The 72,089-nt window shown below is 44.0% G+C and overlaps 1 protein-coding gene across 12 annotated transcripts; it reads right to left on the bottom strand.

Annotated features, from left to right (window-relative positions):
* Window positions 1-11,946: 11,946 nt before the first annotated feature.
* On the bottom strand, window positions 11,947-70,607 carry LOC139330719 (ephrin type-B receptor 3-like). 12 transcript variants are annotated; one of them, XM_070961789.1, is made up of 16 exons: window positions 69,873-70,607; window positions 39,370-39,434; window positions 34,130-34,802; window positions 30,341-30,496; window positions 28,941-29,276; window positions 26,493-26,629; window positions 25,692-25,854; window positions 25,030-25,138; window positions 23,421-23,473; window positions 22,955-23,173; window positions 20,686-20,933; window positions 19,933-20,148; window positions 18,567-18,752; window positions 17,949-18,148; window positions 14,771-14,926; window positions 11,947-12,548 (listed from the first exon to the last, which is right to left on the bottom strand). In XM_070961789.1, the coding sequence occupies exons 1-16, from the start codon at window positions 69,934-69,936 to the stop codon at window positions 12,440-12,442; spliced, it is 3,090 nt and encodes a 1,029-aa protein (XP_070817890.1). In that variant the 5' UTR covers window positions 69,937-70,607; the 3' UTR covers window positions 11,947-12,439. The 12 variants fall into 12 exon arrangements, with proteins under 12 accessions (XP_070817890.1, XP_070817894.1, XP_070817895.1 ...); XM_070961793.1 differs by having other exon boundaries at window positions 18,567-18,716; XM_070961794.1 differs by having other exon boundaries at window positions 23,039-23,173.
* Between the last annotated feature and the right edge of the window lie 1,482 nt (window positions 70,608-72,089).

Below are 72,089 nucleotides of genomic sequence, written 5' to 3'. Positions count from 1 at the left end.
GAAACTGTTCTGTAAAGTGCTGCTTCTTTTCAGTTAAATGGTACATGGTGTGCCAGGAGAAGTGATAGCTATTGGATTGTGCTGTGCCTGTGCATGTCTTCCAACTGTCTGCCATGCCTCTCAGGCTATGATGCTTTATATCACATCACACGGGACCACTGGAGCATGTGTGGAAGGAGGTGTTCTTGTATTGTTGTTGTCAAGCATGTCTAGTTTTTTCTTTTTTCTTTTTTTTTTTTAAACCTGCCGCTAATCCTTTTTTCTGCTCCCGTCAGGGTGGGATGGTGTTCATATGTCAACACAGCAAAACCGGCTCCTCTGAAGACACGCACACTTCTGCAGCTGAGTGTGAAGGCACGAAAAGTAAACACGGACAGCCTCAGGTATGACCACACACAGTCGCATGAAGACACACACAGTAGTCTGAGAGGTGGTCACCCAGGCCCAGTACAGGTGCAACCAACTGACCTGAATTTTAACAACCATTTAAAGCTCATTACCAAATCAGCCTACTACCACCTGAAAAATAGAACCAGAATTAAGGGTTGTCTGTCCAAAGAAGACATGGAAAAACTTGTTGATGCATTCATTTTCAGTAGGTTGGACTATTGCAATGGAGTCTTTACTGACCTAAACAAAAAAACAATTAGGTAACTACAGCTGATTCAAAATGCTGCTGCACGAGTCCTTACAAACACCAGAAAAATGGACCATATCACACCAGTCCTCAGATCACTGCATTGGCTTCCTGTGAGTCAAAGAATAGACTTTAAAATCTTACTGTTGGTCTACAAAGCATTAAACAGTCTAGGGCCAAAATATATCCTAGATTTATTAACCCCATATGAAGCATCCAGACCCCTCAGGTCATCAGGGACAGGTCTATTGTGTGTTCCCAGAATGAGAACCAAACAAAGTGAAGCAGCTTTCAGTTGTTATGCTCCTCACCTGTGGAACATTCTCCCTGCACACCTGAGGTCTGCACCAACTGTCAGCTCATTTAAATCAGGGTTGAAAACATTATTATTTGCTACAGCTTTTACTTAAAGTAAATATATCTGTATATATATATTAATCTGTCTTTTATTGGCTTCAGTTTTTAATTTTCCTTTAAATGTATTTTTTTTTTTTTCTATTCCCTTCTAATTTCTTTCCGTCTTTCTCTCTTTCTTTGAAATGTATGATTTTAATATATTTTTATGCTTCTGTAAAGCACTTTGCCTGGTGTATGAATTGTGCAATAAATTTGCCTTTGCCTTTGACGGATGCAAAAATATCCCCACCCATGTAGTTCGACAAATATGCTCGAGTTGAGAGCAGCCGATGTCAAAATCAAATGTCAAAATCTCTTCTTGACGCTTATTGTTGTAAAAGCTACAATAGCTGAAAATCACTGGCTTTGTAATTAAAGCATCCTCTCTAATTTTACACCAATATACTTTAACAATTGAGCGCAGGATTAAGAGGAGAAGGATTAAGACTGAACAAACAGGACATCACTGCTGTTAAAACGCTCTTACAGCCATTTCCCCTTCAAGTCTGACATTTTCTTCCTCTTCTATCAACACTTGCAACATAGTACTAGATAATACTGCTTCACAAATTAGCACATTCTAATCTTATTACAGAAGCTGAGTTCACGGGCAGCCTTTGATGTGTGCAGCATAGCTTTTATTTCACATTTTCCATGTGTTTAATATGACGGCTCTAACGATCTAGAATGTAATGAGAGGTAATTGCCGGCGCTAACTATGCCTTTATCGAAAGCCTTTATTGTTCTTTATTGGACACCATTTGCACCCTGATAGCGCGCCCTGCTAAATTAGGCTTGATGCAAATCTTTGTTAATGAGCGATAACTGAACACTGTGTGTTTAGGCTTGTCTCAATACAGCTATTAAACACAACGTTCAGTGGTGTAGCATGAGGGCAACAACTATCCGTAAAGCGTGTATGTCTGATTAGTTTATTTAAATCCGTGTCTAGTTTAACAGAATGATGGCTTCTCTGTTCACCAGCTGTCCTACATTTTTGCTTTCACAACTGCCCTCCTCCTTCTTGAAAAAAGAGGACACGTTTTACCCGAAATGCATCACGATCTGGCCTTTGTATGACCTCGTCGCCATGATGCGAGTGTCTGGCCGCGGGCGGCGTCACATATCGGTCATTTTCGGCCAATCAGAATCCTCTGTTGTGGCTGGCTGGCTGTGATTGGTGCTGAGACAGAGCTCGGTAAGGCGATTGGAGTAGCGTCACATTGCGATGCTACAAACATAACGGCAAAAAAAATAAAAAATAAAAAATCTGACTTAACATGTTCAGTCTCTTTATCTGTGAAGTTGGACAATGTCCCACTTTTCATGATTAATCTTATTTCATTGGACAGAAAGTGCGTTGGCTTTCCTGCTGCGTTTGCCCTACGCTCAAGCGCCACTTTTTTCACCCTCCGCCTTTTGTTTCGTGACAACTCTGGGCGACTCGGACTGTTTACAGGTCATTGGCAGTGCAGAGAGGTGAAGCCGAGCCCGTAATGAGTTGACACTTGGTTCCACATAAAAACACCTCGCTGGCCTTCAAACCTACACAGCTGTGCAGCCGACAAGAATGTTAGCGCATTATCTAACACCCCCCACTGCCTCACCTTTGTCTGCCTGCCACCTGACATTAGACTGCTTCACTTTGGCCTTGTTAGAGGTCCTTAGTGAGGTCAAGGGGGTAAGACTGGACACCTGATGCTAGATGTAAATGACTACAATTTTTGTGTGAACAAAAAATTACTTTGCCCCTTTGATCTGATTTTTATGGGGTAATTTTGATCCTACATGGGGGAGAGTTTGTCAGGCCACTGTATAGGTCGATTTGAACCAGTTTGTTTAAATGAGATCTTATGAAACAGGTTTCTCCAGCCGCTGGATACTGATTTACCAGAGATAATGGTTCCATTTTCTTCTTTGTGTCTATCTTCCACCTCTTGATGGCTGAGTTTCTAGTTTTTCTTCATCTTAACAATGTTTTGCATTGTCTCTTTTGCTGGTGCTATGGTTTGTGTGGGGTGATTATTTTCCCCTCCCGCTGATTGATTGCATGATGATGATATTTTCTCTTGGTTTAGGCTGCGTGTTTGACTGTTTTGTGATTGAAAATGTTTTGCTCGTGAAATGCACAGGAAAGAATTGGCCTGTCATCGGCTTCAACATTTGTCTTTGGGAGGTCCACAGGATTACGCGCCTGAATACTTAACAAAACAGTTCGGGAAATATAGTAACCGGGAGGGTCAGAGTTTTCCTATTTTTCTCCTTTATTTTTTGGTGTTTTTGGTCTATAACTAAAATTATTCTGGCATTTTTACAGTTATTTGCTAACCCCAGTGTGAAATAGTACCAAGGTGATGCAGTGTGTCATGAATATTCAATTATTGGTCATCTTGTCTTTGTCTTGTATTTCCTGGAAAAAAAAATAAAGATGTGTTTTGATAGTGGGAAACAGTCTTGGAAATAATCCCATCTTCATTCCAGTCTGAACGTAACAGAGAAATTCATGTGTCATTTGCGTTTCTGAGATGCAAAATCTTGACAGTTTTCTGAACCCCCTCATTCAATGTGGGCTCACAATAGCACAACCCTTTGCTGAATTTTCAAGAGAGAAAACAAATAGTTTGTCATTATTGCCAGGCTTGAATGCTGATGTATTTTTATCTTGTGCAGTATGTTTGCAATAAGGAGAGATAAGGCAGAAGCCGGGAATGTGCTCCTTTCAATTCCATCTTCCTTTTACGCGCCCCTCTCAAACTTCCTCAAACATGCCAGACTATTTTTCCCTCCTTAAATCAAGGACAGTGGGGAGGACGAGGTGTGATTGCTTTCACAGCCAGGAAGTAATCACACCAGACCTGCCACAGCTCTGATTAAGACTGATAAATATCGACAAGCAGTTAATGAGATGTCAGGCAGGAACAAGGCCCTTTCCTTCATGCCTACCGATGACACCAATGGAGAGGAAAAATGACCTCGACTTCGCAATGTCATGACCGTCTTTCATGAGTGCAAAGCACAAGCTATTAATTATCTTTAGTTGGGGAGCAAGATTATCGATGATGCAGCTGGATTATTCACATCAGAAAAGAAACCATGGCCAGCAGATGTTTGTTGGGGTATCATTCTTCACAATTACATCAGCTAAACTCAGAGTTATTATCCTTCATTTCATTCAACACAAAGGTTTTTTGTTTTTTTCCATCAGCAGGTTCAGACAGACGTGTAGTCAACATAATGCTTGTGCAGGCATGCCAATTAGCTGATTAAAAGATTATCTGAAATGTTTGTTGCCCATTGACTGTGCTGCTCATGCAAGTTGACGCCTATTATTGAGCTTAGAGTTTAAAACCAATATCAATATCAAAATCAATGTAATTCAAATAGGTTCAGATTTACATTGCCATAGAGATCATTTATGCTTTTGGTTTGTATAATAAGACAGCCTTGGTTTTCTGTCAACATCCCTGAAGCCTTTTGCAAACACTGCAGTGCGTGAAACTCCCATAAAGGCACACAAACATGAGCCTGCTAGACGTCTGCTGAACAGTGATGAGGATATAAGCTCAGCAGGGGGCTGGAAGAAAGTAAATTAATTATCTCACCAAGCATCGTGTATACATTGCTTAATGTGTGAGCCCTATACCCCCGAGTAGCAGGCCCACGTCAGTGCTGTTTCATGCTCGGCCATGTGATTTAAGCATTGCGGTCCTGGGATTACCCTCTCTTTACAGTAAATTAAGGCTCTATCTTGATAACTGCAGCCATGAGGATATCTTATCTCCCCACAGCAGCGTTTTGATGTGCTTGTTCAATGGCCTCGCTGTACCTGAAGGCCGCCATACCTCTCATGTGTGATAGATTCCCACCAACTGTCCGGCTTTGACCGTGAACTCCGGGTCACCCCATGGTGCCCGGGTGTAGTCCTGTCGAACATTGTTTCCCTGGCAGACATACTCAAGCCATCAGACAGAAAGAGCATGCAGCTGCACCCAAACACCCAACAATAGGATGCTTGTTCTGGAACAGAAAAGGTCGGGTCCCCTTTTTGGGGAAGGGGGTGATGGAGCGGGTGGTCAAATATTTCTGGGGTTTTGCAATAGGATAATCCTGCGTGGTGTTCCTTTGAATGGAGGCAATCGTCTGCAGATTTCGGGAGCCTTCGATAAAATGAAAAACTCACCCTTCCACTACAGGAATATTTATTTACTGTATATAGCTATTAAAAAACGGAGCATTCTAATGTTCTGTACACAACACTTTCACATATGGCTATCTAAAAATGCCTCATATTAAAATACCATGAAAGAAAAGTGGTAACCAAGAACTTTTTAAAAACATTTAGTTCTTTACTTTTTAATTCATTCATTGATAGACATGACTAACTGAAAGGCCAAGACAAATAAAGGGAGAAACATGCTGGAACATAGTTAATGTGATGTTAAAGTAAGGAATTAATCAAATGGCAAAAAACCCTTGGATGTGAAAATCAGTTCAATCAGGTCTGTAATTGAGTGCATGTGTTGGAAAGATGGTGTGGGGGTGTTAGGCTGGTATGATAAATAGAGGAGGAGAAAAACAAAACAAAATAACCATTGGAAATGCAATTTAGGGAAATTAATGACAAATTTTAAGTCTTGTTGGCAAATCTCTGTGACTCGTATCATGCATTTCAGTTTTCTTTCTTTCTTTTTTTTTTTTGCTGCTTGCCTGTTTCACAGACGCCTTGATAACAGACAGGAAACAAAGGTGCAGACAAACATACACGCACGCACGCACGCACGCATGCACGCACACACACACACACACACACACACACACACACATGCATGCATGCACACACATGCTTCTTTGTTGGAAGTATTTGCCAATTAGCAAGTTGTGGGGTTGGAGTGGTAATTAGGCTTTCCAGTCGGCTGGTGTCTGTGTACAGCTTAGCTGAGACAGGTCCGAAGCTAAACACCTCGCTATTTGTCCAGCAATTATGTCAGGTCCCCATGTCACAGTACAGACGTGACCAATTAGCTGTGCCAGGCTAAAGTGAAAGAGAGGGATTATGGCAGAGGAGATGGGAGAGGATGAAACAGTAGACAGAGAGCGGGTGTGGGGGTGTTAGCGGGGAGCTCATAAGAGGGGGAGAGTGAGGGATAGCCTGTAGGGAATGAGAGAGAATAAAGGGAGACAGAATTTGGTTTAGGAAATGAGGGGAAGGAGTGGGTAAGGCAGCGGATTTCTTTTTTTTTTTTTTCCCATCGCTGTGTGATCATGTTTTGCATTGATCCTTGTCCTGACCGACATGTGGCTAAGACATGCTAATGCGGGGTGATATTTATGCTAATGCCACCTCCCTGACCAAGTAGGGATAAGAAATTGATCTTTATTGACGTCTCAATAATTCTCCCTTGCATTATATGACATATTTTGATGAAACAAGCCTGCATGCAATCAATATTCTCCAGCTTGGAGTAATGTGACACTATGTCAACAGCTGTAGGAAAGCATCTAGTGTTTGAGTTCGTCTTGGCATGGGTCCATATTTACTTCATACTGACACATCGAGCACTGAAGGAGCACCTGCTATCTGGACTAGTCAAAACAAGTGAAAACCTATGATATGGTCACAGTCTGTCCCACAATATGTGCAGCAGTGGTGGTTAACTTTCTCTCTTTACATCGGGTTTCCTCTGCTGAAGTGGTGCCACAACTGTTTCAATACTGAGTGGTGATACAAGAAAGTAGAAAAAACAGATTATATGTCCGTGAAATGCTGCTGGACCTTCAGTATATGTCCAGTGAGTCCATCATCTCTCAACATCAAAGGAGAACAAGAAGCTGTAAAAAGTTGTGGAGATCTGAGCTGAAATGTATTCTGCCCGCTGCAACACAAAAAGAACCCACATAATCCTCAGCTGAAACTTCTCCGAGCGCATCTAGGGGGGAGCGTTTCAAAAAAATTGCTCTACGCAGACACCGAGACCACCCGCTCCAAGACTCTGTATTTAATTGGACAGGGAAAGGGAGACGAGGGGAGCCAGGGGACAAGGCGAGGGGTGGATGAGGAGGAATATATGATCTGAGCATCTTTTCTTTCTTTCTTTCTTTTTTTTTTTTTTTTTTGCTTGAAAACAAGAGTGTTGGCTCAGGGCCTGCAGAGATGAGTACAGCTCACATAAATTAGTGGGCCTGAAAGACAATAAGGGGAGCTCGAGTGTTGCATGGTGTTGACCGAGCTCTAGTTTGATTTGCAAACTTTTCTGATTTGGTGGTGACAACTTGTCTTGCTAACTTGTGAGGCTGGGAGGCAGATCGACCGTGCTGTGATGGCAACTTTTGAGAAAGTGTCTCTGATCTGGAATTACGCTCCAACACTTTGGTATTCGTCTGGACATATTCACAATTTAACTCAGCTAAATTTGGCAAACTGCTGTTTGTGATCTTGAACTCACAGTAACAACCTCAATAATGGCAAGGAACTTAGCAACTAAAGGAGCATTAGAAATAGATGAACTCTGTGTAACTTCTCCCAAGGATCAATATCCATTCATCAGGTGCCTGTAGCTATAAAGATGAAAGAAAGCATTAGAAAAAAATATTTTTTCTACACACAGTGTTACTCTGAATGTCCTCAGGCTTTTCCATGGCAAGGGGAATCATGCAGCCTAAACCTGTCTGAAACACAAACATCAAATCAGAGAACTTTGGATGAAAAATGAACAATCTGTACTTACAGGTACACTGAGCACACTAACACAAACATGCAGAGTTAAATCTGGGGGTGTTGCATGTTTACGTGAAGCAGATCGTTATCTGGACTGAGGCTTTGGTGCCACTTTATCAACAAAAAATGTTATTGTGATAACTGCTGAACACTATGTGAAGCTCTGGTAGTGATTATAGGAGCCAGAGATGGCCATAAATGATAATCAGTGAAACTGAATGTGTTTGTCTTGGGCAAGTTGTTGACTGGAGAACACGTGTGTGATTATGTGTTGGCATGGTCGCTCATGGAAGAACAATTTAGTCCACATGGATGAATTATCAGTTCAAAACACAACATAAAGACTCAGTCAGGAGATCAGGTCACGTTTCTTAAATAATTTAATTGCAAAAGGGTCTTTTAAAAATATTTCTACAAGAATGCATCATCATTTTTTTTTAGTAATTTGTTGTGTATGTCTGCACCATTAAATACATCTTAATGCTTTTCAAAGAGGAATTAACAATTGCATTTCTCAGCGCTTTATTCCATCCCCACCTCCCTGTTCTCTACACATGTACAGTACTCTCTCAAACATATCACTTCCTTGTATGAAGAGGGGATTTTCAAAAGTGACCAAAAGACAGATGTGGGGTGAGCTTGTTAGAAGACAGAAGAAAAGACTGTATATATTTATTTAAAACAGACAACTGAAGAAAAGGACGTTAGTAAGTGGTAAGGGGTTTCGGGCAGGGTGGGTTCGTTTGTTTGATGATCTGCGGAGGATGTGAAATGGCCAAAGAAAGGTGGAAGGAATGTTGGGATAGTTTGAATCCTATTGGCACACATAGAGATAACCACATCTGACAAAGCTTAAACTCTGCTGATCAAAGTGTTGTCTGTATAAAATGGCAATCCTTTTATTTCGCACACTCTCTCTCTCACACACACACACACACACACACACATACGCAAACATAACAGTCCATCTTAATTTCAGCAACGTGCAGTCAGAAGGATGAACAAAAAACACAAGAGAGCGAGTTTTTCTCTGTGTGAATGCTGAATATTAAACACTCTCATGAATGTGTGAAAAATCCACTTAGAGATTAATTGTTTGCAGTTGATGTGGTGGCAGTTTAATCATTTTAAGATGTGCAACAGTGCCAGTTGAGCTCATCACTCACGGCCCGTTGACTTTGGTGAACGCAGCTCCAGACCCCAGTGCACCATGTGCACCTCATCAATAGTTCATGCAAGCTGCAAAGCGCTGCCATTTTTCATGAGTGGGCATGTCTGCCATCTGATTGTGTTTAGCCCCCATATGCCCCCCTTCTCTTTTTTTGTATGCTCATCAACTGTGTCTTTTTTTGGTGTCAAATGTGACTTTGCAGCAGTGTGGTTTAAACGATTGAATGATTGAGCTGAGTGTAGGGATTGGGACTGGTATTCTAGATTCTTGGGAGACTTCAGGTAAACGTGAGCTTTTTGATTGCATTAATTCTGCTCTTCTGTCATCCCCAAATGTAGACACTACGCTTGTTTTCCAATCAAAATGCTGTTCTGCTTTGGAGGAAACAAAATAATTCTGCAGAATGATATATATATAAAAAAAGTTGCACATCTAACAGGCACTTTCAACACTGTCTCATCACGGTAACAAATCAGGCTGAGGATGTACCAGCACTTCTCATCTCAGAAATCTGAACTGATGCTTTGATGGGGGAAAAAAAAACCAAACAAACAAACAAAAAACTATATAAGACTTATTTCCCGTATAGTTTGAGTACACAACAGTTAGTCACTGTGCTACTTAATTGTGTACTACAACTGCTACAGGTTAGTAAGCCCTTCACAGAGTGGTCTAGCAGTACTGAAAATGTCTGTATGTGGAATAAGATAAAACAATATAAAACGGGAAACACATTGCTGCTTTGCATAACATCCTCCATGACTTTTGAAGGGACTTAAGAGAGGCTGACAAAAGTAATATGGCAAGACATGCTGCATGGACACTAACATCACGCTATCATTACACACCTAACTAATAATATTCACATATTGCATTGATCAGCTCCAGCCGTACAATATGGAGACTGTCTGGAAGATCACACTGGTGTTGCAGCCCCATCTTTTCATCCACTACCTTCAAACACCCCTCTGTGAGAAGTGCAAATAGTATGGTCTCCGTGATGCAGCTGCTATCATTTAGGATGAGGGGGGGCCTGCAGATTTTGGCTGTCTGCATGCCAGGGCTGTTGATCCTGCACTGTACTAATCACGCAGCCTGTGCTGAGACAGGATGATTGCAGACCATACAGGAAATGAAGAGAGATAATGATAGGTCAGCCCGCCGTATGTCTGCCCTCGCTGCATGCTCATATTCTAGTGATGCCAGATTGGCTTCTGAATTAATCGACCCGACAGACAAAGACCAATAGGTTTCTACTCTGACAGCCCTGGATTCTCTGGTGAGGGTCCCGCTGCAGACTGCTGGTCTAGCGATGGAGGTCCGCCTCTGAGGCGATTGAAATGATTGGCAGGTAGGCTGCATCGTCGCAGGACCTTCCTTCTAATGACTCCTTAACAGTCCCACATGAGATGAGTTCGGAGGATCCTAGGTGGAGGTAAATAAGTAAAATCAATAGGTAAACCACAGAGATGCATCAGAGCGGTTTGCAGGAGGTTTTGGGTTGAAAACAATGCGCCTGGAAGACCATTAGTAACAGCTCAGTGCTTCGCAAATGCTCTTTCTGTTGAGAATGAGAATAGATTGGGGAAGCTTAATATCCAGGTCTGGTGGCACACACAAGCTTGAACACACCTACACAGACACTCACACAACAATGGACGGAGAGCAAAAGGGCGACATGTTATTACCAGTAGTCTAACCATTGGTTGGTGTTCATCTCCTCCTCGCTACCTCCTGACTTCCCACCCTTATCTCTCCTCTTGCTTTGCTTTCTGCTAATTTCACTCTGAATCAAACATTTCACAACAGCACTTCCATTTTGTCAAAACACCATTTTTCTTGTTATTTATCGTATTTTTGTTACAAAACATGTACAGGCTGTTTAGAACAACAACAAAAATACAATATCCAATTTCTATGCACTTTCTTTTAATAATAATCAATTCATTAGGTGAATCCTCTTGGAGTTTCTCTTCCTTCTGATTGTTCCAAGTCCACTGTCCCAACTGGCCCGAAGTCCGTCTGGGTGTTGGTGGGGTGGGGTGGGGGGGTACAAATAAATACATAGGGCAGGATGTCAAGAAATTAAAACAAGAATTTTGATTATTTCTAAATCCAGATAATAGTAAGTAGAAAGGAAGGTGTCCATCATGGTTTCTCTCAGTTTCTGCATGATGCATATATATAATTTTATATATATATGTGTGTCCTAAGTTCATTTTTTTGGATTCAATAAAAAAGAATGTTTAACAGTTGTCCACAGAATATAGCGTAATTGTTTCAGATATATTTGCTCCTTGTCACGGTTCAGTTCATGCGTTAATTCTCCACGGTGGCAGATAGCGGAAGCTGTATTGTACAGTATACTTGTGTGCACCTTGACACACCCGCACATCCAAGCACACTTAATCACACATACACGCGCGCACACATACAAAAACGCACACAAAAGGCCAATTGGTCTTTCTATTGTGTTGCCACAGTCCTCGTCTCCCCTTAATCACATGAAGCGTCCAGCGGGGGTACTTAGGTTTGACCGGCCGTTATTGAAACCACAAATCTCCCAAATATGTCTAAGAAAGCCAAGAAAAGACAAAAAAAAAAAAAATGGTGTGTGGACAAACAAAAATAAAACATTTATGTGTAAAAACACAGTTGATGAGCAGGTGATCCCAAGCTGTGGAACTATCCTGAGTCACTTCAGGTCAGCGTGAAGAGGTCATCTGGTGAACTGTTGAGGGCTCAGCAGCCAAAACAAGTGTCCAAAAATGCGGCTGCCCTCTTTTGACCTTTTTGACCTCTGTCATCCTCGTGACCTCTGACCTCATTTTTCCTCTTCCATCACCTCACCCTTCTCCAGCAAGTGCCCTTTTAGATAACACACCTTCAATATGAAGATGGAGAACGACACACACGTGCACAGTAAAACAACTTCTATCAGGGAAAGAACTGTCCTCTATCTCCTGTGGGTCCTCTTTTTTTTTGTTTGTTTGTTTGTTTGTTTTTTTACTTGTGAACGTTTGTTCACCTTTTTTTTTTTTAATACCAGGGTGTTCATTCTTCACTATGTATTACGTCCATCAAAGCTGGGTTGAGAGGTCAAGGGGAGGTACTCTTGCGTGAGGATCGGAGTGTGATGTTTCAGTTGCCTGGTTGAGGCCAACCTCACTAAAACACACATGCATGCAAACGTCAACCCTCACCAGAGCCGGTGAGGCACGCATGGGATATGAGGGGGGCTAACTCTTCTTCCTCTGTCAAAAACACACTAATTCTGATCAGATGGAAAAAGAAACAATGACAAATAACGAAAAAGCAGGAACAGGAAATGGAAGTGGTAGTGAAATAAAGAAAAAAAAAAAAGTCAGAGGCACTGCAAGCCAGTTTCATAGCGTCTAATTGGCAGAGATGGGTCAGGCAGCTAGGGTTTTCCAATGGCTCTCTCTGGCACAGATCCTCCCTCGTTTTCCTGTCTGGCTGTCCTTCGACTGCATCGGTGTGTGTGTGTGTGTCCCGTCGCTCACACCTGGACAGGAAGTGTTTGGTTCATCTGTAGTCTCATGTCCTGAATGCTCCCAAGAATCTTCTTCTGATGGCCAGCCAACGTTACCCCTATCCGCAGCAAGTCCCTGTGGAGCGAGAAGAAAGAAGAAAATAAGAACAGGTGGCTCAGTCGTGGAAAAAAATAAAAACGGACAAACATCACGTCTGAAGCTGCAGTGCAAAATTCACTTCTCACCCACAAGTAAACACACACTCGACGCGCTGGGAACAGAGACAGGCAAGCACCTTGGCAATCACTCATAAAATGGTTGACAGAGGGTATGTCAACAAAATGTGGACACTCATGCAACCATAGCGATTGGAACATACTTCTGTTGCCTGGCAGGTGGGCAACAGGAGAGGTGTCAAAGGGCTATAATGTGATGGTTAATGATTAAAGAGCAAACTTAGCTACTGTTCAGCAGCTGGCAGGCTTCACAGAGTCCACACCACTTAGCTACAGAAACAGGGAAGTAAAAGATCTTTTTCCTGTAAGATACTGGACACATTACTCACTTAGGAGCATGTCATTCATGCTTGGAATGGGTCCGGGTGTCAGTAAATCAGCTTAAACTTGCTCACTGTTGCGCAGCACTCCTCAGTGCTTAAAAATATCTCAGAAAACCCACAGCAAGTAAGTGTGAATTAGTCTTTGAGCCAAGGGCTTGCACCAGCTCCAGCATGATCTTTATATTAAATGGAGGGCCTTAACCTCAGGTTGAAGGTGCTCTGGGAAAATATGAAAATGTTGACACACAGTTGATGTTACTATACCCCTAACAATGCCTGGGATAGTGTACCTACTTTGGCTGTCATTAGTCAGATGGCATAATTTAATCATCATGGCCATGTTGGTTTAACACTGTACAATAATATCACGAGAACCTCTCTTTTCCGCTTGCTTGTTTGATTTCCCCTGTCAATAGCTGAGGAGAGAGCGGTCGGCGTCTGGGGCAGTGATTAGCGGACTGTTGGGGCTCTGCCACAGTCTGCGTCCTCTCCATCCAGCCACACATGCACACACACACACACACACACACACACACACACACACACACACACACACACACACACACACACACACACACACACAAATACTGGATAATCTAATATTACACACAGACACCATACACTCTGCTTGTCTCAATGACTTTGTGGCTCCATCATCCATTGTAGTACAAAAGCATGCACCTAAACGCACACATGCACATGCAGTACCTGCATGTGCACACACACACACCCAAATCCCCTCTGCACATCCATCCTCTCCGAAGCTTAATACGGGTGCATCACTGCAATTTCGCACAAATAAATGGTATTTTTTTGTTTTTTCATATTTCACCATCTCCATCAGTGCAGCAATGGAGGATGAAATGATAATAAATGGGCACCATTAGAGGAATTACTGGCCATTAAGGGCAACAGAGAGCCTCAGTACACCACACCTGTCAGCCTGGCCAAATTGAAACAAATTACCCCCACCTCCATTGCCTATTATGCTGCTAATGAGGATAATTTATTTATCATTATAATCCTAATTCATTTATTTGATCATCACTGGACTCCAATTTCCATGACTTCCATTACATCATTTCCTGTTTGTAAACACTGCAGAAGGTGGGTGAGTTGTCAAGGTCAACTGGATATCGTAGAGAGGGAAGCATCTGCAAGTGCTTTCAGAAAATTTGTATGAGAACATGCACTTTAAAACACACTGTTAAACTGTGTTGGCTGTTGATTCTAAGATGTTGTTTCGCATCTGAAGCAGGTGATTGTTGTTAGTCCCCTTTCCTGATTACATAATCCTCCCCATCCTATCCTGATTGGTCAATTACATACCAAATTGCAGGAAACGCAAGGAGGATCTTGTGTTTTCTCATTTTCTACTCCGACATAATGCCTCTCTCATGTCTCTTACTGTGTTGTCAGTAAATCTCACACTTTCCTTTTTAAGACTAGTGGTCTTTATTTACTACATTATGTGTACAGAATTCTGGAGCAGTAAAAGGCATGCAACTGATACTGTCTTTAAGATGTTGTTTACCTTCATGGCGTCACAAATGTATTTCTGAAATGTTTGCTGAATGTACCAATAGAGTAAAATACGCTTTTTTTTATACTTAACGTTATTCATTTGATGTCTGAGCCCACTCACTGCCCCTTTACCACATCTTATCATGTTTAATTTAGCCATTAGACTATTTTTATTCCCTCAAGGTCAATCTGTATAACACTAATTTGACTCTCAAACTCAGCCCAGTCAATCACTTAAGGCCTGATTAGCTGAATCCACTCCCTCTCCACTCACTCTGCTGTCATCTGGGCCACCAGGTCAAAGGAAGCAAATCCGGCGTTGACGAAGTTGTCACGGTAGCGGCTCATCTTGATGGCATCCAGCCAGTCCCCCACAGTAGTGAAAGTGGTATAGTCTGGCACACAGCGATCAAGCAAGGGCTGGGATACCCTACATTGATGAGGAGGAGGGAGAAAGAGAAACAGAGAGAGAGAGAGGGTTAAGGTCGTCACTCTACTGCCTCTACCGGCCAACCTCACCCCTAAAACGCCCCCCGCTGAGCGCCACCTCTCCATCTCTCCACCTCTCCATCTCTCCTCCTCTCTTCTCCCCTCTCCTCTCCTCTCCTCCTCATGTAAGGAGTTGTGTGCAGGGGGTGGGGGTATGTAGGGTCGGGGGGGCACTTTTATGAGTGTGGAGAGACTGGCTGGAGGCTTGGATGGTGGATGCTGGCGCTGCAGCTGGTGAGGCGAGGTGGTGTGTGTTCACAGATCAGATGTCAAATCTGGTCTTGAATGATGACTAAGCACATTGTAATTTGCAATTAACAACATCAGCTTTGCCTTTAGAAACTATCATTTGCTATCATTTCAACATGTGTCATACTAACCAAGTGGGCACTTAAGCATTTATTTGGCAGCAACTGTGAGATTGTGAAATGTTCCCTATGTGAACCCTCTTCAAACCCTGGAGATATTTGAATGGCTTATTTCCTGTTTCTGGTTCACATTTTTCTTGTTGTAATGAGATGTCACTAAGTTGCAGGGGACAAAATGTGGCAAAAAAAACCCTACATGAAATCAAATCTGAGTGGTTGTACTGAGCTACATTTTCAAACCACCTACAAAGGTGGTTTCAGTCTGATCTGGAAAGATTGTACTTCATGTGGTTTTGCCTGTATGAACGAGATCTTACTTAACTAGAAGGATATAAGCCGTATTCTTTATAGTACACTGTTGTTGGATTTTAAGTACATTGTTGCAGGGTGTGTTTGAGGTGGCAATACTTCATGACACTGAAGAAATATCTATGGAATGTAAACACAGATGTTCAGGCGTGGTTGCATGGTAGGACACCTGAACCAATGGATGATGGCAATACATGCAAAGAATGGATGACTGTGCATCTGTGTGCATATGAACATACTGTATTTAGTCATGTGATAGTTTCGGTGTGTGTGTATGGCTGAAAATGTGTCTGAGTGTGTTTTGCATGTTCCTGTGCACCTGTTGACAGCCCAAAAGGGCCTTTCTAAAGAAGAAAGTGTCTGCTGATCAATGCTGTAGATAGAGAGGCCACCTTGGGAGTTTTAATAAAACTGTGCTACAACTCAGAGCGAAGTGGAGCGGATGAACAAGAGAGGAGGTGGAGGGGGGAGGTGAAGGAGGAGAAACAGATGAGGGAGCAGGCAAGCTGAAAGAGCACCACTGTCTCCCCTCCTCTCTGCTCTGTTGATCCCTGTCATCCTTTTTGATGGCATTAGATTCATTAACAATTAAAAGAGGAATGGAGAGAGAAAGAGGGAGAAAAGTAAAAAGGCATGGAGGGGGAGTTAATAACAGTGATACAGAGGCTCCATTGAGTGGTGTAGATGGAGTGATTTTTAATAAGGCCTGTGCTTCAGAGCCCAAGGCCTCGGGCCGTCGTTAACGCCAGACTCTGGCTTCTCTTAATGGAGTATTGTTAGTCCCCCTTCTCTAAAGTTGGCTTCAAAAGGGTCCAGATCGTTGATGAACACATGTGAGCCACAAGCAGAAAGACAGCAGGAAAGCTTGGTAATATTGTACACTAACTAGTCACACAGGCATAGCCTAAATTCAAGGTCAGCGGCTGAGACCGTCACAGGTTCTCCAAAGAGACTCTCTGACCATTTTGCATTTTTAATAAGTTTAGAGAGTGGACGTGATTCATTTCTCAAGTGTGAATTTCTGCATTTCTAACTTAACAGTAGAAGGATAAACACAGAAATGACCCATGGCACTGCTGCCAAAATCCTAACGCCACCAAAGCTCAATTACTCATGACACTTTACACCTGCAGTTCAATAAGCAGTCATATCAAGCACAGATAACACACACAACCGAAAGACTTTTATACCAGACTGCATTAGCTCACCTCCAGCCACCCTTCAATGCCGAACAGGACGACGGTATCATTTCTCACTTCTCCCTTGTTAGGTTTGTCGGCAGGAGGCCACCTCTCCGCTGGCCCGTTTAAAATCTCGTTAGTGGCTAATTAAAAGGCGCTCCCATCTCTTTTTTGCATCGCCTTAATCGAGCTAATTAACCGCAAGCTTAATCTTCTAAGAACGTCACTCTGGTGGCCAACCGAGACCCTGGTTTCCCTCATGAGCCCAAACCAGGATTGTCTGCGGCCCTCCCTCAAGACAGAAAGACCCTGATGCAGGGACAGATAGGTAGGTCATCCCCCTCCCTATCGCTCCAACTCTGCCACCTTCTATCCTCCAAATTCTTTCCAAGAAACAGGTTGCAGAGAGAGGTAGTGCAGCTAAATGTAGATGTGACATCATTGATTGAGCTTCCAATTGGTGGGGGAGCTACTTTAAGGGCTGTATTGAGCTATGGTAATTCGAATTTGCACACTGGCCCAGGCTGCATAGATGGGAACTAAAGAGTTCTATGAGAACAAGTGTGCACTTTCTGGGAGAGATTGTTACAGCTGAGTCAGAGTGACTCACATACACCGGATCAACTTGGATAAGGAATGCTTGCACAATGGAAATCATTATCATGTTTGCTCTGGCTCAGGTGTAAATGAAATAGCTCGGGCCAGTACTGTCGCGGCTGAAAAGTCAAGCGGCTTCATTCAATGAACTAACGACTGGTTACTGTTGTCTATCGCAGGAGTCCAGCAGGTCGCCTCAAACATATGACTTAAAAAGGCAGAGATTTTTAGAAAGTGATCAGCACTAACATCCATAAAGCTTTGACCTTAATTATACGTTATTGCCCTTTATGAAAATCACTAATCCACCTCATAAAACTTGACGAGGACCTCAAGGGAAACTGAGAGAAACAGCATCACAGCTGAAGTCTATGTCTGTAATTACCAGCTGCACCGAACATACACAAGATACAGCATTTGCTCTTAGGCTTTGCTTGACAGGGCTTTCACCCTGATTCTGAACTTAATGTGACTAGCATATTTTTTATATCATAATGTTACAGCTTACCCAGTGGACTGTGTGCTGTTGGTGACCACCTTGAGGCTGGCAGCATTGCGGATAAGCTTATCCAGCGTGGCCACAATCTGGGTGAATTTGGGTCGCAAGTTCCTCTCTTTCACCCAGCAGTCCAACATGAGCTGGTGCAGTGCTGTGGGGCAGTCCATGGGTGGGGGCAGTCGATAGTCCTGCTCCACAGCATTTATCACCTGAGGAAGGACGACAGAGAAATCACAATCACTTCTAATCACAGAGTACGGTGTAGAGGGAGGACGGGCAACACACGGAGAGAGATGGGTCGATGAAAAGAGCAAGTGAAGGAGGATAGAGGAGGATGAATGAGGGAAATGATGGGGGAGTCAGAGATAAACAGGAAAAAGGCTTTAGAGAATACATAGAAATCAGGGCCCGAGAAAGGAGCTTTGAGTGGTAGCTGTGGGTGGGTGTGTAGAGAGAGAATGGCTGTTGGACAGTGATAGCAAAAAGTGGTTGAAAACTATCATAATTTTAAATATCTACATTTTTATTGTCTTCTGCAAAAAGCTGCTTAACACTGAATATTTTCAGCAGAGTACCTTTTCTTACAAATCATCTACATAATCATAAGAATTCTTCATCTCAGCTTACATCTTGATTGCTCATGTCCCAGTACGGCCGCTCGCCGTACGACATCACTTCCCACATGACGATGCCGTAGCTCCATACGTCACTGGCGGAGGTGAACTTCCTGTAGGCGATGGCCTCGGGAGCCGTCCAGCGAATGGGGATTTTCCCTCCCTGTGGATATGCGAATGAGTAGGTGAGCATGAAATACTGGAGGGATGGAGCACAAACACAATCACACACATACAAGAGGAAGAGAGAGGGTGAGAAAACACAGTCTAAGGGAAATGTTGGTGCACAACACATGGGTGCATGCTGCAGAGCCCAAACGCCACATACACACAAGGTTAGTAACACAGTTACAGGAAATGGTACATACAAACACATGAAGCTATAGACTATTTAATGTGCTACAGACTCTATTTTTCAACATCAATATATCACCATCATTGAGTCCTTTCGTATAACTGATGTATATGCTATAACTATATAAGTATCCTTTTAATACATACTTCCCAATTAACACTATTGCTTCATGTCACCAGGAGACTTGTCATTCAGTCTTCCTGAAAAGTATTTTTTTCTTCTTCTTTTCTAGTAAAGATTATATACTTGTTGAAGGTTTTCAATCAGCCTTCATCACTTGTAACCTATGAAACCTATTCAGAAAGTTTTAGCTGGTTTGCACTGGAAGATGAAAGCAGTTTTTTTCTGTTTTGAGAAGTCAGCAAACCCAGAAGCACATTTTTACAGACTGAAGGAGGCTGACTATCTTTATGCCAGAGCTTACACTCATTTATGACAATTATACTCAATCTCAAAGGACTCTTTCCTATGTGCCTTAACCTGCTTTGCCAATTTTACATGTTGTGTCATGTGAGAATAGGAACTAGAATAATTCTTTCATATCAGACATTCTATTAATTTGTCGGCTAAGATTGTTATAGAACTTCTGGAAATCTGCAGCAGCTTCAGTGGAAACGTGTACAGGTAAAACTTTTACGTAGCCACAAAAGCGCCCATAGCTCTTTCCCTTTTGAAGTATTTTTACGTCTCAAAATCTGACATATTTAATATCATAAAATCAGCAATAAACATTAATTTGGCTGCAGTGCGTGTAGCTTCAGCCATTGTTTTAACTGTTCTTATTTTTCCCACCTGCACCTGTCATTCAATGAGAAGAAAACAAACCTCCCTTTCTATCCATAATGGTCATGTAATACGGGAGCAGACACAGATCGATTTTCTGAATACACTCATACGTAGAAATTTTGTTATTAATTTGTAAAGGTGATGTACTGATGTTAAAATGTTCTATGTAGCACCATTGAACATTGATTTCACACATGAATACACACAGACACATACACACATTTGTATCCTGACTCACCAGGGAGCTGGTGTAGGTGGGGTCTGTAGGGTCATCCTCCAGGAAACGCGATAGACCAAAGTCAGACACCTTACACACCAGATTACTGTTGACCAAGATGTTACGGGCAGCCAAGTCTCTATGCACGTAGTTCATGTCTGACAGGTACTTCATGCCTGCTGCGATACCACGCAGCATGCCAACCAGCTGGATCACTGTGAACTGCCCGTCATTGAGCTGGCAAAGGAAGAGCGAGAATGACCAGGAGAAATTAGAAGGCAGATCAAGGTTGCATTTTCAGAGAGATACAGTATATGTTTCTCTCCTTTTTTAACTTTATTTGTCTCCTCTTTATCTTTCAGGGTGTCTGTGCACACCTGCAACTTTCATCTCTTGTCACTTCACACTGTAATGTCTTTATCTTTTCTACCTATCCATCCTCCCTTCCCCTCTTTCTCTGGCAGACAATGTATGATATGACTTTGAGGCAGTGATTCATTGGAGACTGAGCTCTTTGTAAATGTCACCAATTGCCTGAATGCAGCATTTGTCAGATATTCACCGTGAGCTCTGTAGCAGAGCTTAAGAAGACCTTTCATGGCTCCAAAGAAAGTGAGATAACTAAAAGCAAGATCAAGCAGATTTTGATAGGCTTATTTGCTGGAATAGTGTTGCAGTGTTGATGAAATCACAAACCCGTTTTATAGGGAGGAGCTAATATTAGAGCTATTCCTGTGTGTAGTGTGAATGCACATTCCTGTGTTTTTCCCTCACCCTTAAGAAAGAGTCCAGTGCTCCATTCTCCATGAACTCGGTCACAATCATCACTGGCCGACTCTTGGTGACCACACCTTCCAGACGGATAATGTTGGGGTGGTCGAACTGGCCCATGATGGAAGCCTCGGATAGGAAGTCTCGCCTCTGGCGGTCAGTGTAGCCCACCTTGAGAGTCTTGATGGCTACTATGATCTCCCGGCGTCCAGGCAGCTTGAGACGACCGCGACACACCTCCCCAAACTCTCCTGTGAGAGCCCAGGTGAGACAGCCAGAGAAACAGCAAAGGGACAGAGAGAGAGAGAAAGAGGGAGGGGAGAGAGGAATGACGGAAGAGTGGAGGAGAGTGGGGGAAAAGAGGGGAGAGGGGACAGTTAACTGGTTAGAACCAAGGAGCCAGGGAAGGGTAGCAGGAGGGGTGGGGCAGGGGGGACTGCAAGAGAAGCCAGGGCTCTAGGCCAGTGTCAAGGAATGGTGGTGATGGGGGAGCATACAGTGACTTTGTGCTGTTAAGATATGAATTAAAGAAAACAGCATGGTGAGTGTGAGGCATGATGACGGAATGTGAGAAGATGTAGAGCTGAAAAAAACAAAAACAAATGTTGAAATAAAAAAAATGGGTAAAGTATGGTGACAGGGTGAGAGGAGCTCAGGGGGACAGAGGAGGAAGGGGGCAAGGATCAGGGGGTGGTGCTAAGCTTCGGACTGGCTGGAGAAACGGGCACAGGAGGAGGAAACAGGAGGAGACAGAAGCTTGGGGGTTCTTGGGGTTGTGGACGCTTTACGTTTAGAGTCTACACCAAGCGTGTGCAAGAATGCAAGACAAATTAGGCAATGAGAGCAATGTGTGTCAACGTGGGTGCAAAGGTGATTAAGTGGGGGAAGTCAGGGGAGAGAGGGCAGGGGATGGAGGAATGGAGGGAGGGATTGAGGAGGGGTAGAGGAGAGGAGGGGGACAGGGAAGACAGGGGTTGAGGGTTTGTCACTTTAAAGGCGAATGCTGGGAAGCGACGGGTTTCAAGAAGTAGCCTCAGCAGTAGAAGAGCTGTTGTAGTAGTAGTAGCAGTAGTAATGGTAGTAGCAGAAGCAGCAGTAGGGACTCCCATCTCTGCCGTCACAACGTCCTCCATTTTGGCTGAGATACAATGCTAAGAAAATCAACCTCACTTGGCACAGTCCTGCAGTTTTTGAGCAGAGATATTACTATCAAATATATCAAATACAGAAAATAACCCTCTCTAACAGCAAATGTTAGGGAGGGTTTCTGAAGGAGGGGACACAAAACCACATAGTATACAGGTGTAAGTGCCAGGAACAGGGGTCAAATAAAGTGATCCAGTAGAAGCCCTCTTTAATAAAGAGGTTCTCAAGACACTGAAAAGTGGGCAGGGTCAGAGACGGCCAATCCTGGACTAGAAACCTTTTAATAATAGGCCCCACCCAGACGGGATTAACATTTCAGGAGCGTGCAGGAGACAAGTATTAGGCATGCTCCTTTGTAACAGGAATTGGTCTGCACAACCAATAAATTCATAATTAATGTAAGACAAAGCCCCTTTGATAAGCCTATATGGTCACATTCTCAACATGGACTTTTGATAACAACTTTATGTCAGAAAAAGTGTTTCATTACATACTATAAAACTCAAATGTGGATGACTGTTGAAATCCGGGACTTGGACATGGGGACCTTCATGTGCAATTATATCTTACAGTCTATCTGTATGGGGAGTTAGGAATGGAAGGGCAGTTAGTGTGCCATAAAACAATCTGACTATAATTAATATCAGAAGAGATAAGAGAAAAACCACACACATGTGCTCGCACAGGATTAAAATGTCCCCTAGAGAAATAAATCCTGTCTGTATGGGGCTCGCACTGTCCAAAATCCGCTTCCATTAGATCCAAGGAGAATTTTTTAATCAATTAGAAATGGCCGCTGTTTCATTCTTATTTAAACTAAATAAATGTCCTCACAAAGCATCTCTCTTGGTCCAGGATTGGGTCTCATTTTTCATGACACAGGTGAAATGATCCACCATACAAAAGGTATACAGCTATTCTAAATGCACACGGCATGGCAAACAATGTAAAGGTGCTAAGACCGTGATTCTCTCTAGCTTAAAGAGGACATACTTTAGCTAGAAATTCTTAAAACACAGGAGAGTGCTGTAGACGTCTGTGATACTGGAAAGGGGTTCCTAAGAGCTGACGAGTGTGGGAGGGGAGGGAGCAGGGAGAGGGCTAGCGATGAATTGAGTGAAAGTACCGCTTGGTGTGAAGTCCTCTAACGGTATGGCCTGGAGGTGACTAGCAGTCTTCCCCCTGTAGCTCAGGAGCTTTGGTGGGTTACCTGCGCCGATGACCTCCTCGATCTTCACGCAGGAGACGTCGATCTCCTTGGCAAACTCGCGCACCGCCTCATTGGGATCCTCGTACGTGAAGGGGTCAATGTAGACCTTCATTCCCGGCGTTACTATTGGGGATTCAGTGGCAAGAATAGGAAAGTGAATCTATGCTATTAGACAAAATTTCAGTTGATGCTATGCAAAGTTCTGAAAACATATTTTCTATCAAGTACAGATCAAAGCAAGATCCCTCATAATACTTTCTTATTGCACTACATGATCCAGGTCATGTGGTGTGAGCTAGCGCTTGGTGATACTGAGCATTAGCTAATTCCATAAAGGTACACTGCTGTTGGAATGGAGGGGCATCTCAGCAAAGAGACTTACTGTACTGCTGCAGTTTCTCTGTGTACTCCGACTCTGAACCGTTTCTCTGCTTTCTGTTGAGACAGATGAAAAGACCAACTGAGTCACGTGGACTCCACACAGCATGGTGCAAAAAACTGGAAAGGAACAAAGCCACAAGGAGAAAACAGATCCCTAATAATGTTACATAGCGACAGCCACACTGCAATGTGGCGTGGTGAAGATATCTTTTTTACGTTGGAAGCGAGGGATACAGTGTAGATAAAGATTGGATCAATGTCTGCTGGTAAAATGATTCATACTTCGGGACTGTAACACAAGTCTAAACAATAGGATATCGTATCATTGTCTGAGGCGGCAACTGAAAGCCATTTGCTCTTGGTACCTCCAAAATGAGCAGCCGAGACAAAAGCAGACTCAAACAGCAAGCTCAGCTGTCTCGCCTTCCTCGCCCTGCAGACATCACACTGTTCATTTCAATTCAATCTGTCTCTTATTTTCTTCTCGTGGACTCTCGCTCTCTTGCTGTCATTCTTTCTTTGCTCTTTTTAATCCATGTATCTCTTTTTCTCTTTTACCCATGTCTCCCAGTTTCTGTATCCTCATCTTCCTGCATGTGTCCCCTCTGCACTGGGGGGGGGGGGGGCACAAAGACGATGACAGAGTGAGGGGGCTGGGCTGTTGAAATTACATGTTAATGTGCTTCCTTTGTTGTCTAACCAGTAACCAGGGCAATAATACCCGATGGTGATTTGCATCTTATTTCAAATTCTAATTTGGTTCCGGAATATGCCGAAGCTCTGTGTTTTGTATTATTACTATTTTCTTCTTCTTCTGTGGCAGTCAGAGCAGCAGCTAAGCCAAGACCCTGAGAGAGACACAATGTAGCGGTGTGAAAATAGAAGAGAACGAAAAAGGCAGGAGGAAGAAGGAGAGAAGGGGGAGCCGGGGAGATTATTATTCAGTCTAGCGTGACCGATGCCCACGCTTGTCAGCCGCTGCCTGAACTGGCCTGTGGAGGGAACCCAGTGGGCGCCAGTCAGCGGTGGGTGCCAACCTTTCACACGTATATACACACGCACTGCATTTGCTGCTTGACAAATGAGTGGTATAAGGATAAACGAGTGTGGTTAGACCCAGCTGATTCAGTGTCAGACTTTTTGAAAGGTCTGAGTAGCTGCTTGCATCTTCCCAGTCAATTGGGCCCAGCAGACAGGGGCGCATCTGGGTTCACAGTTGATTCTGAGTGCTGGGCCATGAGGGCAGGCCTATCAGGCCCAACAGCTGCTCCACCATGCTGCGTCCAGTGAGCAAAGTAGCATTTTGGCTGAAGCTGTTTACTACTCACAGATTCAGGAGGCTAATCTGGCATTCAGTGGCCTCACAGGTGGCAAAGCAATCCACTGAGACTTTTCTGGGGTGGTTTGGAGGACAATGAAACAAAGTTGACATTTGAAGCTATCTCTCTTTTTTTTTTTTTTTTTTCATCTAGAAGGAAAAAGTTTTCACTGAACATTTTTTGTAGGCTGGATCAAAGTAAGAATCAGTGTTATTTACCATTGCTACCCGAGCTGTGCATGCTCACATGCTGACTTTTTCAGAGGCCGACAGAGAAAAGTTAGATTCTGACCTGAGACAGACAATAGCAATGACCACCACTGCAATGATGAAGACCAAGGTGGCGGTGGCTGATCCGACGATGAGTGGCAACTGCTCCTGCCATGACTTTGGAGGGTCAGCTTTAGGAGTCAAAGAGAGAAAACCATTACTTGGTGATCTTGTCACAAACATACACCCACACTAGCTGCAGTCCATTTCTATAGCTGAAATCTGTGCCACTCACACAAATCTGTGTGTTCTGCTTTAAGTGTAATTACTGGCTTGTATGCCTTCTGTGCATACTTCAGAACTGTATGCTTACGTGGGTAAAACCATGTCCTTGTGTTCTTCAGAGAGCTTACCTGGAACAACTAAATACATTTAGGAATACTGTAAGATAGACTTTCCAGTTCTTTTGCTTTGTCCTCTTACTGATAAGTATGTAGAGCAAGAGTGAGCCTGATACCTTGACTTATTGCTAAGAAATTTTAACCAGATCACAAGCCAATTTCTCTACAAGGATTTTAGTTCCTTTGCTTGAAAAATAGGCATAGTAACTTCTAGCTCTGTAAGCTTTTGAGCCCCCATTACGTTCATAAGCTTATGCACAGCACTGTTATAGAGATATTGCCGCTAAGCCACAAATATCTGAATATATCCCTCAGTAATGAAGTAGGTATTGGAGTAACATACTCTGCAGGTTGGTGCTGAAGTCGGCTGGGCTGCTGTAACGGCCGTAACCTGCCACTGTTCGGGCACGGACCTGTACTACATAAGGCGTACCAGCCTTAAGACCTTCAATGCGGGCGTTGCTCCGTTGGGCAGTCATGGTATGGGCAATGGCCTCACCCTGATCCTGCAGAGACAAAGACGGTCAGTGATGAAAGCAATACCAAATAAGATCCCTCTGTGCTGTCCCATTTATCATCACACCCCCCCCCCCCCCATGCTCTACTTTCCCTTACAGGGCTGACCAATCTAACCATACAGGCTGATGAAAAAAAATATAGAGACAAGAGTGAGAGACAGATTGTAGCCAGTGTGTTAATCAGATGGGAGAAGGAGAAGACAACAGACGAAGCAGATATACAGTGAGGGCCTTTGTCCTCTCCCTAAAGCAAATCCAGTCACAACTCTCTGGGCCCCTGGAAAATACAGAAACTTTCTAATGCATGGATTGAGAGAGGACGGAGGATAAGAGGGAGGGCAAGAGGGAGAGATGGAATTAGGGGTACAGAAAAGGGCAGAGCATAATAGAAATATGGGACAGGATTGGGAGAAGAGAAAGAAAAAGGAAGGAGGGATAGAGGAATGTAAAGAGCGGAATAAGTCGGGGAGGATGATCACACAAGCTAAGATTGGAAATGGTGACTTGCCTCACTGCAACCATGTGTTTATCAGCAGAGGCATTGTTTTCCACATTTACAGAAACACAGATGAAACAGAGACCATGCAAGTCAATGAAATTGGATTGAATTAGAGGCGTTGACTTACATTGCCGCTTACCTTCTCATGGTACTTAATCTCATAATCCAGAATGATTCCGTTGGGTTTCTCTGGAGGCAGCCAGGACAGGCTCATGGTGCTCGCTGTGGCCGCCATCAGGTGAACTGTGGGCACTGCAGATGGAGCTATACAGGGCAAAACAAATAAAGGAAAATCAGCTTTATTTTATCGTTTTCTGTATTATGTCTTTTCAAGTTCTGTGCCCTTTGTGTGTCCACAGAAGCTCAGACACAAAGTCTTAGGCTGTGGGCTTTGTGAAGAGCTTTGGTCAATAGTTAGTATGCAGAACCATTCCCCACTAACGCTTAATTCTCCCACCCAGAGCCTTTTAACCACATGCTTGCTGAGCAACTGCTGCACTTTTGCTCCATACTTCAGAGGAAGTCATGTTCTACTCTTTTTGCCCTGTTTGTACTTACAGTTATAAAAATGATCTGCATTATGTGCTGTACGTACATGTTCTGTACACAAACAAACCAATATGCACACACTATGTAGACTACAGCATTTATATAACGAGAACACAAATACACAAATAGACATGCATGCATTGGTTTGTGGATATGCACACACACATACTCAAAGAAGATCATTAAACACTCTGGCACTCCACCCACCTGAGCTTTTCATGCTTCGTTCACATGTGCCTATTAATGGCCAAGTGCTGTCTGCCTCCCTGTCTCTCTTTCCTCTTTTCTAAGTTCAGGCTTGTTCTCTACCTCTGACTCACTCCCTCATCCCAGTCTACTCCATTGCTTTTGTTTCATAACTTCAACTGTCTATCTCCAGTGATGCCTTCTCTTCAAAAATAAAGTTCTTCACTTTTACCTGCATCTTTTATAATCCCCCCCGTCCTCTTCTGCTCTTCACTTCATCTTCCTTTTCACCACTGCAGGCCTTCATTTCTGCTCTGTCTCAGCCTCTCTCCCCTCTTTCAAGCTTTTTAATCCCCAGTTTTTAGTTATTTGATCCTCCCCTGCATTTCCCTTCTCCCTCTGCTGTCTGTGTTTGTGTCCAGACATCCTTCTGTTTCTCTCTCTCTCTCTCTCTCATTGAGCCCCAAACCCTCTCTGTCCAGCCCCTTTCCCTCCCATGGCAGCCAATCCACCCAGGCCCTCCACATCTCTCTTTCTCCCCAGAAGACAATGCTTCCTAGACAGATCCCCTGGTTACTCTAGCCAGGGGATTAGGGGCCCTCCTCTGGGAGAAGACGTTGCAGTAACCATGGAGGTGGCCTCTGGGGCTTATCACCACCCTAGTATTTATTTTGGTTCTTAAAAGGTGAATGCCCATGCAGGAATGGTTTTGGGACTACATCAAGGGATAATCTGATCACAGTTGATGCTATCTTGCCCCATCCTTTCCCTTCACCTCTCTCTTTGCGTCCAGCTGACCCCAAGCACCCAAGGGTGGTCAGTAGTCCCTGTTAGCCCAGTGCCAGACCCCTCATAAAACAATGAGGCCCTCACTTGGGGCCCTGAATGGCCTCTGGGTCCTAGACCCACAAACAGAAGGCATTCCTAAAGCTTTTAGGAGCAGGAACACAAGGTTAGAGGTGAGGAGGACAAGTCCATGGAGAGAAGAGAGAGATGATGGAGAAAGGAGCAAGGGATAATCCTGGGTGTCGTCTAAGCCTGCAGAAATAGTTAAGTTAACATAGCGACTAAACACATCCAAAGCACAACTTAAGAGCCCTGGGAGAACCTCAACAAAGAGACCAACTCACAAGAACAAAAGTGTAGAGTAAGCTCAACAGCACTGAAATTTATTGAGGTCATTTAAGGTAAACTGAACTGTCTAAATTTACCAAATTTCTTCAGTGATTGAATGATGATGCATCCATCTACACAGTTACCAACCCACATACCAAATGACTTATTTTAATCCCAAGTAATTAACCCTGATATTTGTTTTACATCATGCATCTTGGTGTTGTAAGGAACACATGCAATAGCTTATGATTACTACCCTAAGTCATTCTGTACGTGCATCAGCTGGGTTTCAGTCTCCTGAACCCATAAAATTTAATCTCAGCACTGATTGCTACATTGGCCTAGTTACTGTTGCTGCTGTGGGCAGGAGGAGCGGTGGGTTGGAAGCAGTGGGCAGCTAGAATACTGAGGGTTCAACGCTTTGAATACACACTGCCTCGCTATTGCTATTTGCAGCGGTGTTGGTACAGAGCATGCTGTGGGCGTGTGAAAAAGGTCCCATTCTAAGCTCATTCAGAAGATTGTCTTCCTTCTCAATCCCTCTTCAAAGGGAAATATGTAACATACTCCTACATGCATACAAGAAATTGATCTCTACTTCTTAGGCATAGAGTGTATTCTCTGACATTCTTTTGTATCTTTTTCCCGTCTTCGAAAGTTGGCAGTGCCTACATGTTCAATATTGATCTCTGACAGGTAGCCACGAGGCTGCAGCAGCACCTACCGGCCTGATTCGTGGTGATGTTCACAGTAGAGAACTGAGGTGTATAGGGGCTCTTGTTGGAAACACCGTTGACCGCCTGGATCTCAAAGCTGTACTGCGTGTGGGCTTGTAGGTTGCGGACGGCCACGCGGCGCTGGGTCAGGCCGAGGTGGCGCGGCGAGATGTCAACGTTGTCGTCACACCGCGAGCACATTCCCCGCTCAGGCAGGCACTTCTTACAGATGACATTGTAGAAGATGTCAGCACGACCACCCAGGTCACGTGGGTCACTCCATTCCAGCACAAGCGAGGTTTCATTCACACTTGAGATGACATTGCGTGGTGCAGATGGAACAGCTGCGAAAGGGAGGTAAAACATGGATGAGATGAGGAAAATGGGTTTGGAATGAGAATGAATTTAATCTCCATGCACAATAGGTGTAAAGAAATTTGCCTTAGTGACAGTACAGTGACATACTGACAATAGACAGAGATTCATATTGAAAAACACAGTTTACATATCATTATGCACGCAAACATTCATTATTCCATAGCTGCTATCAACACAATTCATGACCCATGAATTTTCCTTGTGCTGTGGTATTAGTACATTTTTCATGCATTAAGAAGAACATTTTTTTTCTTCCACATAACAAAAAAACACATAACAAGAGACTGTTCCAGCAAAAAAAAAAAAAAAAAAAAAAAGGACAGGAGTTCAAATTTGAATTGCATGCTCATTTCTTCTGTGTGTGTCTGTCTGTGTGCGTATGAGCATGTGTGTGTGTGTGCTGGGGGAACGAGCGAGACAAACTATTGGCAGAGCCTTGGCAATTCTTATCCAATTACTGGAGCCTTATCTCTCACAACACTGTGGGAGAATCAGCCCCCCCACCCCCACCCCCACCCCAGCAACAGAAAAAGGGATCTTCTTCTGTCTTCAGCTGAGAATGAATTAGCGCCTATGTGTGCGTGTTTGCTCTTAACGAAGGCACTGCTACTAGAAAAATTCCTCCGTTGTCTGTCTGTGAAGGAGGGACAGCGTTGTGAACAGACAGACTTCACAGAGAGGCGTGGGAGGAGTTTAATGATAACGTCTTAGATAGTGTTGGGAAAGCAAGCAGACTTGTTTGCTCTCTGTGTGGTGTGGTGGGAACGTCCTCCTGAGGGTTTTTATCAGCCACCGAGGGATTCAAAGACGCAAGTTTGGGAGAACATTAACCACACAGTCAAGAATTTTGCTTTATGGTGGCAATACAGTTGATTACTGTCTGATTATGATGTAGAGACCTGTTTCTGTATTTTGACTAGGGACACACAGAAGTTGTCTGGCTTTCAAAAGGATTGTAATAACAGCATTTTCACTCTGACTTTCAAACATGCTGATGCAATACAGTCAGTTGGAAGTAGTCTTTACTTACTGGTGCACGGGGAGTCGGGAGAATCGGTGTCTGAGCGGTAGTAGCCATTTCGACAGGAGCAAATGCTGGACGCTCCTGAGCTGGCACGGCTGTTGGCTGGACAGGGCTGGCAGAGGCCTTCTCCCTGTTTGGACTTGAAAGTGCCAGGACTGCAAGCTGATGGCAAATGAGAGAAAAATGGAGAATGAAAAGTGTGAATAACAACATAAAATGTTGACAGTGAATTTAATGGTTTAGAAATTAACTATTGAGCAGTTGAAGGATTGTATATAACAATTTAGGCTAAAAATAGTTTTGCTACGTTTATATTATGTGAGTCAAATTCGTTAAATGGCAGCCGTCTCTCTCATTCTGGAACAAAATATGACATCTTACACCAATCCCAAGCCTTTGCGTGCAAGTGTTTACAACAGGATGTAATGTCTTAACTATAGTGGATAATTTTATCGTCACATTGCCTGCATTTGTTTCAGCTCACTGGTAGACATGACTAAAACATCCAATTTGATTTGTTTAGCATGTGATGCTTGTGTGCATATGCACATAATTTGTTTTTGTTCCCTGAACCCCACATTTTCCCCTCTTCCTCTCTTATGGGCAGTGCATTTTACTAGCCGTTTGCATAAACTCATGCTCACACGAAGAGAGTGGTCAAACCCAAATTACATACACGACCCTCAGAGCCAAAATGCTGGCATGTTGCTTTCATCTGATTTCAGTCTTTTATGCAAAACATATAAACAAGCACAAAGAGTATTGAGGCACACATTACATATGCTGATGTGTACACAAACGCAGGTCTGTGCAAAGATACATGTCTCCCAAGCACACACACCTTGCTGGCTTCAAGTCACTTCAGTGTTCTCAGTGTTTAGAGGCTTTTCTCAATAAGTCAAAATGTCTGCATCCCTCTGCCGCTAAGAGCGCTCTCTGTGCAGACCAATCTTCAACATAGTTTTACCTTAACTGGCTTTTCATTGGTGAAGGAGTTAATCAGATGAAAACACTGCTAGCCTTTGTAAATGCCCTATCTCCATTTATAGTAGCTGTTTGGACATTTATAACTCAGGTGATAAGTTGCAGATGTACAGGGAAACACTGACAGCGGCACTGTGATCCAGAACACTTTGGCAGGCTCCATATCTTTGATAAACTGTCTCATTAAAAGATGAATGAGTTTGCCGCAACGCTTAATAAAAAGAGCCGAGAGCAGGTGAGACAGGCAAAGTTTACAGGGGCCAGTTGATTAGCTGACCCACTAGTGCGTTTGCTCATCAATATCAAGGACAGACTGCCGTGTTTGTCCTGCTGAATGATAATTATCACTGTGGACTCTAGGTTTGTTTTTTGCTCCCTGTTGAAAACAACCACGGTTGGAGGTCAGGTCTACAGCAGATCGCTTCCTGCTCCTGTTGGTTTCCCCTTTCTGAAAGTTCAATATTAGCACAAAACCACCAGTTGACTTCACCGTGTACATTAGCACTGAGTGTATTTGCTCTTCCACCATTAATCAGAGTTATTCACACCACTGGCTAACAGGAAGTACTGCTTGATAAACAGATAAGAAATGACCTCGAGTTTTAGCAGGTGGGAGAACAGCTTCTCCGACTTGGTATCATGACAAAAGTTCTTTAAAGTTCACTCAGCACAAAGTAAACTACAAGCAATTTCTCCACTCGCAGGGGATGAATATTGTTTTTTTGAACATGTTAGCCAAATGAAAGATGTTGAGAGAGCATTCCCATTAAAGAAGCAGTTTTTTTTCTTAAGGAAGGGCTGAAAGTGCTGATCAATCACTTCCAGTGAGTAAAGGGGTCATCCTCTTCCTTTCATCCATCTTCCCCTTAGAGGAACCACTAAAGAATGAGGAAGAAAGAGAGACAAGGGGTGAGAGAAAAGAGGGAGGGAAAGGTGGAAGAGGTGGAGGCATAGAAAATGCTAATCCTGCAGGCGCTTTTTCCCCCCCTCTACCCCACTCCCCTGTGTCTTATCCTCTCATGCAGAACATAGAGCTTAAGGAACTGATTAGAATGTATGCTGAAATTGGAAAGTGTGGAGCATGAAGAAAAAAAGTAAAGAATATTGTGGGTGAAAAATGTGCAGCAAACGAGTAGAGAGGCAAAAAAAAGGCTCATCGATTAATATTAATGCAGACATCCTCACTGTAACACTGGTGGGGTATTAATGAGAGCAACGGCCTTCAGATTAGGGAGGAATGGGAGAAGGAGAGGTAAAAAAGAGTACAGTGCAGAGAAAGGGAGCTGGAGGAGATACTGTGTGTTGGAACGAGGACAGAAAAGTAGAGAAAAGAAGAGTCACGGCAAGTAGATGATGAGAAAGGCGTAGGTTATGGAGTAAAATGTTGGGAGAGGAGAGAAAATGAGAGTGGACCAGAGGAGAGGTGATGTGAGAGGAGAAGAAGAGGGAGATTTATCCCTTGTGGTTTCAAGTGAAGCTTGATTAGAGAACATTTTATCAGGGTGCACTCACCAGAGCTTTAACCTTGAGCTGCCAGGAACAAACAAATGAGTTTTTAACCACACGCACACACACACACACACACACACACACACACACACACACACACACACACACACACACACACACACACACACACACACACACACACCATTAACCATGCTCTCTCACATACGCACACAAACATATGTGCTCTCCTTCTAAAGGTGAGCACACATTCACACATTATTTAGGGTCTGCCAGAGGCTGCCAGAGGATAGTATGTGCCCTCTCTCCTCATCACCGTTAGGGGTGCTTAACAGAATTTCTTCCCAGCTCATCTCTGCCTCTCAAGAATGAGATAGGTGAGGATGACTGCTGCTCATGCACATATCAGACTAGACCCTGCTTATCAATAACCTCGCCAACTCGCCCCACTCTCTCTCTCATTCTGCTGTCTCCATTTGACCTATGCCCCCTAAGCCTAATTTAACGCCCCCACACCCCTCAACACGTGCACATTTTCCATTTATCCTTCCTCTCCTCCTGCTGTCACCTGCACTCCATTTTCACAGGGACCTTGCTGTTTAAATTCACCTTGCTCTCAACCTCTGTGAACCCGTCATGTTTTCCATCAGACCTGAAACCATCATAGGGCCTCTCAGCTCCCAGAATCAGACAGCCTCCCCTGCATTTCCATTTATTTAGCAACCAGCTGCCAGGCAAAACTGAGGTCAGAGGAGTGAACAGCCGCCTGCTGACAGTGTCATTGAGTGTGTATTATTCTACCTTGTAGTCATTGGATTAATGTGTCAAAGAATACAAGGCAAATAAATGGCTCATAATAATGTGGCCGCTAGACAATCCAGTGATAGAGGCTGTAACCTGTTGCCGAAAGAATACAGATTCAATCTCTCCAAAGATCATTGTGTCCATGTGTCGAGATGAAACGTCCTTCTCCAAGACTTTGACCCCTCACTACTCACTCATTGTAATTCAGTCTGCATAGACCCATCAGGTACTATGTGCCTAAAATGCAAATGTACCTTTTCTCAGCAGTAATAATGTAATACATTATTGATCACCACAGGGAAATCCCACCGACCCTATCGTCATCCTCCAGGATGGTAAGACTGGAATAAGCTGCAAAATATCACACTGCTCTCTAGATTTGTAAAAATTCATTCACTTACAGTGGGTCACTTAAGCAGCGAACACACCTTGAACCGTGTGTACCCTGTTGAGGCATGTCTTTCGAACCTCTAGATTATGAACGAGTAATAAAATCCTGGACTGGGATCCTTGACTAAATACCATTGTGAAAACACTCACCTTGACATTGGGTATCCTTCATGGCTGGTTCAAAACCAGCCGAGCAGGTGCAGGCTCCTACAGGAACCATCCACTCGCCATCTCCATTGCAGTAAAGCTTCAGAGGGACGGACACCTCCAGGGCGTTGGGGACACAAGTTCCCGGCGCAATGACCAAGGACGTTGCCTCAGCCCCAGTTGCTGTCTCTGGGAAAACGGCAAAGTTGGCGATGGTGGTGGAGCACTTCTTGTAAAAGACCCTAACTGAGATGAGTGACATGCAAGCACCAAGGTCCTGGAATGCCAAGTAGAACCCAGCTTTGGACAATGGCCCGAAACTTCGGACTTTTGTGTTTACGCGTCCAGATTCAAGCATGGAAAAGCTCTCATCTGGGGCAATAGTGTCCACCTTCACATAAGGGTTCTCCATCCAGAAAGGGCTGGTGGCTGTGGCTGAGTCTGAGTCAGACTCGTAGTAGAAGAGGTTGAAGGTCTCTTTGCAGGAACCTGGGATGTTAGGAATGCTGTTGCAGTCACGCACTGTGAATTTCATTTCCACATATACACGCAGCACATCCTTTCGTGGGATGAAGTCACTACGTAGCCAATTGTTCTGGTTGAGCTCACGTACATTGCAGACTTGGTATGTCCGGATGGGATTCATGGCGTCATCGTAGCCACTCACCTCTTCCCACTGTAAAGAAAGCACAAGAAAAACATAGACAGGTTAGAGGCTGTAAATGGTTGCTGATATATGGAGAGACAGCCGTCCCATCTCTGTATATCTTGCTATGTTAAGTTAATTTACATGATAAAGAAAGCATGAAAGAACCAGGGTAGAGGTTAGGACTTGAAATAAGCATTTTTTTTTCCCCCCATTTCGAGTACTTTCAGTTACATTCCCTTGCCTTTGCCATGCTACGCCTTTCATCTCTGGTTAGTGTAGCGAAAAGCCAGGGACAAGGGACTGCAAATTCATCACAATTACAGCAAACTGTCACCTCCTCACCACAGAGCCACCACAGCATGTTTACCTCATATCTGTTTGGAAGTAGCAGCCACATTGCTTCACAACCAATTACGCCTCAATTACAGAGCAATGATCGCAACGTCCTCTAATAAAGACGGGGAATAGGCGTCGGTTAACCTTCATGCTTTTCTGTTTTTACACTCCTCTACATCTTTCAATGCTACTACGGTACCCAGGGGGTGAATTACTCCGGATAAAATGGGATTAAATTTTCTAAACTTTGATTACCAGCTTCATTAAATGAGTGCAAGCAAAATAGTCTGTAAAAGCTTTGCTGTGAGACACTGTAATCTAATGCATTTTTCAATCTCGAATGAGGACACCACGATTAAATCATTTCACTTCAAATAGCGATTCCTGTGTGTATAATATATCTCTGTGCATGTGTGCTCAGGGATCTGCTCCCCTTTCCTATCAGACAAACAGAGTGCATTTATTTCTTAACTAAGCCGAGGCCTGGGAACTTTATTTGCATAGCACCTTTCAAATACAAAGGCAATTGAAAGGGTTTTGCATAAGGCATGGCGATGCATTAAAGCGTTTAAAAAGACACTGAGCAAAGAAAGAAAATAGAGCAAACTTAAAGTCTGTACTTCTTTTCATGGCTGTCAGTGCTACCTAAATCCATGAGATTAAACCTGTGACCTCCTGATTACAGGATGGTCTTTCACATCTCCCGGTCTCCCTGCCACTTAAAATGCCAAGATGTATCTATAAGAAAATTAAATGTCTACAGTTGCACTCTTGGGACCGAAGTTTGCCGCGAAACATTTGACTGTCTCAAAACTCTGGCGTAAACGCACCAATTTGTTCTCCAGAGCCAGTTGTTTCCATCTGAGCTCTGAGCATCTTAATTAAGGCTGTGATATGGATGTGGTGGAGACAGGGCTATTCATCCAAGACCCTGGAGGCCACGAGAGAGGGGGAGAATGGGCGTAGCTCAGCCGCGGCATTAAAATGAAGGCCCGACAAGAGCGAGGGAGAGGGAAGCGAACAGAGGGAATCGATAATCACCAGCCAGGTCAATGAGATGGCTAAAAGCATGAAGTGTCAATGGGTATTTAGTTTAGTGTAATAAATCACCCACTGCAAAAGAGCAATACAGCCAAGTGTTTGTGGATGTGTGTAGATGAGGTTGTGCGTGTCTATTTAAATGTGCTTGTGTGAGTCTATCTGAGTGTGTACTTGCTCTGCCTGTTTGAGAAGGTGTGTTTCTGCTGTTTGTGTATGTGTGTGTTTAGAGAGAGGTCATCCCCCCGAGGCACGCACCAGTGGCCAAACGCTCTGAGCGTCTGCTTACCAAGCCTGAATGAATTAAGTAGGTCATGTGAAAAAGGGTCAAGTTTCTTGGCATCTATTTCCACCAAGATGAATCGTTATGCAAGATTTGCGATCCACTCCATTTTCTCTTTGTCCTTTCCAATCAAAGCTTTTAAATTTTACTTTAAGGTGAAAATTAACAATACTTCAGTGATGCATTATCACCCTCCTTGAAGGTCCAAAGCCCTGCTGGAAAAATATATTCACAGTATTTTGGCATAACTTCGACCCTAAAGAATAAATTACAGATATGAATAGAGAATAAGGAAGCAGACTGTGCTGCAGGACTTCTTTCAGACGTTTTCATGGACGATTTTGATATCTCTTTCATTCTTCAACCTTGAATTCAAGGCGAACATTAGCAACCTTGATGACAACGTGGATAAACTAGTATTAGCTTTGGGCATTAGCTTAAAGGCTGCAGCTCCAGCAAGTTCAGTGCTGGCAATTAGTGTTCTTTTACTTTTCTGTTTGTTGTTAGCATGAATAAGCTCTCTGTGACTAATTTTAAGGACATTTTAGCTTGTTCATAACATGTTTTAGCATGCTGGGGGTCTGTGTAGTAGACACTTAGACACTAAAAATAGTTATTATCTCCCAAAGCTGACTAACTTGGTATATTGTTATCAGTGTATGGTTATGGAAAACCCAGTGGGTGTCATTCCAGGTCTGAGGGGAGCCCTGCTATAAAGTGGAATTCCCCTTCCATCACCCATCTGTTTTGCAAGATAAATGATATGTTATAAGGACAAAGGAACACACAATACCTGGAGACATAATGAAAATTGGAAATCTAAGCAAGAACCCAAGTGCAGTTAGAGACAGTCATTGGCATGCACACACAGACACACACACACACACACACACACACACACACACACACACACACACACACACACACACACACACACACACACACACACACACATACACACACCTGAGCACAGACATATATGTTATTAAAACCCTACAGGCTATACAGACAGATACAGACAGTGTGAATGAGTAATCCACATACCGAAGTGCAGACACAGAGGAGAAAGAATACATGCACACACACAACATGGTATGTGAAAGCCTTGCACTTATCAGAACTCGAGTTTGCTCTAACAGATTCACAAAGAGTGGCTACATGAATAGTTGCGTCTATATGCCGGTTGTCCCTGGATTCACTGTCACAAATAGACACAGCTTATGTTCCCTATTTGTAGCTTTATGTCTGTTGCTTTATCTGTATGCATTGTGCAACACAAAACAAGACAGAGATGCTGTGACTCAGACTTGGCTGGACAGCATCCCTGGGAGAGAGTGCGTAGTCTGTTTGTGAGTGGGTTTATTTCAAAGATTTTTTTTTCTTAGGAATTGATTTTTTTTCTCGCTGTCTCCCTCTCTCTGTATGGACACTCTCTGGATTTTACTTAATCTCAGTCTCACTGCTCTCCCCTTCGCTCCCAGCTCTCGCTATATTGCTTTGTTTGTCCTCTCAGCCACTGCATCGGCTCCTCTTAAACACTCGTCACCTCGAACAATAACAGGCTGTGAGGACCTCAAAAGCATGGAAATAAACACACATACGATACATTGTGCATAAACACACAAACAAGACAACAGAAACAAAAGGAGGAATATCATAAAGGGTGAAAAGATAACTCAGGGACAGCCACCGTCTGTGGCACATTCTGCAGCAAAACAAAAAACAAAGAAGGTAGTGGGGAAACTCATCTTCAGTCTTTTGGTTGGTAATGTGGGAAATCTGAAGTGCAAAAGGCTCTCCACTGTATGTATATCTTTTGAAAAGGAGCATCTGTTGCGGGTTTGCTTGGAGAAGAAAGGAGGAGGCATTTTTTAGTTCCTATGCCATTCTGCATGGGACCAGTGGGAGCATCGCTGCTGTTTTGTGGCTTAATGAGCAGGAGGGGGGCGGAGGGAGGCAAAAGAAGATGGACGGATGGAAGGAGGGCACGAAAGGCTTTGAGGGGGTTTGTCCTACTGATTGTAGCAGCTGAGGTGGCCAGTGTGTCTGGCTTCATTAGTGCTTAGTTACTTGGAAATAAAGGAAGGGAGGAATACGAAGAGTGGGCCAGTTCCAACAGCCGGGGCTGAGTGCAAGAGCATTGGGTTAAAAACAAAATATAAAAAATGGGGGGGCCACATTTCAAAACACAAGCGCAGAGTCAGAGGGCCGCACAAAGGCGAGGGGAGGAGTGCTGGGGGTCTTTGAAGTGCGGCTGGGGAGGGGTCAAGACTCTTTTTGCTCCTCTTTAGGCCATTGTGGAGACCACATGGGAAAGCAAGATGAGGCTGTCACTGGCACTTTGTGTGTGGTAGATTTGGATGCCTGGGTGCGGAACGGGTCAACGCCGAGACATATTTTAGCGTTTAAAGGGTTAGATCATGAGGAAACTGGCGTTTTTCACATGTTTTAAGTGCACTGAGGCAAGAGGAAGGGAACATCTGTGACTGGGCGGGTCTCTGAAATTGGATTGCAGTGTATCTTTTTCTGCTCGCTAAAAAGCGCATCCTGTTGGATCCTAAAACACAGCCTGTTGAGTGATTTGCTAATGAAAGTCTTCAGAACTGTTCAACTTCCAAGAGACATGCAGACACACTATTTGTAGAGGCGCGCACTCTCACACACACACACACACACACACACACACACACACACACACACACACACACACACACACACACACACACACACACACACACACACAACACTGAATTTATCCCTTGCATACAAGCATAGAGTCAAAGTTATGTGTATATCATAACGTTTAAAGTATAAAGACCAAATCAAACAACAGTTATGCTTTGTATGCAGTTATCTCTTCTCTTTCGCCATCTGTGTCTCCATTAATAAATCAGTCTTACTCTGCATAAACACACACACACTGCACAGTAAACTCACCCCGGTCTCAGGGTGTGCAGTCCAAGCTAATTCTGTCGTGGCCCACTTTGTGTCCATCAGCGTCTCTGTGAAAGAAAGCAGAAAGAAAACAACCAGGTCAGACAAAGAGGAACAGGGTGACGGAGGAGATCAATGGAAACTTTCGATAGTTTTACAACAATGTCATAAATGTTCTGCGGAAGAGATAAGACGCTTTGAGCAGAGTTGTTCTCAGATAACTGGAGGAATAACTCAGTGACATAAAGCACGGGCTTACAGCGATATTAGATTCAATTAGACAAAGAAGCACTGTGTGCCCGCGTGTGACAGGAAGACCATGAGACAGCGGCGAAGTGAGACAGATCTAGGTGGGTGATCTGTGAGGTATTGTGTGCCATTTTATTGCACCTCCTTGTCTGGCTAATTAGTTTCAATTAGACATTTGCTTTATACAGGGGAAAGGAAACAACTGAGAAACAGTTCCGTTTCCCACAGGGCACTGTGAGACACACACATACACACACACACGCAATAAGTAACAGGTTGTAAAACTCCACAAGATATATAACCCAACAGAAGGCTTGAATGGAGAGGGGGGTTATAAAGTTAGGTGTCACAAAAGAGAAGCTCTTGAGCAGAACGGAGGTCAATACACTTCAATTGGATTCACTTTCTGTCAATACTTCAAGTTTACCTTACATTTACTCCTGTCTCTTGGTGCACACGTCATATACACGAAACATACAAAAAAGGATTTTTGTGAAAATCTCTTCTCTCCTCACCACTTTCCACTCTCATGTTTCTACTGGCAAAAATGCCGGCTTTGTGACAGCATGGACGGAAGACTATAAATGTCGAATCTTTTACTACCTGGCGCTGAAGGCGCAGTATGCAGCCACCGTTATTATCTCAACCGCTGTGCTGTTCTACAAGATAGTAAAAGATGAAGAAACGGCACTGCCAGAAACTGAGCACGCACTGTCGCTGGTCATGGAAGGAAGTGCGAGATGTTCCATTTTTCCTGCCTCGGTTGCAGGGGACAAACCTCGAGATGTCTTTCTGCCCACCTTGCTACTCTGCCATCATTTCTGAGGTTTTCTCTGCCTGTGTCTCCCTCTTTCATCTTTGAAGAAAAATCACCTGCTAAGCCGACAAGCAACAGGACTTGGGAGCAAAATAAAAGAGAAAACTCCAGGATTTCACCATCCCTTCTCCAAATACCTGCTGCCACCGCTGCTGCATTCAGGAGCACCAGCAGTGACAAACGCAAACACCCTCAAACTCAAAGACCTCTTGTGAATTACGTCTGGCTCTGTGGAGACGACATGCTCCTGCAGCTAGGAATTCCCATTGAATTCCACCCCCTCATGCTTTGAGTGACAATGCCTCTGACATGTGTATGTGCCTATTGCACTGGTGAGAAAACATGACTTCCAAGAGGGTTCCTGCCAAAAAGAGATATTTTCTTGTGCAAAAAAACCCCCCAAAACATATACAATCAGATTTCAAATGTAGCTTTGGCTTGTTGGCCTCAGGCGAAATGGTCCAGAAGCTTTACTATGAGCCAGTTCACGCAGTGGGAACTGTCTCTCTGGGAATGGCACTGGGAGCTGAGGTGAATATCATGTTCTTGTAACAGCACAGGGTCAAACCCAGCTCGCAGCCTTTGTCACAGACACTCCTTTCTCCCTCTCTCCTGTCAGTCTCTAATATTCTCTCTGAGCTGATAGTGGAGACGCTTTAAAACAAATCATGAATGTGGTCTGTTTTTGACGAGAGCTCTTTTTGTAAGCAGGTGCAATGAGCCGCATTTGTCACTTGAGCAAATAAGGGCCTACTAGTGTTTTCATCTCAGAAACTGTGTCAGTGCATATTAGCTGCGGGACTTCCCCTGACTCATACCGTGACAGTGTGTGATTTGGGGCCTGTTACCTGCAGCTACGTGGATAGGTAAGCCGGTGCGGGGGAAATGATACACCTCTGCTGCCTGGTGTTTATTGTTATGACTGCGCCGTGTGTGTGGTGCATTGGCTTTTCATTAGGGCTGACCTTGCTGAAAATGACAACACGTTGAAGCACAATGACAGACTGGGAGAGTCATAGAGTGGAGAGGAGGGGCGAAACAGAGATGAGAGAGAAAGAACGAGAGCCGGAGAGCAGAGTGATATGCAAAACACACACAGCTGTGCAGTCTGACTCAGTGGTTTAGACAGTGGATCATTCGGGGGTGCATGTGCAGCAGTAGCCCTTCCTTTCTCGATGCATCTGCATTGTATAACCTCTGTGTGTGTGTGTGTGTGTGTGTGTGTGTGTGTGTGTGTGTGTGTGTGTGTGTGTGTGAATGCGTATATGCATGTGTGTTTGGAAAGGTAATTGTGTGCATGTGTGTATTTGGTGCAAAGCCCTGTATTGTGCCCAAAGTGGAACACCAATCCTGAGTCAATGGGCCAGAGCAAAGGCACTAAATGACCCCGACCTAACCCAGCCGCTCCCTCTCCGTCAGTGTGTGTGTGGTTGGCTGCTAGGCTCATTTGTCTCTGCACACCATGTTTATGTGTGTGAGTAACACACCAGGCAGTCGAGGCACACTGCAATATTCATGACTGTACAGCAAATTCAGACACCTGCACAGTCACAGAAAATAAACACACACACACACACACACACACACACACACACACACACACACACACACACACACACACACACACACACACACAAAGGAAACAAAACAAACCAGAATATAAAATGCTATATGCCCACGCACGCAGCAACCGGTTTTGTGCGCCAAACCAACAAACTTGTGCTTTATGGATGATAACAGATGAGAGCGAGAGGCAGAGTACGACAGATTAAAGAAAGAGAAGTATTTTTTAAAGCAACAACCTCTGAAAGCGTCTAAGACCGTGCTGGCTGCTTGCCTAATGGGCCCGGTTTATAGAAAGAAAAAAGAAAAAAAAGGAGGAAAAGAAAGCCAGAAGGATGAATTGAGGGGAAAAACAACCACCATGTGACTATAAGACCCTTCCCCGTACATAGAAAGTGCTTCTGTTTGCCTTTTAGCTCCATACATTTAGCTTCATTCACATCCTGCAACTGTAAAATGAGAGAAGGAAGGGTCGTAGGTTGTAGGGGGAACGAAAAGAGCAAACAGAGTAGATCAGGCAAATGAACATGCAAATTTTACTGCCATCAAACAGGCAGAGAGCGACGGTGGAGCATGCAGATGTGGGAGGTAGCACCGGATCAGGATGCACAGATGCACAAGGCTGTTTAATCCATCTTCCTTGTATGCACTTTTTTCTCATTCATTTCCAATCTCTTTCTCATCATCCCTGTGAAATGATGGATCTAATTCCTCATTGTTTCTCTATCTCCATCTTTTTCTCTTCATCTTCCCCCTTTTTATCACACACTTTCTGAAACTACTTTCTCTCTCTCTTCCCTCCACTGGGAAGTGATCGGTTTGACCTCTTTTCACTTGTCGTTTTGCTCTTTCTCTTCCCTCCCGCTTTTCTTGCCAAACTCTATATCTGTACTTGTGTTTTCACGCTGTGCTGTGATGGATGTGACATGCGGTGTACAGGGGAATGCTTTTCAACCTCCTACCGCTTACGCAGACTATTCAATTAGCGAGTCACTGTTTGAATAACTTGAGCATCGCTTTAGTAAAGTGTTATTTATGATAGAGGTCAAATGCACCTGGGATTAGCATAACAAACACGGGGGAAAAATGGCAGTGACATTTGTTTTCTCGGCGAACTCTGATTGTGTGAGAAAATTTGCTGAAGTACAAACAGGCTTGGAGAGATCATATTCAGGCAAATACGTGTGCGTACGCACATACACACACATGCATGCACACACGCAAAGCCAACCCCTACACTCTAATCCTGTAATGACAGGGCAGGCCTAATAACAGGGGAGGGCACTGAAGCATTCGTCCCTATGGCCGCATCCAACACACACTCACACGCACACAAGCAAACACACAAAGCACCCAGAGTTACAAGGCTCTTAAAATATTTCTTTGTTCAAACAAGCAGACTTCTTAAAAGAAAGAAAAAAGAGGAGGACAGAAAGAGGAAAGGGGGAAGAAAGGCTATTATTGAGGGACAGGAATGTGTCTCACAGGGCTAAGTCCCCAGGACACGAGGAGCAGACAGGTGAGGGATTTAGCTTGGAACTTGCCGCGTCTCGAGCTTTTTAGCATGGCCGTCTTTGTCAGTGTGACCCCGTCGTTGACAAGTGAAAGCTAACTGAACTAAAACCCTCAGGGGAGCTAAAAGATATGTCTCGACACCCTCTGAAATAAGGGTGTTGCAGATAGCAAGGCAGGGCGCTGTTTGAAATGTTAGCCGAGGGCTTTTTTTGTTGACGCAACAGCTTCCTGTTAGCTTGATTTCCTGCTACAGAGCAAAATGGCTTCTCCTCGTGCTAGCATCAGCTGCTGTATTATTGAAACACGATGACAGCAGGATTTTGTTTTCAGCCAGAAAAAGAAGAAAAAAAAAATTCAACCTCCCCCCCAGTGACTCCTTCCCCTAAATCCTTCCCCTCAGGCTTCTCCACTAGTTAATTATCTTTTCCCCACCTCTTCTCCGAGTTGCTTTTGTTGTGTTCTTCTACAGTCAAACAACCAAGCACATGGCAACCTGGCATGGGGAAGCCACTCCATTAAAATACTATGCCGCCTGGTTGCCAAACACTTGAGCCTCTGTTTAGCCACAGAAACAGTGAAATGTGTCAACACTGAGAGCGAGGACCCCACGCTCCACCTATTAGCGCTATTAGCCTGATTGCTTTGTGTGCCATCTTTGTTGGCTCGGCTTTTGTCGTCCAACGTGGAGCAGAGAGAGAGGAAGCGACACGCAGAAAAGGAGAGCAGGAGGAGAGATGCTATTCAAATTCAAATTGTCCGAGCAGCCTTTTTGCCTTTGTGCGGGGCCAGAGTGCGATGATTAGGAGAAGTCCCCTCCATTTTATGGCGAGACCTCCCCTTCAGCACCCACACACACACACACACACACACACACACACACGCACACACACACACACACACACACACACACACACACACACACACACACACACACACACACACAGACTCTCATAGTCACGGTAATTGGTTGCTGCGACATGGACAGGCCAAGGAGGTGATTCCTCTGTGGAATTCCTGAACGGACTCGTCTCCCACGACAAACCTTCCCTCCCCTCTGCTCCTCATCAGCACACACACACACACACACACACCCACACACACACACACACACACACACACACACACACACACACACACACACACACACACACACACACACACACACACACACTTCACCCTGCTACCACTCACTGTCAGTCATCCCACAATGGCTGTCACACAAGACGTTTGTCCTGTGTGTGTGCTAACAGCGTTACGCTGTCGATGCCTAGGAAATAAGCTCCCTTTCTACCTTTCTGTCTCTTTCCTCGTCTCCCAGTTTTTTCTTTCCCTCTGACTCAGTCTAACTTTTGTATCATCTCTCCCCACGGGGAAGTCTAATGAACGCAAGTCTTTGCCCTCTGCATTTGCCACTGGGCCCCTGCCCTCAATTATTTTCCCCTCGTCAAAAGATACCTTGGGGCTGAATACAATTTGGGTACCTTCTTTTTTTTTTTTTGGTCTGTCTGCCTGCTATGGCCCATCTTGTCTGCAGAGGCAATTTCTAACCAGCAGCTCTTACCCGATGACACTGGAACTGGTGATAAATAAACAAAAACAAACACAGCCAGGCTTTGAGGGAGCAGCAGAGCAGTTGAAATGGAAAAAGAAAGAGCTTTGATCTCCGAATGGAGGACATTGTGAGCTAGTGCAGCTGCTTTTTGAAATTACATATATGTGCATGTGTGTGTGTTTGTCTGTGTGTGTGCGCTGCAACCAAAGAGTGTATTGCCTTTTCAAGGGCTCATGAAGTCTGGTTTAGTTCCTGTGCTGCCACTGGAATGGACCTCTTTGTCTCCCCCCACCCTCCCTTTTTTCTTTCTCTCTCTCTCTCTACCCCTCCCTATCCCCTTCTCTCACTAACTCTCCTAATTACAAAGCACAGAGGATCTGACGAACAGGTAGCCCTAAGGGCAGCTGTCTACAAAACCAGGTGTGCCTTCATGTGTGTGTGTGAATACATGTGCGTCAGCATGTGTGTGTTTGAATGAGTGAGTGCGCTGTATGTACGTGTGCATGCTCAGCCATTTGAAGCCGGCGTCTCTCTATGATGAGTATGAGCGATTGTACGTGTGCCTGTTTGAGTCACCACTGTATGCTGTTAAGTGGTGGAAACTGGAGTGTCTGCTTTGTTTACTGCTTTGTCACCGTGGCATTTACCTTGTACCTCTAAGGATTAGTCGTTCAAATGCTGGCTACTAGGAATCCAATCTTATTTCATTGTTACACTCAAAATAAGTTACTATAGATAACTGTATTTTCTAACTTTTATGGAAATGCTAAAACCTGAACATTCACTTGTGTGAATGTGCATATTCTCTCACTTCTCTTGTCCATCTTCCTAGTTATCCACCCAGCCCCTCACCCTGCCCAGCATTCACAGCTGTCTGCATTGTCCCGCGGGTTCATTGAATGGCTCTGTGTTTGGTTGGCTGTTGAAAAAGTCACAGCCCCTTCATCAACAGGACTGACAACATAACACATACGCGCACAAATACACACATTCACGGTTGGGGGTGAGCCATTAGCACTTGTTTTATTGGCTACTTGCTCTCTGACACAAGCACTTTAGAATACCTTCAAAATCCAATTCTGGAAAGGTTCAATGGGAATCCTCCATAGTGTGAGTGTCTGCATTTCATCTGGAGAGCCATCTTTGCTCCCGTTAGTGTACTTCTATCTAATCAGCATTTTCTTTTAGCTGTTGTTCGCTTGCAAATGAAAATACCAATGTAGCACAGCAGATTGCCCAAGACATGCAGTTTAACTTACAGCTGATTGACGTGTTTTCCGCTGAATACTTAAACTATCTTTGAACCTGCAGCCTTTTAGTCGCCGCTTCATTTCCCTCACTGTGAGGGCTGCACTTAACATTTTGCTCTCCGAAGGGAATGTGAAAGCTTTTGTTCACCGTCCATAACATTCCACATTTATCTTTATGTCCCTCCCTGCCCCTTTACGCAACATGTTCACATCTTCACGTGCGTGTGCACTTTCCACAAAACTGCTGATGCTGACTCTGGCGACTTAATAACAGAGCTCTGAGCCTTTGTCTGAGAAGACCTAACCACCTTTGTTTTTTGTTTTTTTTTAACAATCTTGCTTCCCTGCGTGACTTTAAGTTTACGGGGTTTCATTCCCCACTGAAATATTCCTCTGAGGAAATCATCCCGGACCCTGCTGATTTACGACACTGAGATGTTTGGCCTTGTCACGTGAGATCTAATTAAAGCTGCCGGTGCTTTAACTCAGCTGTAACTGGAAATCAAGCATGGGGCTGCATATTTGATCCTGACATCATCTGAAATGGAAATATAACTCCTGCATTCACAGGAAATGAGAGTATTGTCACTGCAAAGTACCTCTTCCTTTGTTGTGTTTTTTAGCTGGAAAAGGTTTTTAAAGAAGTCCAAGTATTAATCAACCAAGTATTGTTTCATTATAGCAATGATTTTGTAAGGTTTGAGCACATGTACTGCTTGCATTTCATTTTGGAAAGGCATGCTCCTCATTTGCAAATGATTATGTTAAGGGCATCAGGTCTGCTTGTGTTTAACCACCACCAGGAAATGGGCACAAAACCAGGTTTCTGTCAGGACACGCAATGTTTACATCACCTAACATGGAAACTATTGCCTCGACCTTTACCATAAATGAAGACATTTTTCTTACAACCCTTCGTGGAAATTCTCCACACCTTTCCCCACCCCCCCACCCCCCTGTTTTACAGCATTTTATGATTCAGTCTGGGTTTTGATTTTTCGAACGCTGACAGTAAACACTGTTTAAGCGTAATACTTTAGTCATGAATTAGATTGCTGAATCCAAGCACGGGGTGATTTGAGCAGTGTGTGCCTCTGCGTGAGACGCCTAGATGCCATCATCCTGATTTCCTGGCAAAGGACTCAGCCAACTGCGACTGAAAAATGCAAACAAGCAAGCAAGGAGCAGGTTCGCGTTTGCCCCAAGGATCTCCATATGGAAATATGGATCTCCTTGTTGCATTTTGTGGGTATTTGTGCGTGTGTATGTTTGTATTAGTCAGAGCGAGAAAGGAGTAATTTGGGTGTCTATTTGTGTGTCTGATAGAGTGTGCGTGTGTGACACTACAGCTGTTGATTTCATTCATTTCACCTCATGCTCCCTGAGGGGGATGGAATACCTGGAGTATGATTCATATTTAAAACACAATATAGTGTAACTGCAACCTCAGCAAGCTCTGAGTGATTTATTAGTCTGCCACACAAATGAAAGACAAAACACCCTACATGAACACGTAGAGGTGCACATTTAACTTCAGTGTTTTCCCTTCTATAAAAATACTTACTCGACACGTACCAAAATAACAAGCGTGCAAAACACCTCCTGACATCAGCTCCACCTTTACCTAGTTTTCAACCATGCATGTGCTGCAAAAAATGACACCGTCTTTTTTCAGCGATACCTTCCTTTGTATGTGGGTTTCAAAGTCATGTTCAAGAGCACTGCAGTAGAAGGAGACAGACTGTAATTTTTTGCAGAGAAGTTACTGTATATAACAAAAAGGATATTATTTAGGGCGGCACGGTCCAGCAGGTAGTACGTGTGCCTCACAGCAAGAAGGTTGCCAGTTCGTTCCCCGGGCGGGGCCCTTCTGTGCGAAGTTTGCATGTTCTACCCGTGCATGCGTGGGTTCTCTCCGGGTACTCCGGCTTCCTCCCACAGACCAAAAACATGCTCATTAGGTTAAATGGTGACTCTAAAATTTCCCCTAGGTGTGAGTGTGAGCGTGAATGGTTGTTTGTCTTGTGTGCTGCCCTGCGATCGACAGGCGACCAGTCCAGGGTGTACCCCGCCTCTCGCCCGTTGACAGCTGGGAGAGGCTCCAGCAACCCTGAAAGGGATAGGTTGCATAGAAAATGGATGGATGGATATTTTTTATCAAAAAAAAAATGTGTTTTTCATTCCAGCTAAAATCTTCCTTTCTTTAATGCAACCCACGTTCAGCCAGAGCTGAGCCAGCATGACAAAAATGGTCTTTCACGTCTCCTAAAACAGATACATGCCTCTTTATCTATCCATCTCATACTCCAAGTACTTTGGCATGTAGGCTACTTAAAGCTTGTTAGTGATGTTCAACAACTGCCTCATTATATGTTCATCTACAAAGAGAGAGGGGGGCGGTGGACTAATTTTCTAAATGAGATAAAGCAGTGCCGATATTCTTTGATTTGCTGCTTTGTCAAACCTGCAGACTGCTCTGATGACTCCTCAGTGGTTACGGTTAATGAACAAACGGTGCACTGTAGCTCCCAACCCCAATAAAGATCATGTGAGGTAACGCAGATGCTAATAAATATGAAGTGTCTCAAAGGTCAAACAAGAAGAGGGGAAGATATAATGTGATTTAATTAGTTTTGAAATGAGCTTCAGTCTTACTCAACAGTCTCATTTAAATGTTGGGATTCCCCAAAAAAATTTAATTAGACTGAATCAAAGGGAGGCGCGCAGATATGCGAGGCACACATCCACAAATTGTATACATACAAAATCAACCATCAGCTACTATCTATCTTTCTATCTGCCTTTATTTTGTTATTGGAGGAACACGGCATCCCAGCAGCTCAGTCTGTGCGTGTGTGTCTGTCTGTGAGCAGAAATTCACCTGGCGCCTCTGCGTCTCTGAGGGATTTTGGGTATTAGAGATGCAGGCTAACATTGTGACAGGTGAGTGTCAGGACTCGCTAACCCCATCCAAGTCACATTTAGCATTTCAAGTCTGCTGGTGGGTTTTTTTGGCAGACAGCAGTCTCCCCTAATATTTTACCTTCATTGACCCCACCCCCACCACCACAGTCACATTTCTGCAGATTCTGTTTGTCCTTTCATGGGAGCAAAGACTTCTTGAGAGAGTGGCCTTGTGGTTATTGAGACGCTATGCTGTAAAACATCACAGAGTATATCATCAAGGTCAGTGTGTGTCTATTAGTAGACTGTTAAAATGTCCTTGAGAAAGAAAATGAACTTTTATTTGCTGAGTGATTGTAAGTCTCTCTGGTCAGAGCACCAGGCAAAACTCACTGCAGTATAATTAAAACATTGGGACGTCCACGCCAGAGACAAAAAGCAATGAATGAGGAGTGACCCATGTGGAAAACAATAATAGGATATGTGCCAACCGTCCCCTGTATTTTCAATGCATTACTTCCCAGCCCGATACAGCCACAGCACAGAGGAAGTGACTACTGAAAATGGGTTTACTAGTCGAGATAAGCAAGGGGGAGGTGGGTGGAGAGCTGAAGAAAGAGGGAGAGATAGATTCCCAGCTTTGGGTGTGGCTGCTTGTGATTTAAAAAAAAAAAAAAAAAAAAAAAAAAAAAAGTCATTCAGTGCATTCATACCAGCAATGCTTGTAAGTCTCTCTAGATTTTAGAGAGGAAAAGTAAGAGTCAAGGAAAAAGAGGAGGAGGGAGGGGGGAGACAGAGACGGGAGTGCAAAAGAAAAGAAGGGATATTCAAAGGGAGCAAAGCAGAGAAAAAGATGGGAATGAAAGGCAAAGGGGGCCAGAAAGGTAACAAAGGGGGTGGAGGGGAGGCAGGAGGGAGGGGTGAACACAGAGGAGAGAAAAGGAGGGAGAGGAGAGGATGGAGAGCTGGTACACACTCTCTTGTATTCCCCACAGCCCCTATGCTTCTTTCATTGCCACTGTGTTTTTGGCATGCTGACATGCAGCGGCCTTCAGAGACTGTGTGTGAGTGAATGTGTGTGTAGACGTCTACGATGTCGTGCACATGTTTGTGTGTCTGCCTGAAGTGTCTGTGTTTAACATGCAGCCTGATGGGAACTGTTTTTGCTCATTGCCTTACTGCAGCCCAGGGAGCCATCGTCTACTTCACGGCTGTCCTTTTCTCTGCTCTTCTCCTCTCTAGTCCTTTTCTGCCTCCTCTCCTCTCCTCTCCTCTCCTCTCCTCTCCTCTCCTCTCCTCTCCTCTCCTCTCCTCTCCTCTCCTGCTTTCCTCAGCCCCTGTGCCAACCGGGGCCTCCATTCACAACAGCTCGATAGATTTGGCAACAGGCTGCGTAGAAGATAGCGGCACAGATTCCTGGACCAAATACATGAAAATGTGATAGCAGCAACTTGTCCTTGGGGAGCTATGTGTGAATTTCAATGGAAATATTTCACTGGTGCTGAGAACGCACACACTCACCTGTGTGAATGAATGAGTATTTGCTTGTATGGGTGGAAGCTAGTGATTATCAGAGTGTCTCAGAGGCACGAGAAGCATAAACATGCACAGATACACACACACACTTTTGTTCAGTAGGAGGTGGGCTATTGTGCTGCCTGTGCAGTCGGATTGTGCTCGAGCAGTTACCTCACAGCTCTAATAGCAGGTTTCAGGCAATTTTGTGTGTCAGCAATGGCTGACTCAACAAACAGAGCTCAATCACATGGGAACACAAACCCATACTGTACACTTGCATAATGCTAATGCACACACATTATGCATAATACATTATTTAAACAATAATAACACTAAAACACATACAAATAGAAAATGAGACATGTTATTAAGACTCCTACACACACACATGCACACACACACACACACACACACACAAATCCTGTTTGTTCACTGGGGGTGTAGCCCAGAAAGAGCTGGAACCGGGCATTGAATAAAAGCTGTGGCTTTTTGAATGGCTGAGCACCACAAGAAAAGGGCTTAGCACCCAGCTTTGCCATTCTGTTTCAATAGCCACTCAGTCTCTCTCACAAACACATGCCATCTCTATGTCTCTCTCTCTCTCTTACTCTCTCACTCTCTCACTCTCTCTTCCCCATTGTTTCTCTTTAAACAGTCTCTCCTAATACAGTCATCTGCCAACATATCAGATCACCTTACAATGCACTTCCACTGCAGCATGTAATGATCGTGTTGAATCTAATTAAAGTTGGCTACTTCCTGTTACACCCGGAACAGCTGCCCATGTGTCTGAAAGCGAGGGGCAAAAGCCCCAATGTGGTCCACATTTTCCGCATGCCAGTGGCTTCCAATTACTTTAAAACAGTTTAAAAAATACTGTGGTGGTAGAGACCAAAAGTCTTTGAGGTTTGCTTGTTCCTTTTTTGCTTCTCCTCGGAAACTTTCACAGACAGGATAAACAAAAACAGAACCAAAATAGGAGCTGGGGACTACCCTATTAGCAGGACTCCAACTACACATACTAAAAACTGTCTTTTGGCTCATCGAGCAACCGCTGATGATTTATGAAGATGTTTCAGGGTAATTATCAAGTCAATTATCACCGCCAGTCATGTTAATTTCCCAGGTATGCCCTCGTTTACCTGTGAGGAGGAAAAAAAGAGAAGAGTGGGAAAAGAGAAAGGTAGAAAAAATGGCAGATGGGGAATTTTAGTAGATGAGTAATTATACTCTACCACCACCACGCATATGCCTCATCGCACCCCCACTCCCCTGTTCTGTCTTTTCAAAAGGAAGGATAAGGAGGACCAGGTGACGTGCAAACCCTGCGGCCAGACGGGTGCTTCTCACATCAGCTCGTTAAGCAGACAGGGGCCTCGTTACAGTTTACCTGCTTGCCCAGTCATTAACCATTCAGGTCAAAGACACTGAGAACAAAAGGGAGGTTAGGGCAGTTGAAGTCAGGAATGCAACCTGCCAGGTCAGGGCTCTGTGTGACTGAGACGCTCTCTCACATGCACACACCCTGTCTGTTACAGCCACGCAAATTCATACACGCAAAGATCACATAGAAGATATCTCTCTCTCTGTAACCTCACACATAAAGAAGCCAGGGAGAGGCGCTTTATGTAAAACAATTAAAATTCAAATGCAGCATGCAACAGTGCAAATACAAACAGGAACAAGAACAATGGCCCAGATGCACTCACATACCAGATGCTGTTTATATAAAACACTGGACTAGGTAAACTGGGCAGGTCAGCTGGTTTTGTCTTGTTTCTTCCCCTCACAAATCCTTCCTTCCTGTTGTCTGTTTGTCTTTTGTTTCTACCTTTATGACTCTGGCTACCACTCCCATTCTTCTCTATCTTTTTCTCCTTCACAGATGTGTGTTTGCTAGCAATAACTGACCAGCTCTGGATCTTTGGAGTGAAGTAGTTCAAGTTTCCACCTTGTAAAATCTTGCCAGCAGCATTGCTCTCCTGCATGAGATAGCTGGAAACAACCTAATTTCTGGCTGCCTGTTTTCATTCTTTGCACTGTGAACAATGGTTAATGGTCTATGATGACAACCAGCTGCGGATTGATTACTGAAAAAGGTTTATATATTTATTTTGGGGACCAGGCTTTTATTTCATTTCTGAAGTGGGTGGTAGCAGATAAATGTGTTTATTTGTTATTTGGCATCATTAACATAGAGTAAGAGGTGCAGAGGAGAGATCATTATTGTTTATGGCTATTTTGTTTTTCAGTGCCACATACCCACAAATGGCTGAATGAGATTAATCACGTTGATCTGTTTTGGAGTGGAGGCTCTCTCTCACACTATCTGCGTGTCTCCCTCTCGACCTCCCCTCCCCTCGCTTCCAGAGATTCTCGTCAGACCCGCATTCTTAATCGCCACTGAGTTAATTAATCTCACACTTGGCTGCTGTAATAACTTGACTTGTTAGACCTCCTCTGTGCAAATGGACTTCGCCTCTTTAGCAGCTAAAAGCACCAGTAATGAACCAGCCAGGAGTCAGGCAGAGAGAAAGAGCATCGGGAGCATCCAGAAAATGCTTAAAACTTGGCCATGTCAATGTTATTATCTGCTCAACCCTACATGTACATTGCATTTAGATTTTAGCCATTTTGCTTACATCCCTGCAAAGTGGCTTCTTGTAAATGTAACAGTGCTGTACAACAAGCTCCAGTTTCTAGAATGACAACGTTGCAAGATATGAGAAACTGCAAACATCAGCTACAGCCTCTAACAACAGATCCAACTTAATCTATGTGTCACTCTAGGTATGATGTCATTTAAAAGAAATAACTAAGAGCTGGGAAGATTGAGAAGAAATTTCTGGCTTTAATAGGCACTAACTATTGCCTCACTTAATCATTGCCATGTTTATTTTAAAGCATTAGTATAATTACCATAATAAACAATACCACTGCTGTGAAGGTTGGCAACCTCTAACCTCCAAAATAAACTTCACATTTTCTGCCACACAGATTCCAGGAACATGGCTTTATAACTTTACAGTACACAGGGGGATTAACTTTATGACACAAAACAGTAATGACATTTATACTGCAAACAATACAAAACTCCATTCTAGTTCTATGATTTCAACAACATGATCTCAATACAAAGAAGGGTTGTTCTTGGTTCATATTTTTATGTTTACTCTTAAAAACAAATAAAGGGGGGAGTAGCAGTACCTACTTTTTATGGGAAATTTGGTAGCAGTTTTGGGAGACATTTTATTCGTTACAGTATAAACCACCTTTATATAAAAAAAGAGAGAGAGTGGAGAAAAAGATCATGTAAAATGAGCACGATGACGGCCAAAAAGGAAAAGTTACAGCCAGACTTAAACCTGTTCTCAGCCCAGCTCAGCATTATCTGGTCAATCTCATGGTCAGGGATTGGTGAAGTCCCAAACCTTATTACATATTAATGTATTTAACCTATGGAGAAACCACTCGATAGATAGTCATGGCACAGAGTCCTGGCTCTGGGCAATTAAAAGAAATTGACGGATGGACAGACAGACATCCAAGGCTGCTGGGGTCCATATGGCAGGGGGCTTTCAGAGGCCCACTTCAATTACATAAAGACCTCTGCGCATTGGAATGACACACAGAGGACCCCAGACAGCAACACCAGAGAAAGATGGAATAAACCATACAGCGGTTAGTAACACACAGACATGGACACATATATATGCACACACACATGCACAGAAATAGGCAGACTGGCAAGGACACAGGTCCCAAAATGCAGGTTTCACACACACACACACACACACACACACACACACACGCATCACAGGCTGACACAGACACAGACAAAGTGAGCGTCCTATCTTTCTCTACCACACATACACACACAGAAGCACATCCTGTCATTGTCCTAGTAAGATGGATGTGTAAATAATCACACCATGATTACAGAACCACTTGCATCACCGATCCACGCTCAAGGACCCTCACACACTCCAGCAGGTCTGCTAAGCCCAAGCAAGCTGACTGGCCTGGACTTCATGCCTCAACTCCTCTTTCATCTGAAGGTGTCCTGTTGTCCTTAAAGCACCTAAACAGCAGCATAAATCTAAGAGATAGAGGCTGGTCGTACATCAGGACAAGGGAGGAGGAGAGGGACACTATCTAAACAAGAAGTGAGGAAGGTTGAAGTTTGATGGTTTAGCTGAATGATGTGGATGACAAATAAGATTAGGGAGGGAATGGGGAGCTCTGGGTTAAATATACTTTCTCTCCTGATGTGTTTTTTCTCTCTAGAAAATACACAGTGTAGGTTTTTTTTTTCATTTTGTCATCTATTTATCTCTCCATCCCTCTGTCTTTCTCTTGGGATACGTAGGAGGAATATAGGCTACCCTGGCTAATGTATTCTTCACCCTTTGCTGATGTGTAACTAAAACTGGCAGTTTGGAGGGAGCAAGGTGTTGCCAATTACCACCACACCCCCATGACCTACACATACTGTACACACACATGCACACACGCTGTAGCTCTAACCACATGGCCGCCAGGCACCCATTGATTTATGTGCTTAACACACAGTGCTTGTCTGCACACATACTAACATTCTGCATCTGAAACATGGATTTTCATCTTTAGAGGATGTGCATCTGTGCGTGTGTGTGAAGAGACACAGAGTATAGTGTGTATGTGTGTGTTTGCATTCGTGAGTATTCTGATGTGTCCATCATCCTAGTAAAATGCATAACCTGATGCCTCTGGAAGAAAAAGGGAAGATGGTAAGTGGATATAAAGGACAAGGCAGGGGGTTAAAAAAAACAGGTTACAGGGACAGCCACTAGTCAGTTTATACATTAACCTTTTTTGACAGCCTTCTCAGTTTTAACAGGACAAATTGTATGAACAGTGCTCAGAGATGAAGCTACTCAGAAGGGAGATAAAATCAAAACTGGAATCAACTTTATTGGCCAAGTATGTGCACACATTCAAGGAAATTACTTCCAGTTTTAAGCTGCTGTCAGTGTACTTACACACAGTTGCTTGAACAATTTACAGGAAGCCAGAAACAGACATACAGCTAAAAGCAAGGAAAACAGAGCTGAGCAAAGACAGGCAAGGATAAACACAGAAGTATAATGTACATACAAGTGGGTGAAAATATCGATATAAACAAATACAGAAAGCAACAATGACTAAGAAAATACAATATGGTGACTGTTTTTTGTTCTTTCTTTTAAACATCTATGTGCACATTCAAGTAAACACAAATAAGAGGAATCTTGTTTTGCACCAGGGTAGTCCAAGAGAACCAATGGTTAACTTTTTCATAACTCACCCAGAAGTTGCCCCCACCTAACCACCTGCCTTACTGTGATCCTTGTAACACTGCCTCTGGCAAATTTAGCAAGTTAAAAAATAACAATCCCAATGTTTATGCCTAAACTCACCCATTAGCACAAGTGTTCAGCTGGGTTCAGTTCTGTTGTGGCCTGTGGCGATACAATCCGAAGGGAATAAACAACAATGAGGTGCAAGTTTGCTTTTTCTCTCCAACTGGAGACATGGGAAATGAGATGCACCAAAAATATCAGTATGTTTCCATCCAGCTCATATGTGTTCCATCTACCTTCAGCACACACAAATAAATTCACAAGCCAGACCTCTTGGTGGTCCAAATGAGCTAGGTGGGGTTGGTAATATGCCAGCCACAGGGTGTGGATCAGCACTGACCTGATTAGTCATCGGCCCTGACCCTGAACCAGCCAAAGTGGGTAGAATACAAATGAATCCCCAGGGCCACTGGCCAGTAAATCTGACTCGGGACCAGTGTTTATGGCATTCAAACCACACCAAACAAGGCCAGAGTGGATGGGCTTACTGACCCTGAACAGTGACTTCGTTTAAAGGAGGGGAAAAGGTTTTTGAGCAGGGTGACTGCAGCACCGATTGGTAGTTGCAGTATTTATAAGACTAGGGTTATACAATGGTGTCTACTGGCATACTTCACCCAAAAAGGTGTTATGAAGCCAACAGTACACATCTGTTGTTTTTCCCTGCATGCAAGAAGCCCCTGTTTAAGAGGGGATATGCTTATCAATAAATCATGGCAGAGTTAAATCTGCAAAGCCCCTGCTGCTCTGGGAAAGTGTTAATATTTCACCAACATGAAGCCCTCCCATTCTTTTCCTTCAGGTTTTCTTCCATATCTAATGACTGTCGAGGTTCAACATATCCGGGCCACTATTTTCTTGGGTTAATGAATAGGTGAGGAATTACTACAACAGACGGAGATGGAAATTGATTCTTTTAAGTTTTGCCTCATTATCCCATGAGGTGCACTTCATCCAGAGCCACAGAAACACAACACCAGACAACCTGGGTTGTATAACGTCAAGGTCATATGGGTGTTATGGTTCTGTGTGTGCATTGAAAGAACGGGGGTCGGTTGTCTGGATTGAAATTGTATGGATTGTGTGGAAGCAGGGCCATTAGTGAGGGACTAATTAGGGGAGACCAAGTGGTCTCCAGTACCGGTCGAAGCCAAGATTCATAAATAAGTAAGTGCAGGGGCAGCCTGGTCGCTTAATTAACAAAGCATGAAAAAAGGGCGTGAATCCCAAGAGGCACAAACCCAATCTGGTTGCAAGGATGGGCTATCGGCAGCATTTCTGTCTATCTTTGGTGGCATTGATTGATGGCAAGCCAAATTGAATCTCTAATCATCACCACCCTTTTATATCTGCACCCCTTGAGATTTACAAAGGCCAAAAGTGGCACAGGGGGTAGATCTTTTATATCCCTTTTTTGACACTAGTGGCATTAACATTGCAGCCCCCCCCCCCCCCCCACACACAACTTTTCTCCCCTGCTCACTTGACCATCCCCATCTGGCCAGGGGTTATCTGACCCCTGTGTGTGTGTTCTCGCTCACACTTTCATGTCTCTGTCGATTGTTTTCACACTCTAAGCTGCTTGGCTGAGGTATTCAAAACCCAGACACCTCACACGACTCCCACTTAGACACCCTCTGCCACCTAAGGAAACATATTGCGTTACAGCCCACTGAGGCACTCCCGCCTTTCTTGTTTCAGCCGTTTCTCTCGCGCTACTCTTTTTTTATTGTCCAAGCTGACAGGAGAGGAACATGTTTTGTGGAAAACGCCTAGGGTGACAGTGACACATTGAAAGAAAAGTGCATGTCAGACCTGTCATGTAAGGAAACAATTTCGGTCAATGGAATGAGAGAAGATGACATGCATTTGCCATGCCTTTCAACGGCAGACTTTTCTCTCTATATACACATAATGGGGGAGTCATCTTGACAGTCAAGACCTTATCAAGTGGTAGGCAACAACAAAGGGTCTCTGAGCAGTAAATAGCATCTGTCTCCCTGCTCCTTACTGTCACAGTTGGGATTTTGATATTGCAAGAAAGTGAGATAACAGGGAAAGGAAAATAATACTGCAATTAGGACCTACTGTAGCTGTGATAAGCTGCGGTTTCAGAAGAGGGAACTGAAGAGGGGCAGAGGGCAGAACGATGGACAAAAAGGATGGGATGAAAGAAGAAAGGGCAAGAATGACAGTTAAAGAGAAGTGGCGGAGAGATCATAGGCTGAGAGCAAGGCTGGGAAAGGGACAAGGCCAAAGAGAGTGACAGGGAGGTGAAGAAAGGGAAGGTAAACAGCATGTAAAAGGAGGCTTTGTCTGCAGAGGATTTTGCTTAATGCCCACCTTTTTTGGTGGAAAGCCTTGAACCTTTCAGTTCTTCTCTTTGGCAGGCCGGAGCGCCAAGCTGTCTGGCTGGCACAATACATACCTTGAAGTTGGTAGTACTTGATTAAGTTGAGCTCAACCACCACTGCGGTTATACAACCTCAGACTTCCCCTAATCAAATAGCATTAAAATATATTGGTCCATATAAATCAATGAGCATCTGAACCAAAGGTAAACTTTGCCACTCTATAAAGAGACACCAAATGTTGAAAAATGACACCACGCTTTGTTCCTGGTGATAGCCTAGTTTAACAAGGCTTTGAATTTCTCAGAAGTTTAACTGTGAGCAGGTAATAAAACCGCAATGCCCGGCTGTTGGTTAGGCTTGCAATCATAGCTCATATGAGATTTGTGTTTACTCACTCAATCCCTCTGCCTTTTGTTCAACTCTAATTATTTTATTCCATCTGCCAATGACTCGCCCATTCTGACACTATCGGAGATTGCATCTAGAAATCGTCACACAATGTTTCCATTGATCGGCACTGGCTTGCTTGTCACATTCATTAAAAAACTGCTGGCAGATTCTTCCCAGACTTCATCAAAGCCTAGACCTTTCATCTGGGACCAATGTGAGCGTATGTGTGAGCGAGATGCAGAGATTGTGGGGAAAAGATAGAGAAAGGTAGAAAGCAACGGCAGGCACACTCTTGTATCTGGGAGGAAGCTGCATGGTATGAAAGTGAAGACTTGGGCGAAAGGTTGGTGGAATGCATCCAAGTCAGGAGATTACAGTTTCTCTGCTCAGATGGATCTCAGATGGAACTTACTGCTGCTCTGTTCCTCAGCTCTTCACAGTCTTTCACCCTCTTCTTCCGCCTCCTACTGCACCTGCCCTCCTCCACTTCCTTTCCCCCAACCTCAACGTAATTGACCTTGGCTCCCGGCAACCTCTCTGCAACCTCTGTCCTGCACAGTTGCTTCTCTCAACACCTTTTGAAATGAAGCGACTGCCCAATAAACAGAACTAAGTGGCTTTTAGAAATGAAAACCCTCTCTCATTGCCTTCCTCTGCATGGCTTCACACACACGCAGCTCCAACTTTGAGGGGCTTTAATAACTGATAACCTTTCTGACTTTGACTCAGTAGGTGGGGGAGAGAAGCATGGCGTGAGCTGGACCCACCATCCGCATCGCTCACCTAGCCAAGCTAGAGATTCAAACGCCAGAGTAGGGCAGGGCAGTTTATACCTCATGGCAAAGAAGGGGCAGCCCTGGAAGTATACGAGCTTGCACCTGGCTGCAATCCACCACCTGCTAGGTTCAGCCTCCCCGTGACGTTGGAATCTACAGCACTAACACGCTAGTCTCACAGAGGTAAAAGGAAGGTCAGATACCATGTATAACCTCTCGGAGAAAACGTCTTGCCTTCTTGATCTTTTTTTAATCTGTTCTGCCCCTTTGATTTCACACACATACATACACACACACTGCTACACACCATCGAAACGCCATATTTCTGGGGAACCAAAGCAGATAAGAAATGTAGAGTCTTTGAACTGCCTGGATGTTTCAAGCCCCTTCTTCTCCTCTCGATCTCTGAGCTCTCCTGCTGCTCTGCTGGGACAGAGAGAAAGGGGCTGATCGATGGGGTCTGACAGCAATGAAATGAATGGAACCAGGCACCAGCTGATTGATTCATTAGCAGAGGAGTGAGTGGATGTGGATGTGGGCTCTGACCCTAGGAGGTGGATGGGTGCGTGGGTGAAGATTTCGCGGGGGCTTGTGTGCATGTGTATTGGGCGGAGATAATGTGTGTATGCGTGTGTATGGCTGTGTGATTAAGCAACTGTCACCATTCATGTGTGTTAAATGTGTGTGTGTGAGAGTTGAGAGGTCAGAAGGGATTTCCATTGGGTGCGAGAGGGGGAAAGGAAGCTGTTTATGGCCTGACTTGGCACAGAGGGAGGGGGTCAGCCTATATTGTCCGGAGCTTTCATCTGAATCATTGCAATTAGTCTTTCACAGCACTCGTTGTCAAATCCCTGTGAAAATCACAGCTAACAACCACCATGTCACACAGGCAGACAAACACTTAATATTTATTTGAAATGGTATGATATAATGTATATGAATTACAGTTTGCAATGAAGTAATCACCCAGTAACAGATGTTATGTGGATGTGATAAAAAAAAGTCCTTTGTGAAATAAAACCTACATTAAACTAATACACTCAACCAGTTACTCTCATTACTTCTATCAAAAGGAAATTCTGCTGCAGAACAGACTTTCTTATCATAGCGGAGCAACAGCTCTGTGAACTGGCCAAAGCTTATGGCAAACCCACGGGGTGGCCTTCCTTCCCGTCCTCTGCATGCTGCTGAAAACATACATCATGACTGTATTTGTGTCACACTCACACACACACACACACACACACACACACACACACACACACACACACACACACACACACACACACACACACACACACACACACACAACTTAAGAGCTCTCTGCCATCAACCAAATGGACAGGTGTTAGGGCCATCTGACGGACGAAAGACCAAAAGCAACACCTCCACATTTGCTAGATTGCCTCCATTAAATGCTTGCCTAAATAATAGCCAGTTAGACTTTTGGACCTTTCTTACATTGCCCTCTAAATATTGCACTCACTTTGACATTAAAGTCACTGTGTCACTGAAACTCCTTTTCAGCTTGAGCTGAGGTTAAATAAATGCTCCCCACAGCTGGCGGTGCATCTAGGAGGCCACAGCGTGGAACCATGGGGATTATGTAAATAGCCTGACAAAAGGTCATGTGCGACTGGTGCTGTTGCCACTGAAATGTGTTAGATTCAACGTGTATGAGCTGTGCAGTACAGAGTGTGTATAAGATGTTCAGAGTGAACTTGATGCACTGTTGATAGCAGCGAACCAGTCTGGTTAAACCAGCTGCTGTTCTCAAGAAGACAAAAAGGGAAAGGGAGAAATATTTAATAGAAGTGGGGAGCCCTCCTTTAGCCTGTGGGGCTTTTGAAGTGTAGATGAAGTGCAGGTGGTGAGTGTTTTTGACATCAAGGATGAGCAGTGGGGCAGAGTAAGGTGTAATGGTGCCCTGCTGCAACACTGCACTCAACAAGACCCCTTACCAAGTAAAATATACACTGTTCAAACACTTGTTCGCACACATGCATTATGGTTAATTACAACAGACATTTGAGCCGATCACATCAGGCATGACTTCAGCTTTTCCCTTGAAGCTGTTCCTATCATCACACATAGGCTCTGTGCGCTGTTTGAAAATTAGCAAAGGCTGTTTTAGTGCTTTTGAAGGGAACAAGGCCTGGAGCTAGGCCTTGCACCTCAAAAAGTCCCACCATCAACCACCCAGCTATGGTTCAACTCAACAAAGAAATTTCCCCCATCTGTCTTTTTTCTTACAGTTAACAAGGCTGACAAAGGCTGAAACCAGGTGATGTGGCCTTTCTCCCCCCTCAAGGCACATTATTTTACAGCAGCGTCCCCTTTCCAGACAGATGTAACCGGCTATTTTTTTAAAGAGAAATATCAAACATCTCTTTCAGCTCCATCGGCAAAATTTGTTACAAGAGTCCGAAGCTTGTAAAAAAATGGTGGGAGGAGGCCCTGAGGTGGATAAAACTGCTGCCTGGAGAAGTCTACTCCCCCAAGCTCCACCCTGTGTTCCTTGGAATAACCTCCACTGCTCGCCAAGTGAAAAGCGCCATAACGACTGTCATGTCCATACAGAATCCTTGTCATCTCTCCGAAGGGCTCCGCATCTCACGTGTATGTAAATAGCACGACTGCTCTGATGAGCTCACTGGCCGTGCCGACAAAAAGAAGTCAAGCGCACAGCTCCGACCCAGTCTCCAACTGTGCTTTTGACCTGGTCTGTTTGTGAGTTTTTGTGTGCGTCAACGAGCCGTGGAAAGTTGCACAGTCCGTCTTTCTAAATGTACACATCCTCTTTCAGGGTATTTTTATTCGCCACTGGAAAAGGATAACCCCTGGAGCTTGATTGTGTTAGAACATCTATTGTTGAGAAGGAGCGAGAGTAGCCTTGGGGAGTAATCCCCCCTAAATTCGTCCAAACAGACCTCCCTCATGACCTCTGGATAGGGGTCACAGGACGTGGGTGGAAAGCACAGCAGGTCCTAACTCACTTATAATCTGGACATTTTGACACATGGTAATTTTAGCTACACTTTATGGACATCCGGTGTCGACAGGGCCTATAAAACTCCAACTCTGATGGCCATTAATATTATGTCAAACATTTCATCAGTATTGTGAAAGCCATTAATATAGTTCGGAAAGGACCAGAGGGGAGACATCCCTGTCTGAGTGATCTGAGCAATGTGAAATACCCATCATGCATCTATACAAACACACACGTGCACACATGCTATGAAACTTTCATATGCTGGGCTGTCCTCTGACAAAAATGAACAGGCTCTGACTAACTTTAGACCATTGTTCAAATAAGAGGTTGTCAATTAACACTTTTTATATTTTACCTTGTGCAGGGAATACAATTATAAGAAAAACTCTTTCACGAAAGGTTTTAAGTTAAGTCTCTAAGTTCAGTTATCAGTGACAGGGGCTAATACAGAGGGCGGTGTCTCTCTTTGTGCTGCCATTACATGACTTCATTTTTAATTCAGTCCACCTTTGCTGGCAGAGTAGACCTATCGTGACATACTGCACTCCCGACAATATACACACAAACAATCCCCAAGCCCTGTAACCTCCCAAACAGACATATACACACTGCTACCCCCTCGATGCACCACCCGTATTGCTCTCGCCTCACTCTCTCCCTCTCCCTCCCTGTGTCTGTGTGTCTCTCCCTTGTTCTGCTTGGCTGACTGCAGACACCAGCAGTGTGTCTGTGCAGTGGGCAGGCCCAGACACACTCGCCCTCCTCTGCTTGCTCTCGACAGTGGGTGCAAAGACGTGCCATCCCACAAGGCCCCTCTGTCGGATGCCAGGATGGACTGCACGCACAAATGCCATACACAAAAAGAGACGCGCACACGAGCTGCACACACACATACAGCTTTGGAAATTGTCCAGAAAATACCCTTAGAATGTCCTGCTCTCATGAAGCTGACATACTACTCACTAGGGCGTCTTTCATGAACATAAATATTTAACTTTCAAGCAATTACAGCAAACACATGAGGAAAACAGGAGTCATTTTAACACTACACATGACTATATTAGTGTTGCTATTATGCACAAAGCCTTTAACATTTATATCAGAATATTCATATCAGCTGGAAAAGAAGGTCGGGTTTACCTACATGTGGAGGTAACTGTAAAGTAACACTAATATCCCACAGAACATATTGTATTACGATAATATGCTTACACTCATATTTCTCTGACAGGGTAATGTTGCTGCTGGTTTTGTACTCTGCTTCTGTTGAGCCTGTTTTGTAAGCTCCTAAAGCTAAGATAGAAACTACCTTTATGTTTCAAAGCCCCAAACAAATACAATAAAACAGACATGACTTGACAAGTTCCCCGGTGTCATGTTTTGTCTCGTCAATCAAGACTTTGCAGTACAGTGCTAGAGAATCAAGGCTGAGCTCATCCCAGCTGCCTTATTTTCACCGGTCATCCTGCTTCGTCCACTTCGTGGTGTGTGTGAAGGCCCCAGCAGGCCTGACACGGCTGTTGCTTGCCTACATGTGAAATTCCAGCTCGGTGAATCTTTCCGCGCCGCCATATGAGCCATGAACCATCATTCGGTGCACATGAGTGCTCCCGCAGGCCCGTTGCATCTGCAAAGTCTGTCAACTCTGCTGCTCTCTGGGTTTTTGATCCAACTCTGCCCCATATCCCGACCACCACCTCACTGCTCCCCCCGTATCATCCCACCCCAACTCCCACCATGTCGTCATCCGCTCCCCCTTCTTTCTGAGCGCCTTACGCCAATCTGAACCTAAGTCACTGTACATCTGTTCAACATGGCGGCTGCCTAGCATATGACCTACCGACTGGCTGGGCTCTGTCGAGGTCACTACACCAGGATACTGCTGAGAGCGGTGCACTGATACTATTGTTTTCACTCATGGTTCAGTTTATTCTCTTAAACACGTCTGTGAGTGTTGAGATTGATCTGCGTTGCTTTGCCAATTTGTTACTCAGAAGAAAATATAAATTCAATTGCACTACCAATGAATTAACATGACTGACAAAAAAAAACTTGAATTCAAAAGGTATGTACATGGTAGCAAAACACTGATGTAAACTGAGTTAACCAATAATAATAATAGTAATAATAGTAATAGCAAAGATAATAGATTTTACATGCATATTCTATAAAAGTCTACATATTTATATTAATAAAATAAATGACTAACTACATCTTGTCTATATGTTAAAATTATTATTTACAGAGTAATAATAATAATAATAATAATAATAATAATAATAATAATAATAATAATAATAATAATAATTCTGTTATGATTGTGACGGCTATTTTAATGTCTGTTATTAATGTCTGAAGTGTCATTATTATCATTATTATTGGAGAAGCAGGAACACTTTGTGCCGAATGTGCATTTGTGGCTATTGCACAGGAGTCGAAGTTATGCTTCGCCCGGCCAGTTGATTCTGGACATTGATAAATAACCTTGCGAACTGGTAATCGCCTCTCTCAAGAAGACAGCCCGCATCCAACCTGATTCTGCGGTTTTGAAAGGCTGAGCAGCGTTCATTCGGTCGATCGATAAGACCACATTAGTTGACACTTTGAACGCTCTTTGTGTATTGTGCGTCTGAGCCGCTGTCTCTTTCTGCCAGCATGCTCTTATTTCTTACCATGAAAAAAAAAACGTGTATTATTTGTTTAATAAGCCTACCGTTATATATTCGAACAGATAGAATAACTGATCCAAGTCCTTCTCCGTTTTTCTGACCTCCACAGGCAATGATTCATTAGCAGAACTGCCAGAATGACTTTGCTTTTATTTTGCAAATTCACTTTCCTCTTCCACTCGGCCCTTGAATGGTCTGAGTGATAGCCACCATAGAGTCACTAACAGTGCCCTTTGTCTCTTAAATTGTGACCCTCAATGCATTTGTTCAGTAGAGGAGCTCCTGGAGTAACGTTTAAGATCGGAGCTTCACTGTGAGTCCTGCTCAGGCCACACACACACTCTCCCACACACACACTGATGCTGCGCTCTTAAATATAGCCTGGCGATATGAGGGCCGTCGGTCAGCAAGTGTGCCGGACAAAATGGCCCCATTACTCCTCTTATCGCTCATATGAATCAAGTATTAGTCAGATGCAGCCCACCAAAACGTATGAAAAGGCCCAAATTTGAGTTTGCACTTCATAATAATATCAGTGGGCGCAAACTTTAAACAAGGCGCCACATTGGCTTTTCCTTTGGAAATTAAAAAAAAAAAAAAAAAAACATCAGTTCAGCTTTTATCAGTATTCCCTTAAAACTGTGTCAAATTCTCAACTAAACGTTACTCACGTTTTCTATTTGTTTGAATGCAAGTTTACGCACATTTTTCACTCATTCCATTTGCGCCCGATATTCTAGTGTGTAATGAAACATGATTGTTTATATTTCCATTCTTGAATTAACTCTAATTCTTTTGTGGGGGCGTTTTTCTTGTTGCCTGGTGATCACCGCCTGGAAATAACAATTTACACCCCCCCCTTTTGCCACTACCTCACTGTCTTATAATACGTGTCATAAAATAATGATGATGACGAGGGGTCCTCCTCCTCTAAAGAAAGACCAAGGGAGAATAAATCATGAAAGAGAGAGAGGTGAGAAATGTGCCAAACGCAACCGGGCACAGGGAAGCTCCTGTGGAGGTGTGATCTCACCCACGTAAAAACATAAACATGCGCGCCTCAAAGGCCCTGGTTGTGCGCATAATCGCTCCAACACACACCGCCGTAAATAGAAAAAACAAGCATACAGAGTGAGCGGGGAACCCTGAGCAGCGAGCATAAAAGTCCATTTGTTTAAGTTTAGTCAGAAAATGATTCCAGGTGAGAGCTGCTCAACTGGAAGTCGTCGTAAGAGGTTTGGGGTTTTGGGCTAAACTGCGAGCGTAATGGGTTTGACGTCATTGTAAATCCACGCAAAACTTTTTCGGTCCGTTTTCAGTTGTGGCACCTGAAACTCACTCCAATACTTGCGTACTGAAAGAGTTCAGCAGGCTGTATCTTCTTTCAGCATCATATAAACTCGAATGCCTTGTGAATTAAGACTCAGCTCAGACAAACAGCCTGTATGAGTGTGCCACTCGTCGTCTGGCCTGAGTGTCATTATGGTGCCTTTGTTCGTGCCCTTTTTTCCTGTGCTTCCTCCCTCCATCACAAGTAATTTACACCGAGCAGTAACCATACCGTCTGTGCGCTACAGAGGACTGTCATCGACGCAATTTGTCTCCCCAGCACAGTGATTACAGCTGTAAGTTCACCAGGCAAGGCCTTTCTTATACTGAGGCCACCGATTGGCCTGACCTCTGCAGCACCGATAAAAACATAATGAATTACACTTTCTAAGACAGAAAATAACTGAGGTGGAATTAAAAGGTCGTGATCCTCAGACAATTAACACATTTGAATAGTCGAACTCTTACAAAAAAAAAAAAAAAAAAAATCCGTCTTATTAAATAAGATGAGCCTTAGAACAACCATTATGGCAGGAAGATCTCATCCCGCGGTGAATAGCTGGTCATTCTTTTTGAGAGGGCCTCATTTGAGCCACGTAAACCCAATCAGTTCAACGAGCTAGAGTGCATGGACAGATTCAGAATGTCGTTCAGCAGGAACTTGCAGCCACTGAGAGACCAGGAACGGGCGAAACGGGCTCATAATTAATCAATTAAAAGCAAACAAAATTTACAAGACTGATTGCTGTAGGTTTAGCTATTACATGTGAGTTTAGGGAGCGGATGTGAACAAGAGAGGATAAAAAGAGAGAAAAAAGAGGAGAAACAAAGGAGAAGAAAACATGAATTCATTAAGAGCCTTTCCCCGGGCTGTGTGACCCCGGGACCCGGAGAGACGCACACTGGGGCCGCTGAAAACTTCTCTATCAGGCCGCTTGTCTCTCCCCAAATCGCCATAAAGCCAGATATCACAGGAAGAAGCCCCAGCATCGGCCATAAATCATCCGACTGTATTAAAAGCTTTGGTAAACCCCCCAGCCAGGTCAGTCGGGTACAATTTATGGCATCACTTACGTAGAGAATAGATTGTTCTAACGAAATACATCAAGCCAGTGCGCAGCCAACTCGCTAAAATTGTCAAGTAAAAACCAAGCTCTCTCTCTCTCTCTCCCTCCCTCTCCCCCCCCCCCCCCCCCCCCCCCCCTCTCTCCCTCTCTCTCTGGTAGCCCCAACGTCTGCAAAACAAGAATCCACTCATCCACTCAAGCCATGTGTTTTAAGTCAGTGGTTCCCAGCTGAGGTCCGGTGACCTACAGGGGTCAATACGAGGGGTCCAGGGGGGTCCATAACAAAATAAAGAACTAGAATTTCAGAATAATTTGGTTCAGGAGGCGTTGGTATTAGAAACATGTAATGCTAACCGTGGGACCATCATTAATTCAACACTTTTCCATCAACATGCAAAGTGCATGTAAGTTTGAGTTGTGGCTCTAATATAATATATTCCTGTGACTAAACCACTTCTGTATTAGGACTCTTATCATAGCGGTCGCCCGGTTTTTTTAGAGGTGCCAGTAAAACAACAGACCTTATCAGATAACTTTTACTACTCTCTTTTCACTCATGGCACTCGTCTATTCTTTCCACCGCCAGGAAGCAGCGGTGTGAAAAGCGACAGAGCCAGAAAAAAAAAGGTGATTTCACGACGAGTTCAAGCAGTAGTGCGATCTTTTCCCAGCACCGACTGTAACAGGCCTGCGGATGTTTTCTCAAATTAGGGTCACGACACTGGAAAGTGAGTTGAGAAACAGAGTCGAGTCCAACGCACGCTGGGTGGTGTCGCGCCAGACTGCGAAACATAATCTTTATTTTAAATGATTTAGATGTGCGGAGGCTTCTTAAGGAACACGACCTTGGAGTAAAATAAATTAGCGTTTCCTTTGTGGGATAATGTTTTCTACTTTTGTTGTTTCAGCGGTATCTGTACGAGTCTACTTCAAACACACAAACAGACGTATAAGGCTGATGTTTGCGTTTGAATTCGAATTATTGACATCAGGCAAAATAAAAAAAAAAGTAAAAGCAATAATAAGAATATTAAAAGTCGGAGAAAAAAAAACAGAAATGACCCCGTGTATTTTTAAGGGGAAAAACTCTTAAAACACCGTGCGGACAGGTCCATAGAAACAAGCTGAGGGAGAGAAAGGCGTTTACTGAGCCAGTGGCCCACTGTCCTACTTTCCTACTGGCATCACAAGCCAACCGGGAGCCTCGCCTGGGCTCCAGCATGCACAGTTCAAGCTTTAGGCCCTTTCCAACCCTATTTCCACTATTCCTTCTTCGTATTCCCTCTAACAGAGCAGGGTGAGACGCTCCAACATGAAGCAAAGGAATAACAGAAGACTTTGCTGAGGAGAAAAACAGCTAGAATTTCCCATCGATTTTACGCACGGCAAACGTCAACACTCCGCTGAAACAGATGGCTTTGTTATTGGAAGTGTTGTAAAATGTGACTGTAAATAATCAATGGATGGCACTTGGAAAAAAAAAAGGCATGAACAAAAGTAAAAAATAAAATGAATACCCTACAGAGATAAATGACACTTCATTTGAGAGATTTGATTAACACTTCGCGTCTCAAATCAATTGAGGATAAATTAGAAAAAAAAATAACATATTGCAGCTTTTCCAAATCAAGTCACTGTGAAAATAATCTATTGTCGGATTTTTTTGAATGTATACTTTGACCTCAAACTGAGTGCACATGTCAAAAGGCCACGCACTCGCACAGCCCTAAAATACACGCAGCCGACCTGGGGGAAAGTGTCTGGGGGGGCTTGGAGCCGCGGCTCCCCGATGAGATGCAGTGTGGCGCTAATTTCGTTTAAGCGACGAAGAAAGCACCCGCAGCCGGCAATAGCCGATCTAACAAAAAGGAATACACAACTGCCATTGAAATGGATGAGCTTTCGTTGACGCGCATAACAATTGTGTACAGAAACCAGTGCTGGCCACAGCGCTTGGCTGCGTAAAGCCAATAATGCCACCAGTGATCCCTTAAAAGAAGCCAGATGGCCACTTGGAAAATGAAACCTTGCTTTTAATTCGGAAATGACAGAAAAGGGGAGAATTTGGGCACCCGGGAGCCTCGCCCGCTGCGGCGCCCATCCTCTGAGAGGCAGTGGGTGCAGGCTCACTTCAGGGAAATCGGTTGTAGGCATCGCATGAGGATGAAAATTCTTACCTTCAACGGCGGACACCACGGGCAGCAAGAGGCTGCATAAAAGCAGAAAGTAATCCATTGTCATAAAGCAGTCAGGTCGGACATGTAAATAGACCCACGAGAGAGAGGAGGGAATACAATCCTGGGTGATCCGACGCTCCGCGCACCCAGTCCCGTCCCAGTCCCTGTCCCAGTCCCAGTCCCAGTCCCAGCTGTGTCAAGCCTCCAGGAACAGAGTCACCCCCATTCACCAAAACACGTAGAGGTGAGCGGTGGGAGGAAATATCACCCTTAGTTTAAAATGTGCGAAAATAGCAGCCCTCTTTTCAGTGATCTCCAGCGTGCCTTTTTAAACCAGAGCGAAGGCAACTGGCGCAAGTCTTCCAGTCCTTTCCCCTCGCGTGGAGCAAATCAGCTGAAAACAGGTAGTCCAGTCCGCGGTCACCATCCGGAGAATATTTCCTGCAATATTTCGTTGAGAGTCAATGACGGGAAAAAAAGAGGTAACAGCCTTCTTCAGGAGATCCAAAGACTTTCTCTGTGGTCAGAGGATCAGAGGCAGAGATAGCCGTACTTGTGTCAGAACCATGGTGTACAGTCCCAGATAGGCATGTGCGCGCTCACATGCGTCCGCGATCAAGTGATATTCCTGTAAAGAAACAGCCGCGCGGTTTACAGATATTTATTCCCTGAGCGAATTTATCAGCTTTGGCTGCTGTGAGATCCGTCTGCTTCGCTCGGCTTGTGCACTGGAATGAGGCACACGGCTGTGGAGGAATAACGGGAGAGTGCAGGGAGAGAGAGAGAGAGAGAGAGAGAGAGAGAGAGAGAGAGAGAGAGAGAGAGAGAGAGAGAGCGGGGGCCACCAGCAGGAGGAGGGGTTACGGTTAAAGCAGCTGCATTGAAAAAAAAAAGTCTACCTTGACAATCATTAAGTCTCTGATGAATTATCAGAATAAAATCTATTTTAAGGAAGGGCGCATTTGTGATATTTGTACTTCTTCCCACAGCAGTCTTTGTCCCTCGCATCTCGGTCTTCCATGCCAACCGATCTTCTCTCCTAGACACTTGCTTTAAACACTCTGAGACAAAAATAAAATAATTGGGCGTTTTTGGAATCATTTGCGCAACATTTTGAAATGCATCTTCACTTGACTTTTCTTTTCAAGTGTTTGCAAGCCCTAAATTATGGCTTCATTATCGAGTTGGTCTTTTATTTCTTTTCCTTTTTTTTCCCTCTCCTCTCAGCGCGTCACTCTGCCTTTCCTTTCCCGGGACTCCAAGCCCATGCGCAGGCATGGACACACAGCGCCTCCCCGCGGGTCGCTCCGCTTCGATGCAAAGGAGAAACAATCCTTCTGCTGAGTTTTTCACTTTAAAACCGTTCTCTGTTCACTCCTAAAATACTAAAACGTTTCGAAAATGCTCCGGCGGACACTGGACAACCCCCACCCACCCTTATTCCAAGCGCTCCTCGGCCGGTTTGACATTTTCTGTGAGTATGAAAGTGCATCATCACATCCAATGCGTTTATATTCTCGACTTCTTTTCGTTAAAAAAATATAAAAATGGACGAATAAAATACGTAATTTCATATGTTCATGCAAAACATCAAAGTTTTCCACTAATTTCTATTTAAGCTTCCGTGGCATCGAAGTTTTCTGTTTAATTTAAAGTAATAACAAAGTTGAGAAACTCTCCCAGACGCTTTTACTTGAGCGGAACATAATAACTGCGCAGCCGTCTAAATCGCTCGTTTGTGTTTATAATACAGTGAGACATTTAACCCAATCGGTCGGGCAAAAAGCAGCTGGCAGAGTTTTTTTCCTGGAGGATTATAGACCTGCACTTTACTTTTCCTTCTTCTTGGATATGTTGAAGAAGGGGGCAACAGTCACGAGCAGGCTTCTGCAGCCTTTCTCCTCAATCTCTCTTTACACTCGTTTTATTGTATCCGAGTGCCTCAGTCCCTTCTCAAAGCAGCAGTGAACAAAGTTCAGGAATCTGCCAAGAAAATATGCATTTCAGTCCAAACGGCTCCCCTTAATATACGTTACTTTTTATTTACAGAAAAAAAAAATACTGTTGCTTCACGTTTTTCAGTTTTAGGGCACTTTAACCAGAGGAAATAGCCATTTGCTCACAGAAATAAAATCCTGTGATCTGTGGGGAATTACAGGACTGCTGACAAAACAAAAGCCCACAATAACTCAGCACACAGGTCATAGGCACACCCTG

This window comes from Chaetodon trifascialis, chromosome 4, assembly GCF_039877785.1.
Source record: "Chaetodon trifascialis isolate fChaTrf1 chromosome 4, fChaTrf1.hap1, whole genome shotgun sequence".
NCBI lineage: Eukaryota > Metazoa > Chordata > Actinopteri > Chaetodontiformes > Chaetodontidae > Chaetodon > Chaetodon trifascialis.
Note: the sequence above shows the minus strand (reverse complement) of the source record. Positions and strands in the feature narration are given on the sequence as shown.

Bases quoted from the DNA above. Each gene is read 5' to 3' on its own strand.
- LOC139330719 (XM_070961789.1), bottom strand. From the start codon at position 69,936: ATGACAATGGATTACTTTCTGCTTTTATGCAGCCTCTTGCTGCCCGTG. The intron at 18,753-19,932 runs GTGAGTCAGGAT...CCATCCCTCCAG, and splicing joins CCACCTACACCAGCTCCCTG to TATTTCATGCTCACCTACTC. The intron at 12,549-14,770 runs GTGAGTGGAGAG...CTCGCTCCACAG, and splicing joins GTGGCCCAGATGACAGCAGA to GGACTTGCTGCGGATAGGGG.